The sequence below is a fragment of the Mangifera indica genome, chromosome 7, assembly GCF_011075055.1.
Source record: "Mangifera indica cultivar Alphonso chromosome 7, CATAS_Mindica_2.1, whole genome shotgun sequence".
Lineage (NCBI taxonomy): Eukaryota > Viridiplantae > Streptophyta > Magnoliopsida > Sapindales > Anacardiaceae > Mangifera > Mangifera indica.
The window spans coordinates 13,337,771-13,399,714 of NC_058143.1; the positions used below are offsets into that span (position 1 = coordinate 13,337,771).

A 61,944-nucleotide genomic window follows, 5' to 3' on the forward strand; every position below is an offset into this window, starting at 1 on the left:
AGAATTTGCAAAAATAACAACCTTTAAATGGAAATAAGTCTTTCAACTTTTATGGTGAGATGCTTTCTTTTATAGGCAAAATCCAATTTCAACAGATATATCAATTGAATATATAAATCTTTCATTAAAATATCAAATAAAAAAAATGTAATCATATAATAATAAATATTATTTTGGGTTAAACATCTCTATTTTAAATTAAACATTATTATACTATTTTTATTTAAACTTATAACTAATTAAATAAACAAATAAATAAAATACCAATGTAAAATAAATTGAAAAATTAGGTTTAATTTTTGAGATTGAATCTTAGTAATGATCCAAGCATTATTGAAATTGAGGTTATTCCTATATAAAATATATTTATAGAGAGATTTTATACTACACAAACACATTTAATATTAATGGTAAAAATATTTAAGGATAAAACAAAAATAATTATGATATGATTTGACGATTTTAAATATCCATATATATATATATATTTATGTATAAAAAATAAATATACGTAATATTGTTTTTAAACTAATACCCTCTTGTTTGTTGCCCTATTTTATCATTTAAATTATTTATTAAGAGTGTTTAGGTGTGGCAAACAAAAGTGTAGGACGTCTAGGGTCATATTGTTTTCTTCTAAGGCTAAAAGGCCATTTCCCACTTAAGGTTTGATGCAAACTTAACGTTTCACTTACTATCTATCGAAAACTAAAATAGTCATTTATCTATTAAATTTTATTATTACTATCAGAAATAAATTGTTATTTATCAAAATATTTAAAAAATAAAAGTTTATCACATTCCCTAATAAATTTAAAAATCTAACAAATTTCTTTTTATCCAAAGTTTGAAAAATCAGTATTTCACCCTAAAGTTTTTTTAGCCAACACTGCGGCAGTCAATGATGGAGATAGAGACAGAGACAGTGACATTCTCCCTCCCTCTTGGCTTCTCTCTCAATCTTGCTCAATTCCGGGCATCACCAACCAACCAAAACCACTGATGAAGATGTGATTCCAAATGACGACAAAATGTTAATTTTTCTAGACGGTAACAAAAGCCCTTAGGGTTTTCCCAAACAACAACAAAACCCCCTACGGTTTTTCCAAGCAGAGTCATTTTCATCTGAAATAAAAATGTTTCATCTTCATTTGAAAGATGAAAAAATATTTTCGTTGATTGGTAATGACTGAGAATGAAGCGGAATTGAGAGAAGCCTGAAGAGAGGAAGAACACTATCATCCCCATCTTCGACTATTGACAGTGATGACTAGAAAAATCTAAAGTAAAATGTTGATTTTTCAAACTTTAGGTGAAAAGAAATTTATTATATTTTTAAATTTAAGAGCAAAATATAATAAATTTTTAGCTTTTTAAATATTTTGATAAATAATAATTATACTTCTTATAATAATAATAAAATTTAATAATCAAGTAAATATTTGAGTTTTTTATAATTAGTGGGTAAAAGATTAGATTTGCATCAAAGTTTAGGTAGAAAATAAACATTTGGCCTTCTTTTAATCGTAATTATTAGAAGACAAAATTAAGGAAGATGACGTGGTCCACTTACTTTTTTGCACTTGATTAGTAGATTCGTTCACGATGTGCACTACAATCTGTCAATCTGCTGCTTCTCAGACTTACATTACTGTAGTGGTCCCCCACCCCACCACAACCACATCCAAAACAATTTTATTTTATTTTTTATTTTTAAATTTTTATCGGACTTTTTTAATTACTTTAAGATTAGTTTTCTCTATCTGAGATTTTGCAGGGTTATTTTATATAAATGGTTTTCAAACTTATTAAATTACAAGAATTTATAAAAAAAAATAATTTTTGAAAATTGTTCAACATCTGAAAGTTAATAATAATCTTTTGGATGGCCAACAAAATTAACCCAAAGTTTAATATCATTAGGGTTGGATTCGAGACAAATCGAGTTCGAACTTCACTTAGCTTATATATAACAAAGCTCAAACTCGGGTCATAAAAGCTACACTTAAACTCGGTTTGAATTCGATTCGGTTTATTTTTTGTTATTAAAACGATGTTATTTTAATACATATTGATCAAAACGATATCGTTTTGTATCAAAATTTTTAATTAGAAAATTTGAAGAGTAGCTCGAGCTCGTATATGACTGATTTATTTCGGACTTGTTCAAACCAAACTCGAGTTTGAGCTCAAATATATTTGGTTCGAATCTAACTCTAAATATCATCCAATATATTTTAAAATAGTATAAGATCTTTAAAATCTCTTTAGAATGTTTCACTTTAATTATTTTTCAAAAAATAATATAGATAAAAAAAATTTAAATTATGCACATAAATCACTTATTATTGATTTAGGTTTAAATATATTGTCGAAGATTTTGAATTAAAAGTAAAAAATACATAATCACATATGATACATATAAATATGTATTTATTTATATATTTAAAATAAATACGTATAATATTACATATAAAAATTATTATGGGAATAATCTACTTCCGATTACATGATGACTTTTTATTTAGATATTTATCTTACATACATTGATTGTCGAAGCTAAGGGGTCAAGAAAATTTGTTTATAGAGTAATTTATAAATATTCATAAGTTAACATGTCGTCAAAAAATATTTTAATTCATAATTTTTTATACAAAAAATCTCATTTTTATTAACTATATATATTTTTTATTAATAAACCCTATTTTTGTTCCTTTTGATAACTAGAAATCCATTTGAATGAGATTATTATTTTTTAAACCAAATAAATTATATTGAATAAAATAAATTAAATATTTAATAATTAATTTCATAATTATTAGATAAAATAGATTATAAATTAAATTTTAATATGTAAAAAAAAAAAAAAAGGCGTGAACCCGGGTGTGCTTCTCCATCTAAACTATGCGAGTAAATTAAAAATATGCCTCCTAAAAGAGAACACAACCCTCACCAGAAAGAGACGAAATAATAGTGGGCAGTGAGGCCCACTCGCTGTGTCATCAATCAAAATATACACCCCCGCGCGTGGGCTTCAATTTCACGCGATATGAACAAACACAGTTTAGCGAGAATCAAAACTGAATCTCAGAAAAGAGTAAAAGAAGGAAAGCGACCCTGGAGGACCCACTGGACTTGTGTGACGAATATTCACTAGATTTAAATTCCTGGTTTTGAATCCGCTTCATTCACTTCGACTTTTCCTATCATCTCACGCAACAATGAGCAGGTCATCCAAAGTGATAAGTCGTTTGCTTTTCGAATGATAAGTTATTGTACTTATCTCTCGCCCTTGGGTCAGTAGAAAAAGATTGAAGTCTGTACAAACGCATCGAAGATAGCGAGACTCATATCATAAGTAAGTTGAAGTCTCTCTCTTTCTCTCTCTTCTTTATCTTCTATGCAGCCTTTGAAACCCTAGAAGAACTCGAAACTGGTGATATAAATAGGGCTTATTTCGCGAAGTTTTTAGAAGTCTGAAGGCTCTTAAATTCAGCGCTCTGGTCGAGATTTGAAGGAATTTTATTTTTTGAATTGAATTGAATTTGTTTGTTTCTGTGCTGGTGTGTTACCTTTTGAAATCAGAGATGAGCTCGTTGAGCCGAGAATTGGTGTTTCTTATACTTCAGTTTCTCGAAGAAGAGAAATTCAAGGAGTCTGTTCACAAGTAAGTTCTGCTTCATTTATCTGTTTCTTCGTGTCTTCATTTTTACTTGCCTATGTTGTTTTGGAGAAGGAAAAAATTTTTTTTTTTGAACTGGTGGTGGGGTTTATATTAGACTTAGGTGGGTTGGGGCAGTTTTTGCTGGAACTACGTGATATTGTTGGTTTTAAGTCTAGATATTTGATATTGGTTGGAGGGTAAGTTGGTTTGGTTAAGATAGTTGGAGTTTTGGCTTCGTTAGAGTGGTTAAAGTGATGAAATGTGTCTCTGATTGATGATTTTGTTTTGTTAATAAAAAGTGGATTATGTTGGTGTTTTTGTTATGGAAAGTTATAAGCCAAAGGCAAAAGTTTAGTCTTACTAATTACATTGAAGTTAGTTCAAATTTTGGTCTTTTTATGATTTTCTATGTCTAACATGTCCCCATAACGCCGATTAAGAGAATCCTCTGATAAAGCGCAATTCTTGTGTTTATATATGATTTATGCCAGACATTAGAGGGACCTCCTTAATCAAAACAAAATTTTGGCCAAATTTGTTTAGTGTTGGGTTTGGTTGAGTGGAGAGTGTTCATTTCTAAGCAAAAGATTAAAAATTAGTTATCTTGTTTTAGTTGATTATTAATTGATTGGAATGCCATATATAATAAAGAATGTTACCTTCAATGTTTGTGTAGGCTTGAGAAAGAATCGGGGTTTTATTTCAACATGAAGTACTTCGAAGAGAAAGTTCAAGCTGGAGAATGGGATGAAGTTGAGAAATACTTGTCAGGATTTACCAAAGTTGATGATAATCGCTATTCAATGAAGATATTCTTTGAAATTAGGAAGCAAAAGTATCTTGAAGCACTTGATAGGTATATGTAATTTGCATTTATCAGTGAACTTTTTTTTTTTAGTTTTGTCTTTATTTTTTAGGGTTTAATTTTTGTTTCCTTAAATTCATATTACAGGCAAGACAAAGCAAAGGCGGTTGAAATATTAGTGACTGATTTGAAAGTGTTCTCAACATTTAATGAGGAACTGTACAAAGAAATTACACAGCTTTTAACTCTCAGCAATTTCAGGTAATTTTTTTAATTTCCTCATAAATAAAAATTGATAATTTGAAATTTTTTCTGATCATTTTGCTTGAGTAAATGCAATATTCATTATTCAAAGTTTTGAGAAAATAGAAATCTTCACTAAATTAGAATTCAAGTCAAAAAGCTTGGCTGAGTGTAAGAGTGCTTACTTTCATTGAAGACCAACCTCCCTTTTAACACAAAATTTTTTATTTCTTTATTTATACTACTGTTTCTTGTATATTTATGTTATGGTTTCATGTGCTTTAAGTGTTGCTGGTTTTACTGGTGTCACTTGAGTATCAATTTACATTTCATATTTAGTGTATCAATGTATGTGTCATATTTAGCGTATCAATGTACATTTCATATTTTATCCTTCTCCAAATTAAATTCAGGGAAAATGAGCAGCTGTCAAAGTATGGTGACACCAAAACAGCTCGTAGCATAATGTTGATAGAGCTCAAAAAACTGATTGAAGCAAACCCACTTTTCCGTGATAAGCTTACTTTTCCTTCACTGAAGTCATCAAGATTGCGAACTCTGATTAATCAGAGGTAAAGTGATACAGTGCATGATAAATGCAATATATGTCCTTTTCTATCTTTTATCTGATTTTGCCGTAAATATTCCAATTTTCTTTTGTCAGTCATTCATCATGCTTAACATGAAGTCTGTTTATGAACTATTGCTTTATATTTTTGTATTTGTTTCCTGTAAATTGGAGACGTGTTTCTGTCTTTTTGTCATATGTTTCTATGAAAAACTCGGAACCAAATTCCTGGTGTTTAATATGTGAGTTTTCCCTTGATACAGTTTGAACTGGCAGCACCAACTATGCAAGAACCCAAGGCCAAACCCTGACATCAAGACTCTGTTTACCGACCATACATGTATGCCTCCAGGTGGTCCTCTTGCACCTACACCTGTCAATCTTCCTGTTGCAGCAGTTGCAAAGCCAACTTCATATACGTCACTCGGAGCACACAATGTATGATAGTACTCCACATCCGTGTTATTTAAGTAAATATTAACCATATTTGGAAGATCAAATCTTAACATTGTTGACTAATGCATATTGTCTTGGATATAGCCATTTCCACCCACTGCAGCCCCAGCTAATGCCAGTGCTCTAGCTGGTTGGATGACCAATCCTACTTCTTCCTCTATTCAAGCTTCTGTTGTTACAGCATCATCTATTCCTCTTGCACAAAATCAAGGTTGGAATTTTAATTGAGTTGGAGTTAGGACTTTAAAAGACAGTCAATGTGTATATATATTTTTTAATATATAGAGTGTTTGCCTAAAATTTTGGTTGACTTACATGCTCTGCCACTTCATCTAGTTTCAGTCTTAAAACATTCAAGAACACCTCCAACAAATCCAGTAATGGTTGATTATCAGGGTCCTGAACATGATCAATTGTTGAAACGACTACGGCCTACTCCATCCATTGAGGAGGTAGCTTATAATTATTTTGTTTCATAGAGGCAATTTTATTAAATTTCTTGTTTCTTTGGTCAATGTTTTCTTCTCTGCTTCAATTTTTAGGTTACATATTCAACATCTCGACAACAGACTTGGTCAGTGGATGACCTGCCAAGGACAGTGGCTGTGACCTTGCATCAAGGATCAACCGTGATTAGCATGGATTTTCATCCTACTCAGCAAACACTGCTTCTTGGTATGGAAGTTATTATTTCTATAAAAATCACTTTCAGACTGATTTTGTGGGTAAGTTATTACACCAAAATATTTTTTCTCATTCATTGGCTTATATTGTCTTTTGAGCAGTGGGTTCTAGTAATGGTGAGATTACACTCTGGGAACTTGCAATGCGGGATAGGCTGGTTTCAAAACCATTCAAGATCTGGGATATGGCATCATTGCCATTTCAGGTTTTTACATAACTCATCTGTGATAGATTTATGTATTCAAAGTGCTACAATATGCAGTTGTTGTGGTAACTCCATTGGAATTCAATATTCAGCATTTGGTTATATTAGACCCCCAGGTAATTTAGGAATATTGCAATTAAATTAGGATTTTAGTAATATAGGAATATTAGGATTTAATGAGGAACTTTTTAAATTATTAAACACCATTAGGAATATTATATTAGAATTAGGAATATTATGTAGAGTACAATTTAGATTCTATTAATTATCGCCAATGAGGGTTAGATGCCCATTGATATAGTGTTGAGAAGATTTAGGGAGAGCTTTTGAGAATTAATTACAACATAGCATTGTATTCCAAAAGGTGGAGCACCATCAATGTCTCTTGGTGGAGTGTGGGAGATTTTGTCCTTTGAATTGTAATCATTATCTCTTCATTCAATAAAAATTCATTACATCCATTAATAAAATTTATAATTCCAATGATACAATCTGGGGTTTGCAACAGGTTAGTTGAGAATTTGTAGCTACTAATTATGTTGGAGTCTTACACTTGACAATTTCTTACAGGCCTCTATTGTCAAAGATGTACCAGTCTCTGTCAGCCGTGTAGCATGGAGTCCAGATGGAAAATTTGCGGGTATGTGCCTTTTGATGTGAATTACCCTTTCTTAGATGCCTACCTTGTATATTAATGGTTTGCTTGCTGCAGGTGCTGCATTTACCAAACATTTAATTCAGTTGTATACGTACGCCGGATCAAATGAACTACGCCAGCATTTACAGGTAAGTTGATAGTTCGATATTGGTTCAGCGGGATGGAAATTTTTAGTGTAACTTGATTTAGATCCTTGTGTAATCACAGATTGATGCACATGTTGGTGGTGTGAATGACTTGGCTTTTGCTCATCCAAACAAACAACTTTGTGTGGTTACATGTGGAGATGATAAGATAATCAAGGTTTGCAATATAAATTATTGTCAAGGAAGTTTTGGTTAGACAAGCTGTATGAATATCTAATGAAAGAAGTCTTAACAGGTGTGGGATCTATCGGGACGTAAACTATTCAACTTTGAAGGTCATGAGGCACCTGTATATTCCCTCTGTCCTCATCATAAGGAGAACATTCAGGTATGCCAAGCAATGGAAAAGGTTATTGGTTTTTTCTTCATGTGCTTTGTGACATTTATCTTACATAACATAAAATCATAAATATATCTGTTTAATTGAAGAAAAAGTCATTCACTTAGGTTGTTACTAGTATCTCATCCTCTAAGGGAGACACATCAATCATAAGCATTTTTGGTTTTGAATATATGATTGTCACTGTCATTGGTCAACTTCTCTCTTTCTCTTGTGTTAGATTTATGTGTATCTGTTATGGCCTTTTTAATGTCAATTAAAATAGTGAAGCTGGTGTCTGTTGAGTACATGGATGTACAGATGTGTATGCCTGGTTACTGCTATTAAGAATGGGGATCATTTACTGAGTCTGTTTCAAATTTTGTTGAAGACATGCTTCATTGGCTTAAGCTTTCAATTTTGAATCTGCAGTTCATATTTTCGACAGCCATTGATGGGAAAATAAAGGCCTGGCTGTATGACAATATGGGCTCCAGAGTTGATTATGATGCTCCTGGTCACTGGTGTACAACTATGCTTTACAGTGCTGATGGAAGTAGGTAAGATAAGTAGAATGAACATTATCATAGTAATTTGGGAGTTGTGGAACCGATTTTTCTTTATTTTCACCAAATCTAATTGTCTGTATTCATAATTTTGGAGTAGTGCCTTGTTAAAATTAATGATGTTCATGCCTTATTTTTATTTTTCAGATTGTTTTCTTGTGGCACTAGTAAAGAAGGAGACTCTTTCCTGGTTGAATGGAATGAAAGTGAAGGAACAATAAAGAGGACATATGTTGGGTTTAGAAAGAAATCTGCTGGTATAGTACAGTTTGATACTACACAAAATCACTTTTTGGCTGTTGGTGAAGATAGCCAGATTAAGTTTTGGGATATGGACAATAACAATGTTCTCACTAGCACGGACGCAGAGGGTGGACTTGCTGTGAGTTAACTTGCTGATATTTTGGCACCTCTTTGAACCAGTTCAAATTTTAATTTTAGCATTTACATCATAACATTAATTTTGTCAGATTCTTCCCCGATTGAGGTTCAGTAAGGATGGAAATCTTCTAGCTGTTACTACTGCAGACAATGGCTTCAAGATACTTACTAATGCTGTAGGTCATAGATCTTTAAGAGCAGTTGAAAACCCACCTTTTGAAGCACTGAGAGGGCCTATTGAATCTGCTGTTAAGGTTATAACAAATTTTTTAGCTTGTTTGGTTGTTTAATAATCACATCTTGGCATCTGTTGTGTTCTGACTACTGTGTCTGTTGGCCAGGTTTCTGCCAATTCTGCTGTTTCAAGTCTTAGTCCTGTCAATTGTAAAGTTGAAAGGAGCTCTCCTGTCAGACCTTCTCCAATCATTGTATGTTAGCCATATACTCCTTTATGATCTGGTTTTCTTACTCCTTTCAGAAAATTATTTGTCTGTTGCGTTCTGATTATGCCAGGAAAATGTAACTTTGTACAAAGCCTACCTATTGAATAATCTTTCCTTGTGCTCTGTTGTGTTTTCTTGCCTCAAGTTTATTTTCTGCCTATTTTAACTTCTGCAACTTGATCGAATCCTTAAAGTTTTTTTTTTTTTTTTAATGTTGGGTTTCTCTTTTAGAATGGAGTTGATCCTGCAAGTAGAAGCATGGAAAAGCCAAGAACTGTGGACGATGTAATTGATAAAGCCAAACCTTGGCAGTTGACTGAAATTGTGGATAGTGGCCAATGCCGGTTAGTTACACTGCCAGAGAGCACAGATTCATCCTGCAAGGTGTGTTACTTTCTTCTGGCGGTTTTTTTTATTTAAAGAAATTTTTTTGTCATTTAATGCTTAAAATGGTTTATAATTGTATCCAGGTTGTTAGGCTTCTATATACAAATTCTGGTGTTGGCATTTTGGCACTTGGCTCAAATGGTGTCCAGAAGCTATGGAAGTGGCCCCGCAATGAACAGAATCCAAGTGGAAAGGTAATGTATAGTCTTTCTTCTGGTGACCTGCTTTAAAGAATATTGTTAGAAAACTTAAATCTAGTGTCTGTCTAATTGAATTTTTTGTGGTGAAAAGATTTCTGAAGTCAGTTTGTGTTTTAAAGGCCACTGCCAGTGTTGTCCCACAGCATTGGCTACCAAGCAGTGGTCTTCCTATGATTAATGATGTCTCAGGTGGCAACCTTGAAGAAGTAGTCCCATGCATAGCACTCTCTAAGAATGACTCATATGTAATGTCAGCTACTGGTGGAAAGGTTTCATTGTTCAACATGATGACATTCAAGGTATGCTTGCACTTGTGTGTTCTGTAAGTATAGTTAGTGTTGGCAGATAAGCTCTTAATGACTTGTTTGCTTTGCAGGTAATGACCACTTTCATGCCACCTCCCCCTGCTCCAACCTTCCTAGCATTCCATCCCCAGGATAATAACATCATAGCCATTGGGATGGAGGATTCAACGATCCACATATACAATGTTCGTGTGGATGAGGTGAAATCGAAATTGAGGGGCCACCAGAAGCGTATAACTGGTCTAGCTTTTTCGACCAGTCTTAATATTTTGGTTTCGTCGGGTGCTGATGCTGAAGTAAGTGGAATTAGATTCTTTCTGTCTTTTTAATTAATAAAGTTAGGAAAGGAATGAAAACAAAAATGCAACTTATCATCTGCACGAAAGATTGCCTAGCACGTTTTCTGTTGATTCACTTCATGTGCCTGTATTATAATGATGCCTTCCATATGATGTTTTATTGTTCATTTCTCCTTTGTATATTATTGATGATCCAACACTCGGTGTATGTCAGGAAGGATGTATTTCAAATGTTTTTATAAACTATGGATTGTATGGATGTTTATTGTGCGGTGAATTCTTTCACCATTTACATCTTGGTTGAAAGTGATGCTTAATCAGCAAATGTTTGTTTCCTGTACAACTGTAAATATTTTGGTTTTTGTAATAAAGACTGATACACAGACTATTTTCTGCAGCTGTGTGTGTGGAGCATTGATACATGGGAGAAGAGGAAATCAATTGCAATCCAAATTCCAGCTGGAAAGGCACCTAATGGTGACACCCGAGTACACTTTCATATTGATCAGATTCGCATGCTTGTAGTTCATGAGACTCAGCTAGCAATATATGATGCCTCCAAGATGGAACGAATCCGGCAGGTATGTAGCTGACTTAAATACCAACTTATATATTGCTATTGACAAAATGATTCAATGTATTTATTCATTGCAGTGGGTACCACAAGACGTGTTATCTGCACCCATATCTTGTGCAACATATTCATGTTATAGCCAATTAGTTTATGCTACCTTTTGCGATGGTAGCATTGGTGTGTTTGATGCTGATACCCTCAGACTAAGATGCCATATTGGCCCCACAGCATATATGTCCCCCGCAGTCTTAAACGGGTAAGTTAGGCATCATCACATAATCTTACCATATATATCAACTACATAAAACTTTTGACAACTACTTAATCCTCTTTTTTTTGGGGGTTTATGAACTGACAAGATTGTAATTTTGCTATGGGTTCATCACCTTACAGAAGCCAAGCTGTGTACCCGCTTGTCATAGCTGCACATCCAGTCGAACCCAACCAATTCGCTGTTGGGTTGATAGACGGATCAGTCAAAGTGTTGGAGCCCTCAGAATCAGAGGGGAAGTGGGGAGTGTCTCCACCTCTTGATAACGGGATACTCAGTAGGACAACATCATCATCAACCACAAGCAACCACACACCAGATCAAATACAAAGATAAGATGAAGATGAAAATGAAAATGAAAATGCCTTGTATTTACATGTGTCTGTACTTGTAGATTATTAGGTTTTAATAGTGTCCCAAATGAATGAAAGGTAAGGGTTAGTGCATTAATTTATTAGATATGCACATTCTTGTATAATTAGTTGATGTAGTCTACTTCCTATCTGTTTCTTATTTCTGAGAATTCACCGTGAATTATTTTTCTGCTGTTTCAATAAATGTAGTTCGTATGAGTCCCGCAGGAAGAAGGAATCACAGGCATATTTTATAGTGTATCGAGTTTGCTCTATCATTGGACTGTGAATAACTGGAATCACAGGCAAACTCATACATATAGTGAATTGTAATAGCCTGAGAGGTTGAATAACATGAACAAAGTGTCAAATATTTGTCTTAACGTAGTCTGATAAACATAGAGATGATACTGAAAGAATGATTTTTTACTCTTAACGCTTGCACTACTTATTTTGATAAATGATTTACAGGCATTGAATTCTATGTCATTAGAGTTAATGTCTAGAGATGAACCTTAAAGGACAAAAGTAAATAAAATTCGGGGATGTGAGATTGAGAAAGGGAAAGACGAGATTGATTGATTGATTGTGGGATTAGATTGTTTATCACACATTTTTTTCTATTTTATTTTGTAGGTGAAATATGATTTGACAGTTGCATAGCGATAGAGCAATATGAAAGGTTGTTTCATTGATTTTAAATATTCGATGACTGTTTGTATGTCGGGCATATTTTTACATACACTTCTAATATGATTTGTTTTATTTTGTTTTATATGACACTTTCGGGATGATTCCCACACATTATATTTATAATATAGTTATTTTGGTAATTTTGAATATTGATTATATTGTATCAAATCATGCATTAATAGAAAGAAAAAGTAAACTTTCTCTTTAGCGGATAGTATTTTTAGAGAGAGGTGTTACAATGAATGGAACATTGTTGGAAGTATTCTTAATACAAGCCGTGAGAAAATACATTAAAAGAATTTAGGTGCAATTTTTACAACTTTTTATTAAATAAGAAACATGTCTTTGCATTTAATATCTCGTAAGAACAATACATTTTTGGCCAAACGACTATTTCTCACCCAAGGTATGTGCTTTTATAAAGTTTCTCCCCATTAACTTTGAAAATACCATTTACTTACCTGTGGTCTGTTAAAAGTAACGATTTCAAGGATAAAATCGTCATTTTATCTGTATTATTAAAAAAAAATTTATATTTATTTTTCCCCCTAAATCCTAAAAACTAACAATTTTCTCCAACCTAAGTTTTAAAAAAACTGCATTTTCCCCCCTAGGGTTTTCAATTTTCTGAGTTAGTTTTCCGACACTATTTCTTTCTCTTCGACGACCTCCAGGCCACTCCTCTTCCTCTCTGGCACGACCTCCTTCCGAAGGTTGTCTTGGAAACTGTCGTCGACGAAGATGACTGGTCTTCGTCAATGACAAAGACTCTTCATCGACGAGGAATCTTCGTCTCGATGAAAACGACTCGACGACTGTGCCTAGTATAATCGCCAAAAGGAGGAATCGTTGGAGAGGAAGAGGAGTCCCCTGGAGGTCGTCGGAGAGAAAGAAACAGTGCCGAAAAACTAACTCTGAAAAATTGAAAATCTTAAGGGGGAAAACGCTGTTTTTTAAAACTTGGGTTGGAAAAAATTGTTCGTTTTAAAAATTTTAGAGGGGAAAATGAGATAAATTTTTCATGGGTTAGAGTTCCGTTAAATTTAACAGCCTATGGGTGGGTAAATGGTATTTTCAAAGTTAATGGGGAGAAACTTGGCAAAAGCGCATACTTTGGGTGGGAAATAGTCGTTTGGCCTACATTTTTTCATTTAATGCAACACAATTAGCTTGATTGACAATGTGGTGGGTATATTTAGTTGCTTATTTTGACGATTTGAATATATTGCTTATGAACCATGAGGACAAAACTTTTTTTCCTTTAAATGCTACACAATTAGCTTGATTGGTAATGTGGTGATTATGTTTAGTTACTTGCTTTACGGATTTGAATATCTTGCCTGTAAGTGGACATATAGTCATAGATTATTACCTCACAAGTCTTTTAACTTAAAAAGCCTACATTTACGTTAAACAAATATACTTGTTTAAGTGACAAGAATTATTATTTACACGTTTATGTTGAAGTATTAAGTTGTTGATCGCTAAGTGTACGTGAAGGATTTGCAATGCTATCGGAGGTTCAATTTGCATAACCAAAAGAAAGAAGCTAACAAGTACGAGAAAATTTCATCTCCTTTTGCATTCTCTTGAGCTTAAACTTTCAACTCAAAGAAAAGGCTGCAATATTTCTACTAATTTTTTCAAATACAAATCACCTCATATAATAATAGTATAAGGTCCACAGAGATTTTCACGGACCAATTGGGCCTCGACTGAGCCCACAATTGTTAACAAAACCTGACCCAAGAAACACAAAACTGATGAATCATTTTTGGGTTATGATATGTTATGAAAAGAAAGCTAAAACCCTAAGCTCGGCCATTTTTCAGTCTTGTAGTTGCACACGACACTCTTCGTAAGAAGAGCAGCGGCCACTCTCTGTTGCTGTCCTTTCAGGTTGGTTTCAATCTCCTGCCCTCCGGCTCCCTTTCTCTCTGTGCATCTAACGATCTTTATATTGTATATTGTATATTAAAGTGATTTGTGTTGATTCATTAAGTTATTGTCTAATTGTTTTGGATATATTTTTTTCAATATAATCAGTGGAGAATCGAAAAAAATACTACTTTTGAGATTTCGATTTTTTTAATTGATTTATCGGGCAAAGTTTGAATTTTGATGCAGAAATCAATTAATGTTGGATAAATATCAAGTGGGTCTGTACGTTTGCGGTTAGAATTGACCTATTTAACTTTTCATGTGTATTTGATTTTTCATGTGGGAAGGATCTTAATTTGATATTCTGGATTGGTTTTTTTGATTTAGAGTTTTGATATGTTGTTGTTTGGGAATTGCATTATGCAAAAACAACATATAATATGTAATGCTTGGAAGCTACATGAGATGTTATAATTTTTTTAGCTAAATGTGTTACCTCGTTTGATCCATGACATTGTTCTAACAGGGTTTCTTGGCTCAGGATTTGATTGAGATAATTCATGTTATTTTTTGAGTGGGCTGCAAATTTTGATCTGTCATGTCGAATTACGCCAAACCTGAGGCTGCATTAAATCAGGCTGAAGGTAGCGATAATTTCTAATTTCCTTTGTGTATTCTACAAGTTCTTATTACTCTCTTTATGTCTCCACCATTGATGTGGATTTTAGTGTATAGTTTGTTAGCCTTTGGCTTGTTGTTGTATTATGAACTCTGCCTTTTAACTGAATATTGTAATATTTGGATATAGCCTTGATCAATGTTGGGCAGAAGCAAGATGCATTGCAGGTTCTTCATGATCTGATTACTTCGAAGAGGCACCGAGCATGGCAAAAGATACTTGAAAAGATTATGTTCAAATATGTAGAGCTTTGTGTTGATATGAGGAGAGGTAAGTTTGCCAAGGACGGTCTGATTCAATACCGTATAGTTTGTCAACAAGTGAATGTCACTTCCTTGGAGGAGGTTATCAAGCACTTTATGCATCTCTCTACTGAGAAGGCTGAGCAGGCTCGCAGTCAGGCACTAGCCTTAGAAGAGGCGCTTGATGTGGATGACCTTGAAGCAGATAAAAGGCCAGAAGACCTAATGCTTAGTTATGTCAGTGGAGAGAAGGGAAAGGATAGGTCTGATCGTGAACTTGTTACTCCTTGGTTCAAATTCTTATGGGAGACTTACAGAACAGTGCTTGAAATATTAAGGAACAACTCAAAGCTTGAGGCACTCTATGCGGTATTTTTTTGCTTAAATAGAATTTCTTGGATGCACTGGTTGGTTCTTCTTATTGGAATCTAACGATATGCTTTTGGGTAATTATGGTTTTATAATTTGCTTCCAATACCTTGTCTAGATGACTGCACATCGAGCCTTCCAGTTCTGCAAGCAATATAAGCGGACAACTGAATTTCGTAGACTTTGTGAAATCATCAGGAACCATTTGCTGAACCTTAACAAATACAGAGACCAAAGGGACCGACCTGATCTTTCAGCTCCAGAGAGTTTGCAGCTCTATCTTGACACCAGATTTGAGCAGCTAAAGATTGCTACTGACCTCCAGCTCTGGCAGGTTTGAATTATTGTCTGAAATAATTATATTATATTTATATCCTTGAGGAGCATACATGCTAACACCATCTCGGCAATTGTGTTTTGTGATAGACATTTTTTTGCCTTTCTTTCATTTTTATCTTCTTCACTGTTTCTTGCAGGAAGCTTTTTATTCCATTGAAGATATTTATGGATTGATGTGCATGGTTAAGAAAACACCCAAGCCGTCTTTGCTGGTTGTTTATTATGCCAAGTTAACAGAGATTTTCTGGATTTCTTCAAGCCATCTTTATAATGCTTATGCCTGGTTTAAGCTTTTTACACTTCAAAAAACCTACAATAAGAACCTGAGCCTAAAGGATTTGCAATTGATAGCGTCCTCTGTCATTTTGGCTGCACTTTTAGTGCTCCCTTATGATCACACCCATGGTGCATCTCATTTGGAACTTGAGAATGCAAAGGAGCAGAACTCGAGGATGGCCAATCTGATAGGATTTGAGCTTGACCCAAAACCTGATAATAGAGAAGTGGTAATTTGATATTTTCAGTTGGACTGTCTGCATTCTTTATTGTTTTAAGTTTTGTTTCTTCTAATGATTTGGACTGTCTGCATTCTTTATTGTTTTAAGTTTTGTTTCTTCTAATGATTTGCACTGCTTCCAGCTTTCAAGGGCAGCCCTTCTCTCAGACTTGGTAAGTTCAGTTTGTCAGATTTTTTTATGGCCTTTGAATTCTAGGGTTGTTTCCCTACTTAACTAGTGATATTCTGATTTTGATAGTTGAGACAAACTTATTATATGAGGTCATCTTAATTTTACATATTATGTTGGTTTGGTTTTAGTTTATTTAATATGTGATTTTCTGGATAGCTGTTTTTATAATTTTTTTAAAATTATGGATGAAGCCTCTGACCTTCGTGTTTTAGAAGAACAATAGTACAAACACAAATATAGGCCCTGAATCTGTACAAGAAAATGGACTTATGTGCATATATTTGTGTGCGTATAAATTCTACAATGATTATATTGGTTGCCATATCTGTTCTCTTATTTAGTTTTCCTTTTCTTTAGGTTGCCAAGGGTGTGTTGAGTTGTGCAACTCAGGAAGTAAAAGATCTTTATAACCTTTTGGAGCATGAGTTTTTCCCCCTCAATCTTGCCTCAAAGGCACAGCCACTTTTGGCAAAAATTTCAAAGTTAGGTGGTAAGCTTGCTTCAGCTTCTTCTGTACCGGAGGTGCATCTGTCCCGGTTTGTTCCAGCCCTTGAAAAGCTTGTTATCCTGAGGTTGCTTCAGCAGGTAAACTCATGTTTATTTTTCTTCTTTATGTCTAACCTTCCCTTAGATCATTGACACTTTGTGCTTCTCAATCTTCCCCTATGGTTTTCCAGGTATCTCAAGTTTATCAGATGATGAGAATTGAAAGTTTGTCCCAGATGATTCCCTTCTGCGACTGCAAAGTTGTGGAGAAGATTTCTGTTGAAGCTGTAAAACATAATTTCATGGCTATGAAAGTTGACCATATGAGGGGTGTTGTTTTGTTTGGCAATTTGGTTAGTTCTGTGCTCTGTGTTCATGCTTTTATGGGTGTTCTGTAAAATGATAATGCAGTATTATTTGACAGTCTTCTTGCTGTAGAATTATGTCAATATACTTGGTGTAACAGTTAGCGAAAAATGAACTGATTTTCTTGATTTGGGAATTGATTAGTTTCAGATTTCTTCTTGTTAACTTGTTTTAGGGGTGTGTCTTGCTCATGCCATCAAACTTTATACTTGCATTTTGAATGTTTATCATTGAATGACTAATTTGTATTCAAGAAACTATTAACGGTGAGTTGAGACAGAGACTTGTGAAGCTGAATAGAGTTTGCAGTAAACTATTTAAGTTCAACTGCATTTGTCCCCTTTGATTGTCCTAGATGTGTGAACTTTTTGCTTGTCTACTATTATTACTGCAGTTTATGCTATGATTTAAATTTGTTCATTGGTATGGCTTTTTCAGGGTCTTGAATCTGATGGTCTGAGGGATCACTTGGCTGTTCTTGCTGAGTCTTTGAATAAAGTGAGGGCCATGATGTATCCTCCTGCAAATAAAGCTTCAAAACTAGGTGAATTGTTGCCTGGTTTAGGGGAGACTGTTGATAAGGAGCATAAGAGACTTCTTGCTAGGAAATCAATCATTGAGAAAAGGAAGGAAGAACATGAACGTCAGCTTATTGAAATGGTATTACCATTAAAATTGCTTCACAAAATTCATGACTTATTGTTTCATCTTTAGTTAAGTCTGGGTTTAGATTAATCTTGATGATTTCCTTTTTTTTTTTCCCTCTAAAATCTTCAAGGAACGTGAGGAGGAGTCAAGGAGGCTAAAGCAACAGAAAATAACAGAAGAAGCTGAGCAGAAGAGGCTTGCTACTGAGTATGAGCAAAGGAAAAATCAAAGAATTTTAAGGGAAATAGAGGAGCGTGAACTTGAAGAAGCCCAGGCACTACTTGAGGAAGCTGAGAAGCGCAGTAAAAAGAAGGGTGGCAAAAAGCCAATTTTGGAGGGAGTAAGTTGAATTTTGACACTTTTATTTGAGGGGTGGGCAGCGTCAGGAAATTTTAACAATTCTCTGTCTTTCAATCAAATGCAGGAGAAAGTAACAAAAAAAACTTTGATGGAGCTGGCTTTGACTGAGCAACTTAGGGAGAGGCAGGAAATGGAGAAAAAGTTACAAAAACTAGCCAAAACTATGGATTATCTTGAAAGGGCAAAAAGAGAAGAGGCTGCACCCTTGATTGAAGCTGCCTTTCAGCGACGGTTGGTGGAAGGGAAGGTGGTTTATGAACGTGAAAAACAGGTATATATTAGTTTTTGTTCCAGTGTAGAACTCTAACATGTGATACACACACACACACACACACACACATATATATGAATCTTGAGAAGTCTAATTAATGCTTGTGCATTTTCATATCTGCCTTTTCTTTTGTGGTATTTTATGTTTTTTTCACTTGGCCTTACAGTTTGAGTTGTGTTTTTTCAAACCTTGCTTTCCACTGATGAAGTGTTGCTATTTTTTCTCCTTTCCAGCTAGAGACTGAACTCAGCAGGCAACGTCATGATGGAGACCTCAGAGAAAAGAATAGACTTTCTAGGATGTTGAACAATAAGGTTGGTATAAAGTGTAGTTTTTGACTTTCTTCTCACTGTATAGAGAAATAACTTGATCATTAGACCCTTATCTATTTCATCCATCTCCTACATTTATGAGATTGGGAGTGAGGCATGCTGCTGAAACAAATTTTGGTTTCTGCTCTTTCTCAGGAAAAATTCCAGGAAAGAGTATTGAACCGTCGGAAAGCAGAGTTTGACAGGCAGAGAGTGGAGAGGGAGGAGAGAATCAATCAAATTATTCAGGCACGCAAACAGGAGAGGAAGGCAATGAGGAAGAAAATATACTATGTTAGGTGTGAAGACGAAAGACTGAAAAAGAAACGTGAGGAGGAAGAAGCTCGTAAGCGGGAAGGTAAATATTTGTACAAATAATTTTATATTCGTATAGATTTTATAATTTTAATTCTGTAAGCATATGATTCCTTCTCTGGCATGCAGAGGCTGAGAAACAAAGAAAAGAAGAAGCTGAACGCAGGGCAAAATTAGACGAGATTGCTGAAAAACAGAGGCAAAGGGAGCGAGAATCGGAAGAGAAGGAAAGGCTCAGAAGAGAAGCCCTCTTGGGGAGACCAACTGATGTAGCTGCCAAGCCTTTTGAGCCTCCTGCCCATGCATCGGAGCTTGGAACTGCTGCTCCAGCTGCAGCTGCTGCTGCTGCACCATCTACCGGGAAATATGTTCCCAGATTCATGCGTGAGAGAGCTGAGGGTTCAGGACAATCGCCACCTACTCAACCTGATAGGTGGGCTGGCAGCGGCAGGCGAACTGAAGGCTTTGGTCAGGCCTCATCAGATTCTGATCGATGGGGCAGGAGACCTGATGGCCCTGCCTCAGGATCAGTATCTGATCGGTGGGGTAGCAGTGGTAGGCCAGATGATGGTGCAGCCCCACCTGGTGATAGGTGGCGTAGTGGTAGTAGCTCTAGACCCACTTGGTCATCTTCTCGGTACCCAGAACGCTGATCAAAACGCTTTTCATGGATTAATCATGATGTGCCAAAATGCTGATGATTAATTTTTGTGATAGTTCAAAGATTGGTACATCTAAGGAATAACCATGGCTATAAAATTTGAGGACATGAGACTTGCTAGACTCAATTGTTTCATTTTTCTTGGATGACAGGCCTGAGAAAATATTTATTCTAGGGCTGGAATGGGAACTCTCAAGACCTGTGTAAAGTTTTCTGCATTCTCAGACATATTACTGTTTGCTTGGTCGTGTTTTGTATATTAAGTGGATGACAAATCCAGGGCTTATTTTTCGCAGGACTCCAAAAATTGATAATGCTAAATGTCAATCTGACTGTTCTGCAGTTGTATAAAAAGTAAATAGCAGCTGTCGACCAAGTTTTTTGTTATTTTTTTTATAAATAATTAGCTAGAGAGTTTTATAAACTGTGACAAAAGTTTAAGGTAAGGATTTCTTTCTTATAAATTTCAATGCTCTCCGCCAGTAAATGGCACTTATCGCCAAATGGCCGATGCACATAAAATTTCTTGTAGATCTTGGTAATATATATATATATATATATATATATATATATATATATATATATATATATATATATATATTTGTAAGTCTTTTTTGCTTTTTATTTCTTCATCAAAAGGCATACTGAAGAGTAATATTATATTTTAAAATATATATATTTATTATTAAATATTATTTAATTTTTAATTTAATTTAAAGTTGGGTTATTAAATGGAGAAAATAATATTTCCTTGTAAAGGCGAATTTTTTAATCTCAACTTTGCATCTCAAGTTATGTCACAAATGTTAAACAATTTTTATCTCTATATTCATAAAATAAAATAAAATGAGTAATATTATTATATACCTAAAATACAGATGCAATGTTGGTACCTGATTGGTTAAATTGTCGTATAAAATTTTGGCCAAAAGACTTATTCTTCCTTTAGTCTTTTAAAATTTCAAACGTTCTAATTGACCCCTTTAAGTTTTAAAAATATGTTATAACCCCCCGTCCAATACTAATGAGTATTTAATAACTTTTTAGACTTAAAAATTTATTAGTTTAATATATTTAAAATATCAAAATAATCTTAAAAATTTCTCATTAATCCTTCTTAAATTTTATTATTTTTTAATTGATTTCTTATAATTATATTTTTATTCAATTTTAATCCCTCTATATTGTATCTTTGGCTCTGTTACCACCTATCCTCCAATCCTGTTAGCATCATTTGTTAGTTTAATTACAAATTACAAATTACAAATTTCCTTTTTTTTTTTTAAGTTTTAATTTAATGATAAAAATATCTTTGTAAATTGATATTTCTTTTACACACTTTTGATATACAATTTGGGTAAACAGATGATATGTCATTATGTCATTAAGTGTTATTTTATCTTTAATTTAAAATCATCTAATCACATTATGACACATCATTTATATATTCAAATTATATACCAATAGTGTATACGTATAGTATTATTGTTAATTTAAAACTCTAACTGTCTCTCCACTTTGTAGGTTCACAAACAAAATACTTTCTTCTATCCAAATGCAAATTCCACCAAGATTGAAAGTTTTAAAGATGTAGATTCACCGATCGCTCACGCTGACTTCGAGACTTCACTTTATTGAGCTTATAATAACCACCATCCAAGCTCTTATTCTCCTTGAACATGAGGCGAAAATAACAAGCTTGAAAAGCCGACTTGGAGTCGGAAGAAGAAGTAATTGTCTTGTCTTTGAGAACGGCTTCAACCGTATCTTCACATAGTCAGTAGTGGATTTAAGTAGGGTCAAGGAGGGTCACTTGACCGTCATTGACTTCCAAAAAAAGTCCACAAATTTAGAAAATTTTAAAATTGACCCTCAAAATTTTTTTAAAAATCTATAATTTGTGTGCTTTAATAAATTTATTAGTGGATGAATGATAGCTCAATTATTTATAAGAGTGGATATAAATCAAACAGACCATAAACACTTTTTGGTTTGAATTCAGTTTAAATAAAAAATAGTTTGACTTCAATTTGACTCGAGTTTGCCAAACCCAAATTTAAGGTGGCTTGAGATTAGCTCAAAAAGAAATGATTTGATTCGGTTTAGCTTAAATTTATGATTTGAATCAGTGGCTCAAATCACAGATTATATTCATAGTTTGAGTTTGTGGCTCATTTATGAAACAATATTATTTTACCCATTATTTGAGTAAAACAATGTCATTTTATCAATGAACCACAAACTTGAATTACGAATTCAAATCACAAATTTAAGTTATCAATTCAAACCATGAATTCATATCGAACTTAACCCACAAATCCAAATTACATATTTGAATTATGAATTCGAGTTAAACTTGAGTTTGACTCGATTTAAAAAAAAGTCAAATATTTCTATTTGAATTTGGTTTAAATTTAAACTAAATGAATTTGAGGCAAATTAAATCAAATTTTGAGACCGAGCTAACTCGATTTGGATTCAACCCTAATTGCTTATATAGAAAATGATGTATTTGATAATATTGATAATGAAATTATTTTATAATCTTTCAAAAAATGAAATCACATAGATGGCAATTATAAAAATATCTATTAATGAATATTTTATTAATACAAATATTTTTTTATTTTAATATAAAATTTACTTTATTATTCTCACTTTGACACCACCCCCCTCCCTCCCCCAATTTTGTTTTTGGATCCGCCACTGTGCATAGCAATCCGTTTGGATTTTACAAAATTAATCAGGGAACTAGAAGCATCAATGGGCCATGTCAGGCAGCTCCAATGTAGCCCCCTGGGCCTAGGGGTAGGGTCGAGCCCAAGACTCGTATAGTTGCAGGCTTCGGATCGTGCTAGACCTTAAACGGGTCAGCTTGTTTATATATTAACTAAAAAAATTAAAAAAATAATTATTTAAATTTACTAATATAAATTTTCTTTTAAATTAATATAACCAAGAATCATACATTACAAGTTAATCTGTTAAATCATATTTTATTTATGTTTTCAAATAATATAAAATTATTTTCTGTCACTAATTGTCTAATATAATTAAAAGAAATTATTTATTTTATCGATGATATATAAAGGTTGTAAAAAGAAGAAAAGAAAAATATCAAAATAAATAAATATAAACAAAATATGATTTGGAGATTGATTTGTAACTTACAATCTTCGATTGTATTAATTTGAAATGAAATTTATATTAACAAATTTAAATAATTATTTTTAAATTTTTTTAAACTAAAGACAAAAAAATCAATACAAATATTGAATAAATAGATTTTAGAAAGAAATTGAGATTGAAATTGAAATTAAAATATTAAAATTGAAAAAAGAAAAATTATTAAATATAAAAAGCACCGAGAGAAGAGTGTTAAAAATGAACAAGAGATTAAGAAAGTAGGTTAAGTCATTGTATGTATGTGATATAGAAAGTGGAAGATGATGGGCACATATATATATATATAAAAATCAAACCTGGCCAATAGCCAGCCTAGCAGACCGCAGGCCACAGCCCTCATACAAATTTTTTTTTTTCCAATTTAGTGAGACTCGAATAGTGACAGTGTCATCCTTGCACACCAGAACATATATAACAGTTTAACCATATTTGCAGACAAAGAGACTAGTATCAGCTATTGAGGCAGTGAAGCCTTAGTCAATTAATGCGTTCTTCACACCCTAACCACAGCTCATCAGTCCCCACATCAATACCTACTCACACCACTAATGTCCATCCCAGACTCACCAGGGCCAAAACTGAATGAGTTGGATGGAGGGGTGGGAACAGTGTGTGGGGGAGCAGGAGAGCTGGTGTCATGGTGATAGGCGGGCCGGGCTGGACCAGCTCTTGGGCCTGATGCCCAGATCCATGGCACGGCTCGGAAGGTCCGAGGGCCCTGCACAATTTGCTATAGTGAGGGGCGGCGCATTTGACATGTCATGATGGAACTTTGTCAACGTGGTAATAATTCTTTTTAGCCATAAAACTTTTCCTTGTCTATTCTTTCCTAGACAGAAGAACTTTTTAAGTGATCAGGTGGTTGTCTGAGAAGGAGTTCACTCACTGCTAAATTCGCCTAGTCATTTCAGAGTTTCTGTTCCTACTTTCTACTACGCCCTTATCTTCACTTGGTTTCTCTATTACTCTCTCGTTTTTGTGTTGTAATCCAGTAAGTGAAGCGTTTTTGTGCTATTGTTAGTTGATGAAACCTGGAATTTAGTTGCTTTTGTACATGGTTTTTTTTTTTTTTTGGGGGGGTTTAGATTGAAAAACAATTTTGAAAGACTTGTTATATAGATATATGCTTTTTTCCTCTCTGTGATACTTGTGTTTAATATAATGAGCGAATGGTTTTGTGGTTATTTCCCTCTCTGTGATATTTGTGCTTTTGTACATCAATTTATGTGGGTTTTGCTGAATTACACTTTGTTTGGAAACGTACACAATCTCATTCGCTGTCGTACTTGTGCATTTATTGTGTATAATTCAATAAGCTTATGGTTTTTTCTTGGAATTATTAGTTAATAAGAGTTGGAATATAGGTTGTTACTTGTAAATATAAATATATATATATTTTTTTTTACATATAAATGGATCCTTTTTGTTCATATATACATTATATTGAAACTGTGAATGCTTATCTTGAATGCATAGTTTTTGTTCTAAGATGTCAGTAATTTGTGACGAAATTTTGTTTTCATTCTAGTGGTGGGTGTGCAAAGGAGCTCAAGCATGTGGTATTCAAATGAGTCTCTTGATGGCAAAGATGGTTAGAAGATTGATGAAATGGAAGAAGAGTTTGACAATTATCTTGGTGTAAAGGCTGAGTTACAACCCCTAGGTGTGGATCCTAAAAGGGGTTGGAGTTTTTTCAGTGTGCATGAGGTATTGATTTTTAACTTTATTCTGATATGAAGAAATTAATTTCTTCAATATTATTGACATTTTAATGTGTTTTCTTAGAGTTGGATAGGACAAGTAGTAATATCGCATGTGGCTATTGTTGAAAACTGAACCTCTTAGTACTAATGATGGAATCAAGTTATATTTTGGTAGTTTGATATGATGATGATCATTTGTCTTTTCAGCGATAATTTGCAATGAAGGTTGAAAAGGAGCTTTTACATTTCCCTTGTCTTTTCAACAACTCATGACCCTTCATTTCTTTGCTTGAAAATTTATGAAATAATAGAAATCATATTTTGAATCTTGATTTCTACATTATATCATAAATATAGAAATTGAATGTTTACGATGAATTTATTTCAATCATTCTGTCTTTGTTTAATTTATGACCTTTATTATTATGAAATGAAGATTGTATATTCAAGTTGTGTGATTTATTACAAAGGAGTGCCTACTTATATAATACAAACAAGTCTATAAGAAAAGGAAAATCTATACAATCACTATGATTAAGGTCAATCACTATAATTAAGGGTCAATCATTATAATTGAGGGTCAATCACTATGATTGATGGTCAACCATAATCACTGTGATTAAGGTGTCAAACACTATAATTGATGGTCAATGACTAACAATCATGCAATAAACGTTAATATTTGTGATTGAAAAACTAGAACAATCCTCAGTTCTTCTTATTTTCCTGGGACTTATTCTCCATTCTCTCTTCAATTGAAATGTGGTTTAGAAAAAAATATAGGTTGCCCGTTTTTCACTTTAGATGAAGATTTTTACCATTGCTGTAGTAATTTTGTGCAGGCAATTACTTGTGGAAGGGTTAAAGGAGCTCATGTGCAAATAATATTTAGTTAATGGCCAAACTGTAACCATCATTTTCAGTTGAAACAGGGGGAACATTATACGGTTTGGAAATGTTTTTAAGTAAACCACTGGGTAGATAGAAAATAGTAGAGATACAATGTCGTTAAGATATTAAAATTGTAACTGGGAGAGTGTAAGAGTCTGTTATAAAATGTAAGGCATGCCAGAGTGTGACTATATAATATTTGCTGGTTGTACAGATTTTGAAAAAAAAGGGGGAAAATACAATCAATTGGCTTCTCTGTTTCTCTTCCTATGTATTCTTCTATTTCGTTTCCTTCTTCTCCTTGATTCTGGACTTTCTTCCTCTGGTTTGCTCTCTATCTTCAATATTTTCTCTGGTTTTGCCTTCTATCTTCATCTTCTTCTTCTTCTCCTTCAATTAGTTCAGTCAGCATCAGAATGTTTGACCAAAGACTTGTATGAGCAAAAGACTTGCCAAAACCTTCCCGATGGCATATATTGCTGTGTAATGAATTACTTGGGGCTTATGCTGTTCAACAACTTGCTAAAAAGTAGGCATCCATGTTTAAGAAAGCCAATTTTGCTTGTTAAAGAAATACGTGAACAAAACTTTCCCTGTAATGTTTTGGTTTAATGAATGGAGATTTGATTCTGCACGTCAGTTTATGTTGAGGGTGACATCAAAACCAGAGTTTACAATGACAGCTTTACTGGTGAAGTTAGGAATGTCCCAGAGATATGTATTGTTTTCTTAATGTTATTTTGATAATTGCCTACTCTTTGATTTTACCTAGAAAAATGGGTATGTATATAGATTTAGGTAAAACAAAACTCGACTGTAAACATTGGCGTTGCATAGACTTATCCTCATGCATTCTTCATTGTTATTTGCTTTAATCGCAATAGGTTTCCTCTACATCCAAATCATTTAGTCTTCTGTATCCATTAGAATGAAGAAAGACAATTTTGCTTCTGTTTTTGTTTTGGAGCAGAGAGAGTTTAACATTTTGCTGAAAGAATGATACAAGGATCTGAAATATATGACCTTATTATTTGTATTGATGTACTATTGTGAAGGAAGGAACAGACTTAAATCTATTGCTAAACAAGATTACTACATGTCCTGTAGAAATCCAAATATAGGAATGAAGTACACCGAAGGAAACTCCTTTAATCCCTTTTAATATCAGTGTTTAACATGGTTTAACACTGTCTTTTTCTTTCATATTCTGAGAGGATAGGGTGGGTGTGATTAAGTTATGTGATTTGTAGATTGCTGGAAATGTCATGAGACTGATGAAGTGTTATTATTTTTTATCCTTTCCAGCTAGAGAGTGAACTCAGCGGGCAACGTCATGATGGAGACCTCAGAGAAGAAGAAGCTGAACGCAAGGCAAAATTAGACGAGATTGCTGAAGAACATAGGCAAAGGCAGTGGGAAGGTAAATATTTGTACAAATAATTTATATGTTCTTATGGATTTTATCATTTATATTCTGTAAGCTTATGGTTCCTTCTCTGGCATTCAGAGACTGAGGAACGAAGAAAAGAAGAAGCTGAATGCGAGGCAAAATTAGACAAGATTGCTGAAGAACATAGGCAAAGGCAGTGGGAAGGTAACTATTTGTACAAATAATTTATATTTTCTTATGGATTTTATCATTTTTATTCTGTAAGCTTATGGTTCCTTTTCTGACATGCAGAGGCTGAGAAACGAAGAAAAGAAGAAGCTGAATGCGAGGCAAAATTAGACAAGATTGCAGAAGAACATAGGCAAAGGCAGTGGGAAGGTAAATATTTGTACAAATAATTTTTATATTCTTATAGATTTTATAATTTTTATTCTGTAAGCTTATGGTTCCTTCTCTTGCATGCAGAGACTGAGAAACGAAGAAAAGCAGAAGCTGAATGCGAGGCACAATTAGACAAGATTGCTGAAGAACATAGTCAAAGACGGTGGGAAGGTAAATATTTGTACAAATAATTTTTATATTCTTATGGATTTTATTGTTTTTATTCTCTAAGCTTATGGTTCCTTCTCTGGCATGCAGATACTGAGAAACAAAGAGAAGAAGAAGCTGAACGCGAGGCAAAATTAGACGAGATTGCTGAAGAACATAGGCAAAGGCAGTGGGAAGGTAACTATTTGTACAAATAATTTATATTTTCTTATGGATTTTATCATATTTATTCTGTAAGCTTATGCTTTTCTGGCATGCAGAGACTGAGAAACGAAGAAAAGAAGAAGCTGAACGTGAGGCAAAATTAGACAAGATTGCTGAAGAACATAGGCTAAGGCAGTGGGAAGGTAAATATTTGTACAAATAATTTTTATATTCTTATAGATTTTATAATTTTTATTCTGTAAGCTTATGGTTCCGTCTCTTGCATGCAGAGACTGAGAAACAAAGAAAAGAAGAAGCTGAACGCGAGGCAAAATTAGACGAGATTGCTGAAGAACATAGGCAAAGGCAGTGGGAAGGTAAATATTTGTACAAATAATTTATATTTTCTTATGGATTTATTCTGAAAGTTTATGGTTCCTTCTCTGGCATGCAGAGGCTGAGAAACGAAGGAGAGAAGAAGCTGAATGCGAGGCAAAATTAGATGAGATTGCTGAAGAACATAGGCAAAGGCAGTGGGAAGGTGAATATTTGTACAAATAATTTTTATATTCTTATGGATTTTATAATTTTTATTCTGTAAGCTCATGGTTCCTTCTCTTGCATGCAGAGACTGAGAAACGAAGAAAAGAAGAAGCTGAACGTGAGGCAAAATTAGACAAGATTGCTGAAGAACATAGGCAAAGACAGTGGGAAGGTAAATATTATATATTTTATAATTTTTATTCTATAAGCTTATGGTTCCTTCTCTTGCATGCAGAGACTGAGAAACGAAGAAAAGAAGAAGCTGAACGCGAGGCAAAATTAGACAAGATTGCTGAAGAACGTAGGCAAAGACAGTGGGAAGGTAAATATTTGTACAAATAATTTTTATATTCTTATGGATTTTATTGTTTTTATTCTGTAAGCTTATGGTTCCTTCTCTGGCATGCAGAGACTGAGAAACGAAGAAAAGAAGAAGCTGAACGCGAGGCAGAGTTAGACGAGATTGCTGAAGAACATAGGCAAAGGCAGTGGGAAGGTAAATATTTGTACAAATAATTTTTATATTCTTATAGATTTTATAATTTTTATTCTGTAAGCTTATGGTTCCTTCTCTTGCAAGCAGAGACTGAGAAACAAAGAAAAGAAGAAGCTGAACGCGAGGCACAATTAGACAAGATAGCTGAAGAACATAGGCAAAGACAGTGGGAAGGTAAGTATTTGTACAATTAATTTTTATATTCTTATGGATTTTATCGTTTTTATTCTGTAAGCTTATGGTTCCTTCTCTGGCATGCAGAGACTGAGAAACGAAGAAAAGAAGAAGCTGAACGCGAGGCAAAATTAGACGAAATTGCTGAAGAATATAGGCAAAGGCAGTGGGAAGGTAAATATTTGTACAAATAATTTTTATATGCTTATGGATTTTATCATTTTTATTCTGTAAGCTTGTGGTTCCTTCTCTGGTATGCAGAGGCTGAGAAACGACGAAAAGAAGAAGCTGAACGCAAGGCAAAATTAGACGAGATTGCTGAAGAACATAGGCAAAGGCAGTGGGAAGGTAAATATTTGTACACATAATTTTTATATTCTTATGGATTTTATCATTTTTATTATGTAAGCTTATGGTTCCTTCTCTGGCATGAAGAGGCTGAGAAACGAAGAAAAGAAGAAGCTGAATGCAAGGCAAAATTAAACAAGATTGCTGAAGAACATAGGCAAAGGCAGTGGGTTGGTAAATATTTGTACAAAAAATTTTTATATTCCTATAGATTTTTTCATTTTTATTCTGTAAGTTTATGGTTCCTTCTCTGGCATGCAGAGGCTGAGAGACGAAGAAAAGAAGAAGCTGAACGTGAGGCAAGATTAAACGAGATTGCTCAAAAACAAAGGCAAAGGCAGCAGGAAGGTAAATATTTGTACAAATAATTTTTATATTCTTATATATTTTATAATGTATTCTGTAAGCTTATGGTTCCTTCTCTGGCGTGCAGAGGCTGAGAGACGAAGAAAAGAAGAAGCTGAACGCAAGGCAAGATTAGATGAGATTGCTGAAAAACTGAGGCAACTGCAGGAGGAAGGTAAATATTTGTACAAATAATGTTTATATTCTTTTGGATTTTATAATTTTTATTCTATAAGCTTATGGTTCCTTCTCTGGCATTTAGAGGCTGAGGGACAAAGAAAAGAAGTTGAACGCAACGCAAGATTAGACGAAATAGCTGAAAAACAGAGGCAAAGGCAGCAGGAAGGTAAATATTTGTTTAAATAATGTTTATATTCTTATGGATTTTATCATTTTTATTATGTAAGCTTATGGTTCCTTCTCTGGCATGCAGAGGTTGAGAGATGGAGAAAAGAAAAAGCCGGACGCAAGGCAAGATTAGACGAGATAGCTGAAAAACAGAGGCAGAGGCAGCAGGAAGGTAAATATTCATAGAAATAATTTTTATATTCTTACAGATTTTAGAATTTTTATTCTGTAAGCTTATGTTTTGTTCTCTGGCATACAGAGGCTGAGAGACGAAGAAAAGAAGAAGCTGAACGCAAGGCAAGATTTGAAGAGATTGCTGAAAAACAGAGGCAAAGGCAGCAGGAAGGTAAATATTTGTAGAAATAATGTTTATATTCTTATAGATTTTATAATTTTTATTCTGTAAGCATATGTTTCGTTCTCTGGCATGCAGAGGCTGAGAGACGAAGAAAAGAAGAAGCTGAACACAAGGCAAGATTTGAAGAGGTTGCTGAGAAACAGAGGCAAAGGCAGCAGGAAGGTAAATATTTGTACAAATAATGTTTGTATTCTTATAGATTTTATCATTTTTATTCTGTCTGGGATGTAGAAGCTGAGAGTCAAAGAAAAAAAGAAGCTGAACGCAAGGCAAGAATAGACGAGATCGCTGAAAAACAGAGGCTAAGGCAGAAGGAAGGTAAATATTTTTACAAATAATTTTTATATTCTTATAGATTTAATAATTTTTATTCTGTGTGCTTATGGTTCCTTCTCTGGTCTGCAGAGGCTGAGAGACAAAGAAAAGAGGAAGCTGAACGCAAGGCAAGATTAGAAAAGATCGCTGAAAAACAGAAACAAAGGCAGCAGGAAGGTAAATATTTGTACAAATAATTTGTATATTCTTATAGATTTATTAATTTATATTCTGTAAGCTTATGGTTCCATCTCTGGCATTCAGAGGCTGAGAGACGAATAAAAAAAGAAGCTGAACACAAGGCAAGATTAGACGAGATCGCTGAAAAACAGAGGCAAAGGCAGCAGGAAGGTAAATATTATTTTTATATTCTTATGGATTTTATATTTTTTTATTCTGTAAGCTTATGGTTCCTTCTCTGGCATGCAGAGGCTGATAGTCGAAGAAAAGAAGAAGCTGAATGCAAGGCAAGAATAGACAAGATCGCGGAAAAACAGAGGCAAAGGCAGCAGGAAGGTAAATATTTTTACAAATAATTTTTATATTCCTATACATTTAATAATTTTTATTCTGTGTGCTTATGGTTCCTTCTCTGGCATGCAGAGGCTGAGAGACGAAGAAATGAAGAAGCTGAACGCAAGGCAAAAATAGATGAGATTGCTGAAAAACAGAGACAAAGGCAGCAGGAAGGTAAATATTTGTACAAATAATGTTTATATTCTTGTACATTTTGTGATTTTTATTCTGTAAGCAAGCTTATGGTTCCTTCTCTGGCATTCAGTGGCTGAGAAACGAAGAAAAGAGGAAGCTGAACGCAAGGCAAGATTAGACGAGATAGCTGAAAAACAGAGGCAAAGGCAGCAGGAAGGTAAATATTTGTACAAATAATTTGTATATTCTTATAGATTTATTAATTTATATTCTGTGAGCTTATGGTTCCTTCTCTGGCATTCAGCGGCTGAGAGACGAAGAAAAGAGGAAGCTGAACGCAAGGCAAGATTAGATGAGATCACTGAAAAACAGAGGCAATGGCAGCAGGAAGGTAAATATTTGTACACATAATATTTGTATTCTTATAGATTTTATAATTTTTATTCTGTAAGCTTATGGTTCATTCTCTGGGATGCAGAGGCTGAGAGTCAAAGAAAAGAAGAAGCTGAACGCAAGGCAAGAATAGACGAGATCGCTGAAAAACAGAGGCTAAGGCAGCAGGAAGGTAAATATTTTTACAAATAATTTTTATATTCTTATAGATATAATAATTTTTATTCTGTGTGCTTATGGTTCCTTCTCTGGCCTGCAGAGGCTGAGAGACAAAGAAAAGAGGAAGCTGAATGCAAGGCAAGATTAGACGAGATCATTGAAAAACAGAGTCAAAGGGAGCAGGAAGGTAAATATTTGTACATATAACGTTTATATTATTATAGATTTTATAATTTTTATTCTGTAAGCTTATGGTTTGTTCCTGGCATGCAGAGCCTGAGAGACAAAGAAAAGAAGAAGCTGAATGCAAGGCAAGATTGGATGAGATTGCTGAAAAACAGAGGCAATGGGGTGGGGGGGAATTTGGAAGAGGAGGAAAGGCTGAGAACAGAAGCTCTCTTTTGGAGACCAACTGATTTAGCTGCCAAGCCTTTTGAGCTTCCTGCCTGTGCATCAGAGCCTGGAACTGCTGCTGCTGCACCATCTACTGGAAAATATGTTCCCAGATTCATTTGCAGGATCTTTTGAGTGACTGCAGTTGCAGTATCTTTTGTTCTCTATGCTTTGATTTTCTTACGGATTCTCTTCAACCTTGTTAGATCTTGTATGTATATTCTCCTCATCAGTACTGTTAGTGTAAAAGGTATAATCAAGGAAATAGAATTGTTATACAGATATGCGCTATTTTTAGTCTCTGTGATACCTGTGCTTTTTTGTATATAATATAATTAGCAACTGGTTTTGTGGTATTTTTCGTCTCCGTGATACTTGTCCTTTTGAACACCAATTCATCTGGGTATTGCTGAATAACATTTCATCTGGGAATTCAGGCAGACTTTTGCATGGGGTTTTCTGGGTTCATATCAGTTGAGTTACATTTTCTGTGGATATGAATGTGCAGGCTTCACGTTTGATATTTAAGTGAGTATGAATCTATATATTTACAAATAAATGGATCTTTTTTATCTAATACTTTAGTAATATTGAGACTGTGAATGCGTAGTTTTTCTTCTAAGATGTCATTAATTTGCGATGAAACTGTGTTTCCATTTTAGTGGTGGGTGTGCAAAAGAGCTCAAGCTTGTGGTATTCAAGTGAGTCTCTTGATGGCAAAGATGGTCATAAGATTGAAGAGATGGAAGAATAGTTTGACTATTACACTGCTTTGTGGTTGGTGGTTTGTTAGCATTTATCCATCATGAGAGTGACTAAAGATTCAGATGGTGGCAGGTTGCACTTACAAACAGGCTATTTAATTATGAGAAAGTCTGCTAAAGTTTGTTTGTATTTAATTTGATACATCCCTTGTGGGAAATTAGTCGCATAAAGTTGCAGACACAGTACAGAATGTAAAGTATCATCCAAATCCTGCCCGTTGATTACACTGCTATGAATAATATTACATGCATAAATAAATTTTATTAATTCATCTATATAACTTAATTTTAAAGTGCAAAAAAAAAAAAATCACATATTACCCCTCCAATTTATATAAATATATTAATAAAATTTATTTGTTCGTACAATTTTATTCATATAGCATTATACGATATGGCTTATAAGAGGGCCCCTAATAAAAGAAGAATCAGCTTTGATTTTACAAGTTAATAATTCGATTTCACAAGTTAATAATAAGCATTGTCTTTCTACTGCTTTTTTAACAAACTTCCCACAAACAAGATCTTGTGTGGTAAATAATGAGTTAAAAAAATCTTTCAACTCTCAAATGAACATAGAAATTGGTGTGGCAAGAGGATATTGCCACTATGAATTCTTTGGTTTTACTTACAAATTCTACCTGTTAGCAATCAGACTGTCACAAATACATCTATTGAATAGGCACTTTTTTGGGTCTCAATCAGTACAATACTAAGCACAAACCAAATCCCACAAACCAGAAGAAAAAGAGCACCTACTCTCAATATTTCTAGCTCGTTTCTTATAAATATCTATAAAAATCATCACCCTGAAGAAAAAAACACTCACACTTCCAGGGAAAACTTACCATTATATACTTTGCTGTTAAATGAATAATAACTATGTCATTACTGTTGCTCTGCTCGGCCTCTTTCCTTCCATGGCATCTTTCTTTCTCCGACAGTTAGTGCAGAGAAAGGGTCCTTCCCATGGTTTTGATGAAGGTGAGAAAAAAGGGCCCGAGTTCACTGACAAGCCATCACTGGGTTGCTGATCCACTTGGCAGACTGCACATCTGCATAGCCCTGAGCTGTTCAATGGAAAATCCTTACCTAACCTACAACACCAACAAATGGAAAGAATTTTGTAAATGTGGCTTCCAAAAATAATGGTTCCTTTTCTGTAAACAGCTGCATCACTTGCATCAATACAGTTGTTACTGAATTGAACAAGCAGACAAAGAGAATGAAGGCCATTAATTTGGGAAAACTTAAGGTCATCTTTTCTATTGCCATGAGAATATTCTCATCAGGCAATTCCTCATCAAGCAATTCCTCTAATCGACTTGTAATGTTTTGCAATGACAAGTGACACATATATGTCTCTTTCTGTCTTTCGTTAGTGGCCTGTGTTCATTATCTTTTACTAAAACTAAGTCTTCTACATAAACTTAGCTATGCATTTATGTCTCTAGGCACACATGCACGAATAGATCAACGAATAGAAATTTAAAGCAAAAGAATAAATTGATGTTACATCATATGTTGGGAAAAACAAACCTTTCAGCAAGCATGGCTGAACCCTCTTCAAATAACTCCTCCACAACTCCAACAGCAGAGAGCTTATTTGATGCTTTGTTCATAGAACCCTGAGCTTTCTTCCCAAAGATAAATGAACTGAGCATATTCTGTTTCTTTCTTGGTGTTGGAGCTGGAACAGGATGGTCAGATGGTACAATATCAACAACCAGGCAGGTCGTATCATCTTTCAGCCCCCTTGACCTCAGAGCCTCCTGAGAACAGAACTAGAAGTTAATAACAAGCCAAAAAGAATAGTAGTATCCCAGATGTACAAGAAGGGATCAATGTTCAGATAACCTTAACAACCAGCTTAGCAGCGAGCTCTGCAGGTAAACCCCGGCAAGCCTTGGCTGCCATATCAGAAGCTAATGCATCCCATATACCATCAGAAGCAATTATGAGTCTCCCTCCAGCATGCGAAAGCTAAGTAAAAAAGAAGATATAATTGAGAAACAGATTTTTTTTTACAAGAAACATTGAGCTACAGAATATTAACCACAACAAACTATCATCTAAATGAACTAAAAGTACTCACCTTCACTTGCTTAACATGTGGTATCGGAACAATGAACTCTCCAACATCTGTGTCACCAATTGACCTCGAAAGACATAATCCCCCAGGCCAGCAACGGAGGGGGCCAACCTATAAACCACGTTGAGATTGGACCAAATCAAAAAGGGAATGTCAATAAAAGAATATCGACCTGAGAATTTTTGGCTAAGAATAGTGCTGGTAAAATGAAAATTTTATACCTCATTGCCCCCAAAAACATTGAGCCTTCCGACTTCACCCCCACTTGCAGTGACACGCTCTCTCTCTTCTCCATTCTCTTCCAGCCTGTGATCAACAGTTAAGAGTGAAACAACACCACCTTGGGTGTCCAAAATGCATCGAGAATCACCGACAGATGCAACAGTCACAGTCCACCCATCAATCACAACAAATGTCACTGTTGTCCCAGAAGTTTCACCTGCAAATAATATTAGACCATAGAGATAAGCATGACAGGAAAATACGAAGAAAATAAAGGAACACTAACATTTACCTTTCTGTTGAAATTCTATGTCAGTTTTCACAAAACCTGCAACAAGTGCCCTAGGCAGGGCTTGAAGCCACTCATCCCTACTAGTGCCTTGAGGGATCGCACTCAATACATTATTCAACAAGTTCTCCTTTGCAAATATGGCAGCTGATATACCATTATGCCCGTCAAATATCTGCCAATAAACAGGTAATAAGACCTAGATGCACTTTGAATAACAAGGATATATATGTATGTACATATATATGTTGTCTACTTGGTTGGAAAGGAAGCCGAAATAGAAAAGTAATTACAATTTCAAGTTAAAAAATAAGAATATTTGGGCGCTTACAGAATAAAAACCCTCTTTTCTTCACTCACCAAAAGCTAAAAACAACCCTTTTACTTAATCAGAGAGACTCTATCAATTTCCTGGTTATGTATAGGCCAAAGGACTTATTTCCACCCTTTAACTTTGAAAATCTCATTTACCTACCCATGAACAGTTGACTTTGTTAGTTTTAAAGGTAAAATCATCATTTCAAATATAATATTAAAAATAAACTTAAAATTTTATTTCCTTTTCTCCCTTAAACCTTAAAAACTAACCATTTCCCCTTAGACCAAGTTTTAAAAAATGATATTCCTCCCTTAGAGTTTAGTTTTCAAACTCCAACGTCATTATCGGTAGACTCTCCCTTCAGATGCTTTCTCTCCCTCTGACAATCTCTCTCCTCTCATCTGGACGTCTGACCGGCATAGAATGAAGTCAGGGAGAAGAAAAGCTTCGTCTGAGAAGACGATTGTCTTCCCAGACAAAGACAAGATCTTCATCTCCCCGGCTTCATTCAACGCTAGTTCGTCTTCCCAGACAAAGACGAGATTTTCGTCTTCCTAACTTCATTCAACGTCGGTTGGACGTTTAGGTGAGAGGAGAGAGATCATCGGAGAGAGAGGAAGCGTTGGGAGGGAGAGGCCGCTATCAATGGCTTTGGAGTTTGAAAACTAAACCCTAAGGAAGGAAATGTTATTTTTTAAAACTTGGCCTAAAAGGAAAATGGTTATTTTTTAGGGTTTAGGAGAGGAAAAGGAGATAAAATTTTAAGGGGTTAGAATTTCATTAACTTTAACCGCTCATGGATGGATAAATGAGATTTTTAAAGTTAAAGGGTGGGAACAAGTCCTATGGATGTATATGATAGTATTATCTGTTATACTTCTCTTTTCCCCCTTCGGAATTTTATCAACAACCAACAGACAGTAGAATAATTATACAAGGATTAAATAACAAAGGGATTACCGCAAAGACAGAAAATGATGTGGATGCATTTCCAGGAATCCTCTGGCAATCAGGTTTTATCAGAAAGTAATCCTCTCCCTTTTTTGCTAAAGCAGCCTGTCCATACTTCACAAAAGGATTCTCAACCTTTTTATTCCTCAGTTCATGACCAATCAAAGTTGCGAGGGGAACAAGAGGAGGCCTCATCTGTGATAGTTCGCTCTGGCTCATGCTTTTTTACTTTTCAACATTTTCCGAGAACCTTCTGAAGAGAATCTCAAGCAACCACATGAAGAATAATTAGAGCTTTGACAATGTCAATGCAATGTATCAGACAAACTTCTACAGACTAGCAAGTATTCTTATAGAATACATTTCACACAAGTAAACACATTCAAATCTCCCCAGCTGATCTAATATGAGCTATAAATCAATTCAATACAATGCAGCATAAAAAGTCAAATAACAAATGATTACCCAACACTTAGAAAAACAAAAAAGACCCAGAACACCAATGACCAAAACCAATCAACCAAAGCTTCTTCGTGAATTTTTCACCACTTGGAACACATAAGAATCAACATAGATCTTGGCCCATTAAGCTAAACTAGCCACATATCAAATTTATCATGACAACCCACAGTTAGTAGTCTAATTACAGAAAGTTAACCCAGCTGCGATATCAATTTTTTTCTCTCAGAAAACAACTGAATAAGAGTGTTACAACTGAAAGTTAAAACACAACAAAACAAACCCATATAAGTTCCCTCACAATATTTAATCTTTTCAAACAAAAATAAAAAATTGCAGAATGAAACTAAAATTGAACTCTAAATAGTGGAAACTATTGAAAAAAATTGCAGAAAAACAAAATGGGAAATTGAGAAGTAACCCCAAACTCACATTAGCAGATCGAGAAGATAGCACAGCACATTGAGCACCCAATCGCCAACACTCAATTCATTTCCTGCAAAACTCCAACTTCATCACAAAAATAAAGATGATGTTTTCTTCCCACCCAAAGTATCATCTTCTCCAATTCTCACCCCATAATTTTAAAACCTCATTCATCCACGTATAAACAATTAAATATATTAGTTTTAACAGTAAAATTATCATTTTATATATAATATTAAAAATAAACTTAAATTTTATTTATTTTTCTCCTCTTAAACCTTAAAAACTAATAATTTTTTCTAAGTTTAGTTTAAGGGTGTGCATAATTTGGTTCAAACCGTAAAACCAGATCGAATCGTTTAAAAATTACGATTTAATTTGGGTTGAACAATTTTAAAAAAACGGTTTACGGTTTGAATAGTTTTCAAACCAAATCAAACTATAAACTGTATATATATATATATATATATATTTACACAACAACCGACAAAACAATTAGCAATTCATATATGCATACATACAAAGAACAGCAAATACTCATAAATACATATAACAACCAATACAGTAGTTTATAAATATATACAACCACCACTAATTAATATATATAAAAAAATAATGCGGTAATCTATTTCTTAAAAATAAAACATATCTGGCACCTAATACCTCACTTTCTTTTCCACGAAAATTTCTTTCTCCCCTTCATGCGTTCAGCACCGCAACATACTTTAAATTTTTGTGATTCTTTCTCAGCAAAAAGGAACTATAGCGCCATCACAATCTTTTTAGTCTAAGTTCTCATCTGAAGCACTAGTCAACTCACCGTCGCTCAACTCATTATCGTCGTTGATAATTCATCAATTTACTTTAGAACCCAATGATGCATCTATTATTGTTCATATTGTTATCTATTTTGGCTTAATCATCATATTCTTTATTTTCATTAATAGGTTATACTTTTCAATAAATTTTTAGATGTGTTTACCACACATTAAGGTAATATATTAATATTACATTTTGATATGGAGATTTGGCCAAATTATTATCAACTGATGTTAATTTACAATATTAAAACTTAAAGTTGTATAAATATATTGCATTAATATAAGTATAAAAAAGTAAATAGTTTGTGTTAATTAATCAAATGATTTAATTAATTAAATGATAAAATCTAAGGGTAAATGGGTTCAATTTAATTAATTTAAGGGTAACCTCTTTAATTAATATTAATATACTATTATCTAATGTATAGTATAGAAAAGTAAATAGTTTGTGTTAATTAATCAAATGGTTTAATTAATTAAATGATAAAATCTAAGGGTAAATGGGTTTAATTTAATTAATTTAAGGGTAATCTCTTTAATTAATATTAATATACTATTATCTAATGTATAGTGTAGAAAAGTAAATGGTTTGTGTTAATTAATCAAATGGTTTAATTAATTAAATGATAAAATCTAAGGGTAAATGTGTTCAATTTAATTAATTTAAGGGTAATCTCTTTAATTAATATTAGTATAATATTATCTAATGTATAGTATAGGAAAGTAAATAGTTTGTGTTAATTAATCAAATGGTAAAATTTAAAGGCAAATGGGTTCAATTTATTAATTAATTTAAGGTTAATCTCTTTAATTGATTCTACATTCATCAATAACACTTCTTAGAACCTTTCCAGGTATGAAAGTGTAAGAAATATTTATTTATCTTCCTATTTGCCAATTGTTTAGTTGATTATTTTTGTATAATGGCGACCTGATAAAGGATTGTCAGAATACAGAAAGTATGGATTTGAAATGTAAATATTAACATTGATCTGTTGTGGTAAGGGAGAGATTAGGTGTATGAGAGTGAGTGTGAGTGCTACAAAATAGAGAGAACAAAATTAATCTCTTAGTGAATTTTTCTCCATCTTTTGCGGGTGGTTTTTCCTGTATTAGTTTTTCACTTAAATTTTATGTTCTTGTATGGAGTATTTGTGCATTTTTTATTTCTTCTTCTTTGGGTTTCATGACTAATTTATAGTGAATTTTATGTGTTTATGATGACATGATTTGGTATTAAATGTAATGAATTATTGGGTTTTGTTCAAAGAATTGAATTTTTAATTATATAAATTTTCTTTGTTTTATGATTAAATTATTAGTTTTTGTTTATGAGGTCTTTCATGTTACTGCACTTTTAGTTTTTCTGCTTGTGCAGGTTGTACTTAGTTGGGCATTGGTTGGATGCATGCATGCAGATTATCGAATTAGGGCATTTGGAGCCAGGAAAAGGCTACAATTTCCCTGATGGGTGTGTTACAAATCAGCTTTAAAATGTTTTATGCTATTTCTGTTTATTTGTTTCTTTACTTTCTATGTGGAGATTCTTGTATCCTTTCTAAATGTGTCCATAGTTATGTTATCAAGAAGTGGTGCTACTTGTATATGCAAGTTTTTTTTTTTTGGAAAATTAAAAAGTTTTTTTTCTTGGCCATATGTTGAATGTGCTTTGTTTTAGGTTTGTGTTTATGATGCTATTACTATAAATTAAACATGCTATGTTTATGATAGTATTATTATAATTTTATTAAATTTCACATATGGAAGACATCAATGATGATTTTTCACTAATTATGTTTTTTAATCATGGTTATTATTTATTTATTTTTTCTTGAATTTGAAAAATTGAAAGTGAATACTTTTTATTGGGTTTGAACTGTAAATCGAACCGCATCAAACCGTATATTTTCAGTTTGCTTTGTAATTTTAAATGGTTTGGTTTGGTTTGAAATTTTTTCAAACTGTTTTTTTCAATTTGGGTTGAAAAATATTGTAAACTGCATCAAACCGGACCGCGCACACCTCTAGTTGAGTTTTAAAAAATAACATTTTCCCCTCTAAAGTTGTGTTTTCAAACTCTGACATCATTGTCAGTGATCTCTCTCTCTAGACACTTACTCACGATTTCTCTCCTCTCACTTAGATATCCAATCGACATCGAATAAAGTCGTAAAGGTGAAAAGCTTCATCAAGAAGACGAAACTCTTTGTCTTTCTAGAAGAAAATGAGCATCTTTCTCATCTTCCTAGAAGAAGTTGAGATCTCCATCTTCATTTTCATCTCTCCAACTTCATTCAACTCAAGTTAAACGTCTAAATGAGAGAAGAAAGATTACTAGAAAGAAAGAAAACATCGAGAAAGAGAGACTACAAATAATGACGTCAGAGATGATATCAGAGTTTAAAAACTAAACCCTATGAGGGAAATATTATTTTTTAAAACTTAGTATAGGGGAAATGGTTATTTTTTATGGTTAGATTCTATTAATTTTAATCTTTTATGGGGTAGGTCAATAAATTTTTTAAAATTTAAGGATGAAAACTTTAAATACGAGAATGCTTTGGGTGGGAATAAGCTCTTTGGCCCAAAAATCCAAAAATTATAAGTAAACCCCTGATATGATTGGTAGAGCAATCCAGATGCAGCAGGAAAAGTTAGTGATATCAAGACAAAGTATTTGATGATGACATTTTTGTTCTAAATTTTCGGGGTAAGAGTGGCAAATCCTGAGGATAAAATGACCGATTTGTCCTCAAGTTGGGCATTTTTTGACATGTATCACCCATTTATTTATATGATTTTCAAAAGTTAGGATTAATATTCAATTCATTTTGATTTTTTTTTTGGGTGAAATTAGAAAATATTTGATTATTACATATATAGATAACAAGATACCAATTTTAATGGTATGTGTTAACTGAATTAAGTTGACTATATATATATATATATATATATATATATATATATATATATATATATATATATATAAGTTCCCAACCTTTGATGGTGTATGCTTAGTGGGGCAAACTATTGTTTAGCTTTTTTTTTGTTTTTAAATCAATTATATAAAAAAAAAAATTTATTAATAAATTTAATAGATAAATGAGAAAATAAAATTTTTATGCTTCAAGATAAAAAATTATTATTTTATTAAAATTTAAGTAAAAAATAATCATTCAATTATATAATAATGATAAATTTATAAAAAAAAATTAGTCCACCGGGCATTAGACATTTTTCATAAGCAATAGAAAGAATAATATCTCCCACTTGAAAGCCACCTCACCAGCCACAATTTGCTACCTCTCTCATTTGATATCCTTGTACAAATTACCAATTGTTGACAAAAAATATTGATCCCCATAAATCTTAGGCAAACAAATCCTCCATCGGAGTTACACCTACGATCACGACATCCCTTTAGCTCTCCTCTAATGTCGAGTAGAATGTCAAAAGTGTCTTCATTGTATACTTTATTAGATGATTCGAGATATTCAAGATCTCGCTCTAGTGATTGTGTGCAATGCGAATGTCACGCACCCGAATCGGAATTTTGCACAACTCCGCCATCGTCCAAGCTCTTTCGATGCGCATTAGTCAAAATCATTCAAATAAATGAACAACTTCAAAATACTTCAATCATTAATGGAGGTTAATGTATCGTGGGATCACTCCACATATCCTCTAGACTCATTTGTGTTATCTTTCTTGAGTAATCCCAGTCTCTATGTCAATTGTCTTTGATCTTGTGATCATAATCAAAGTGGTCTTGGTAAAGCTGAAATTGTTTTAATTGTCTTTGGAGCCTCGCTATTCTTTGTTTTCATGCTTCTTGGACTAGTTTGTGTCTTGGTTTGTGTTATGGATGGTGGCTTTTGCAGGCACAAGGTCACGAAGGATTGGGGAGAGTTAAAAGGATCAACGATAATAATAAAATTATATATATATATTTTTTATATATAATTTAAATATAAAATAATGTATCATTATATGATTGAAAAAATTTAAATTAAAGATAAAATAATTTTCAATAATATATATATATATATATATATATATATATATATATATATATAAAGTTAATTGTGGGAAGAATATATAAATATTTTATTTTTTAAATTATAATCAATATTTAAAATTATATAATTCTGGTGGGAACTAGTCCTTTGTTTTCATGCTTCTTGGACTAGTTTGTGTCTTGGTTTGTGTTATGGATGGTGGCTTTTGCAGGCACAAGGTCACGAAGGATTCGGGAGAGTTAAAAGGATCAACGATAATAATAAAATTATATATATATATTTTTTATATATAATTTAAATATAAAATAATGTATCATTATATGATTGAAAAAATTTAAATTAAAGATAAAATAATTTTCATATATATATATATATATATATATATATATATATATATATATATATAAAGTTAATTGTGGGAAGAATATATAAATATTTTATTTTTTAAATTATAATCAATATTTAAAATTATATAATTCTGGTGGGAACTAGTCCTTCTTCCTAATCAAAATTATGAAAGGCCCCCCTCAACTGCGTGGTTTTCCTAATGCCTCCGTTCCTCTTCTTATGTGCTGGAGGGTCTATTTCTACTAACCTGAAAACATTCCCTCCCAAAAACCCTAACCCGAAGATTATACATCCTCTCAAATGTAACAACTTTTTGTGCCTAATTCGGAAATCATTTCTTTTCGTATAAAAGGTACTGTCTTTTCTTCAATTTCAATTTCAATTTTTTTCCTTAATCTTTCTATATATTTGTGTTTTAGTATCATGTAGTTGTAGAACACAGCAATAGCTTTTTTTCCCTTTAGATTTTCGCAGGGGACGAAGTTTTTAGTTACGAAGACTTTGTTTTTCTTTTGTGTTTGGGTTCATTGCTTTTTAGTCAACCATAGGACAGAACCTCTAAGTGATTAAATGTATTCAATCTAAGAATCACTTAAAATTAGTTGTCTTCTAATAATATTTCTTGAACTTTTTCATTCTATAGGCTACTCAGGCTGTGATGTAATGGAGGGGAGTACTGATCATGTGGACAGAATATCTTCATTGCCGGATTCCATATTGCACCATATTTTGTCATTTGTGTCACTGAAGCAAGCTGTTCGAACTAGTGTATTGTCTAAAAGATGGAAAGAAACATGGCACACATGTCCAATTTTAGTACTTAATGATCACACTCACGGTTATTTTGGAAGGGTAAAAGAGGTGTTGAAGTGTATGGAGCAAACTTTACTAAACCGTCACATGGAGATGATAAGTATAAGGAAACTTGTGGTAAGCTTGTCTTGTTTTTGGAATGATCCAGAATTTGCAGCATTGGTAAATCGATGTGTTTGCTTTGCAATTGGAAGTAATGTCAAAGAGCTTAAACTTCGGTTTCCATTTTTCTGGGGAGGATACAATTTGCCTCAAATTGTTTTTTGTGCAAAATCCATTAATGTGCTAGAGTTATCTGGCTGTAAGCTGTCCCATCCAAGAATTAGTGTGCAGTTGTACCTGAGAAAACTGAGTCTGGTGGATGTTTATGCAGATGATCAAATGATTAGGAATCTCTTTTCTAGGTGCCCGTTGATTGAGTATCTGACAATTGAATCATCTAAAGGTTTTAAAAGCCTAGAGTTATTTAATCTTAGCAAACTACATGAAGTGAAGGTAAGTAACAATGATGAACTCGATAAGGTGGAGATCAAAGCATTGAATGTTCATTCAGTAACTATTGCTGAAATGATAACATGTGTGATCGATGTAGTATCTTGTGAGAATCTGAAATGCTTATTATTAGTGGAGCTTTCAATAACAGATGATTGGTTGTGTAATGTAATCCAACACTTTTTGGTCCTCCAGTTCTTAAGCATAACTAATTGCCATGAGTTAAAGAGTATTAGTATTTCAAGTCCTAGTCTTAAGGAATTGATCATCAGTGGATCTGCTTTGGTTGAAGTAAAGCTTGAGACTCCAAATTTAAGTATATTCAAATTTAAGGGTCATCCAATATACTTTACTTCAAATGCTATGGCTTTGTCAAAAACTGATCTCTACATCTATGGTTATGATGGTACTCAGGTTTTAGTTAAGTACATTGAACTTCTTGCAAACTTTAATCAGTGTTCTGAAGTGCTGACTTTACAAAGCTGCACGGGTGAGGTACATCTATATTTACTATCCTCCTGTTTTTTTTTTTAGTAAATATTCTCCTATGAGTAATTTGTTATCATATGTTTTGAAGCTCTAACTTCCTCTTTTTTTTTCGTTTTTCATTTTAAAGATTGCCATTATTCCTAGTGAATGGAGGCAAATCTTACATCCTCCTTTATCCGGGGTCAAACATTTGAACCTTCAAATAGATGGTGATCTGCTGGATTTCACAATTCCAGAACTAATGGATAGCTTGCTCTGGCTTTCACCTCATACAGAGACTATATCGATGAATTTTAATTTAGTTTACAGTCATAAGTATTTGTTTCAGGTACTGGATATATTATATTAACAAATTCAAGACTTGGTATATACTGAGGTTTTATTAGGAGATTTGATTGATTAAACTTTTTTTTTAAAATTATGTTTATACCTTTCATTTTCAAGGAGGTTAAGGTTTCCTCAAATAAAAGATCTTGAGTGTGATAAATCAAAGGATAAAAGATAGTTGATGTAGATGATAACATGCTAGTTTTTGAAATCAACATATTCTTATCATGTATTATGTACTTTTAGATGGAATTAGGTTGAAATTTTTATTTTTGGACTATATGTCATCAGTGGCTCGGCTGAACTACTGAGTAGCGGTCTGATTCCTATCTAGAAGAAAACAGGGCAAAAAAATTGGATCTTTAATTAATGCCCTTTTCTATACAAGAATTGTTGTTTATTGCTATTACATTTTTGTGTTCAGTTCTCATACAAGAAGCAGCTTACTCATGAAGGAGAGACTCCTAGTTGTTGTCAATCCTGCCCCGTCTCATGTTGGCAGAATTGTCTCAAGGGAGTTATGATTGAACATACCGTGACATCTACTGGTCCACCTGCTTATGTAGACAGGTTCTCTTTTGAGAAGGCGGCCTTGGAAAAGCGTACCTTTGTAGAAAGGTTCTATTTTCACAACAAGATCTGGGATAAGCTTAATCATCTTTATTTGAATTTGAGGAATATGTATAGTTACATGTTTGATGGAAATATATAGTTATCTGTTTGATGATATCAGTAGCGCTTAAAAAATTCTGGTTTCATTATCGAATTCTCATATATGTAGGGCAGCCTTAAATAGGTATTAGTTTTCAACTTAAACTTTAGTGAAGGCAAATCGGTTTGACATATTCTGTATGTAGGAGTTGCTTGTAATATAAATGTAGTGGTTTGATCAGGATGATTGGCCTGGCATGTTTGAACATCTTCTGCATCTGTTATCTTTTCTAGCTTTTCATATGGTAATGGCATTTTGAAGATTCACTGGAGTCAGAAAACTTACATGTTATTAGGGTAACATTATTGTATATCAATCATTGGATTCTTTAGGGATTGTTCTTTTGCGAGACTTAGGATTTCTTTGATGGTGGATATGTAAAACAATCTTATTCCAAATCAACTTATGTTGAATAATCACCGGATTGTTTACTGTTTGACCACATGAAAATATTAAAACAAAGATAATTATCTTAATAAAAGGAGATATATTGAATAACATTGCGAAATCTGCCAACCAGAAGCTCGTTTGTTGAATCAGAAATTCAATTAAAACAAGTAGGTAGTACTAGGAAACTCTTTATCATGTAAAACAAGGAAATTGTAAACAGTATCTTTTTCTCATTTGGTAAATGATTTCTTTCTGTTTCTAATACGAGAAACAACAAGTGGAGCAACAAAAAAAAGGGAGAATTTACAAAGTCATCACCCATATAAGCAAATTGAAATCAACAAAGCGGGACACCAAGCGTATCAAGATCACCACCAAGAAACAAAGGCACCTTGAACATTGCCTACATGAAAACCTCTCTTTCTCTGCCCTTCCGCCCTCTCTTCCTATGACTACTTAATGGTACACAAAGGAAAAAACGAAAAGAAAAAAAATCACTTCTCTGCACACTGCACTATGGTATATTCACTTTGCATGTCCCATTTTTCGCTTCCCATCAACAAGAAATGGCTGTCTTCCAGGCTTGAGCAAGGATGGAGCATTCCCAGTGGATAGTCTCCGGGTTGGTGGCGAAGGAATTAATGATGGAACTAAACTTCTGGTTACAAAAAATGAGGATAAGATATAAAATTAAATCATCGAAACTATTGTATAAGAAGAATGCACAATGGCAAGACTGAAGAAATATGCACAAGTTTGGTAGATGAAAAAAGGACAGCATTATTAGCACTATGCTTCTTGTGTCCCGTAGGTAGAAGAGTGCATGCATTTAAAAAGTAAAGCACCAATAATGGTTGCTTAAACATGACATAAGCTATTAGTTATGAGAGAGATTACCTTGTTTCTGTAAGCCTTGTAAAAGATTTGGTGGGAGTTTTCTTTGTTTTAGTGCTGGGTCCTTTGGGAATATTTGAAACAACTTTTGGAATACTGCATTGCCAAAGCGAGTCAGGCTCCGAACAATCACTTGCTGCAGCCTCAGGATCAGACTCATCAGTTGTGGCAATCTCATACCGACTCCTTTGTACGTAGTCTTGAATATCCTTTTTGTTTGCTGTCAATCTATTCACAGGTTGTTCTGGGTATATCTTTGTTTCATCCCGAGGATAACTCTGACAAAAACTTTCTGGCAACTGTCTGTTGTAAAGTTCATGCTGTCGTAGCAAGTTATCATCGCTAACTAACAAATCAAGCCTGTTCACCATGACTTTATCAACCCAGTCACCAGAAGAAAATTCCTTTTCATCATCCTTTCCACTTAGTACAGGAATTCCACTTGATGTCCAGGGCGGAGAACTTGTAAGCAATTGGGGATCTAGGCTTTTCCTTCTCAGCCTTGCATATTGGTTTTGGACCTGCACAGAATGTATGTAAACTTCATCTTTGAAACAAAAAGGAATTTAATATTTTTGATAGAATTCCATTGCATTTTTCTTGTTAGATCTCATACACTTCACGAATGAATGGAACCAGTTAAAGGATTTAGAGGAGCCATGCTAAACAAAAACCATATGAGCACTATTACTTTTCAACTTAAGTTTGTATGGGTTCTTAAATTTCATTCTACTTATGCTGATTTCATGTGGTTACAAATATCTGATAAGGACATCAACTCCTACCCCCAAGCTGTAAATAACATGACGAACTGATTTATCTATATGTCTGCCTACATCCCAGGTTATGCATAGTAAAAGCCAACGGACAGGTGCTTTCTGAAGACTATATTCCTGACAGAATGAGTCCGATCAGATACTAGTCCAGTTTCCAATTTTTTAATTTGTTCTGATTCATGCTTCCCAACATCCAGAGAGGACCAAAACAAAGTAGCATATCTAGTATGCAAGGCCTGCCCAACACAGGAGTGACATTATTAGAAACACATTGCTTGAGACAACTAGCACAGTGCTTATGCCAGCAAAAGTATGGTGCTTGAGCAGCATCACACACACCCAAATAAACACAATATATCTTTGTAAAGAGCACAACTGGTAAGATCTTTGTTTATAAATAGTACACACATCATCGTGTGAAACAATATATACCTGTATGTTGCCAACATCCTCCATCGATTGCCTAAGATTGCTGGAGATGTCTCCTAAACTGTTCCAGCTAGACCTAGAAGGAGAAGACCCATTAGACTTCACACTGGATCTTTCCGGGGTGCTAGTTCGAGTATATTGAAGATGCTCTGCCTCTTCCTTCCTTGCCAAGGCTGCCTTAAGGCTGGCGATCTGAAAACAGGCAATTAAGTAGAAAAAATCACAATTTTGCTGACACAATTGTCAAAAATTAAGAGATAAAATAAGTGGGATAATGCTTATAAGCTTATAGTGGACTATGAGATTGAGTCAGAACCTGTTCCTTAAGCTCTTTCACTTCTGTACTCTCTTTGTTAACTCGAGCAGCACCAAGTTCAACAGTGGCAACCCTTTCAGCAAATTTAAGTGTACTAATTGTTTCTGCAAGGGCTTCAATCTCAGGACTAATGTGAACAAACATGAGTGTCTTAGCTTGCCCTCCTAATTAAAGACAAGAACCAGTTAACAGGTTAGGAGATTCAAATTAGAAGGAGAATGTCTTTCAAGGAAAGAGCAAACTAAGTTTCTTACCAAGTGAATCCTGTAGCAGCTGAGTAAGTTTACTGTTTCTGTAGGGAACGTGAGAATTCTTTTGGGCGAGAGAGGCAATCACATCCCCCAGGGCAGAAAGAGATTTGTTGATATGTTGAGTCTCCTTTAATCTATCTCCTGTGACCTCCGACTTGTCAACTCTTTCACTCCCTGCAAGATCAACAAGATGCATGGATCCACGAAGAATAGTTCCAGATGTCAGGTCTCTTCCTTGAACGTGAACTGTCACACAGCTGCGAGTAGATGCAATATATTAGTTAATACTTGTTTATAAAACATGTTTATAGAAACGATTATAGCTAAACATCAGAATGAATACCAAAAAAACTATTAGTTCAATATTAAGTAGACCTATGAGATCGACTACTTCGATCGTTCATAGCTGTAGCTCCTACTGAACGGTTCTTTTGCCCAAGGTCCATCAACTTTAGAACATCAGAAGTTGTTGATACAGGTACAAGGTTTGCATCTGGCACATTGATTCTGTTTTGAGAATTGTTACGAATTTCTAATGTGTTTCACAGTTAAGAATGCAAATTTGAAAATCAGATGTACAAAATAACACATAGCAATATATGGAAGCATATTAGTGTCACAAAGGATATCTTTTGTTTTGACCATCTGTCACAAGTAGATCCCTAACTTGCTCATTGTAGATTTCAAGCATTTGCATGGAAATATCACAGCTCATGGTATCTTTTCTCTGATTTGCAAGGAGAAATAGATCATTTAATGCCCTGTAATTTACACCTAGACATTCCTCAGTAAGCTCTTTTGGTCCAGTCTGCATTGGTAAATAACAAGAAACAAAATTAGTCATCTGACTAATCAGGAGGATACAAAAAAAGAAAGGGCTAATGATGATTGTTATTGCACTTTTGAACATAACGATTATATAGAATCTTACCATAGTGTAAGTTTTTCCAGATCCTGTTTGGCCATAAGCGAAAATGCAAACATTGTAACCATCAAGAACAGACCGAATCAGAGTTTGAGTGTCTGAAAAAACCTCCACTGTAACAAAAGAAAAGAGGTCTTAAGATTTAAGAGAAAATCCTAACAAGGAAATATTATGAGAAAGAGCAAATGGAAACTTAACCTTGGGTTGCAGCAGGACCAAATACTTTGTTAAAACTAAATGTTTTTTGTCCCAATTTTCCGTACTTTAACTGGGTGGTAATTGATATATTCCCCTCCTCAATGTGAGCCACTGTACTTCTACAGTTGGGTTGTCCATTTAAGAGTGGCCGAACTCGACAATACACCCTAATATTTCCTAATCAAACATAAAATAAGACAGTTAAATCCTAAGTTATAAAGCTTGATACATTAATAGTAACTTGGTCTTGAACTAAATTTTGAACTACTAGAGATGTTACCTTTTAGGTCTTGCACTTGATTGTATAACTTGCGGTTTTCTTCAAGTACTTTCTGGTATCGTGAAACAGCAAAGGCTAGACCATGCAATTGCTTACCTATGAAGGGAAGTTAAAATTTAATATATTCTTCCTCTTTTAAGAAACTTGAAAAAGTGTTCATGAATTCATTCAAAAGCATACCTAAAGCACTAAAATCTTCCTGGTACTTCATTTGCAATTCCTGCATTCCTGACTTTGCACTGTGTAGAGTTTCTTTTAATTCCTACAAGAACCAACATAAATTGTAATCAAATCTTTAGAGATGGTGCAAAGATTCTTAATGTAAGACATATACAATCTAAATTACCTGGATATTCCTTTGTTGTTGCTCAACCAACATGTGTTGTTTCAAAAGTTGGGTTTCTGATTCCACATCATGATTACCCTTCTCTTTTAATTGTTTTGCACCATCTTCATCCTTCTTTTCATTGATGGGAAACTTACCATCCATCTTAAAAATCATCTCAAAATAGGAATATGTCACCCATATGCAATTAAAATTTGGCTTCATTACAAACACATTCAACTTGCAAGTTATGTATAATTCAAATATCCGAAAATTTGTCACTGGAATTTTACTAAATCTACAATGCAAGCACTATCTTGTTAGGACCTAGGGGAGGTGACACGTGTTGTAATTCCAGAGGATGTAAAGAGATATTTCACTTAGTGTATATAAAAGGGAAGAGAGTCAGTGAAGAGGGAGAATAGTAATTATATTGTTTTTGGGTTTCTGGTATCTTTTGGCTAAAAGGGAGGTCTTTGGCTCCTCGAATTGTCGAATTTATCCTTTGAGAATATATAAAATACAGTGGTACTACATTTTGGGAGTTGTTCTGTTTTATCCCCTAGAAATCAATTCTGTTTGTGTGGGTTGGCCGTGTGCTCTAGCTGTGTGAGTTAGTTGGGGTGGTTTGAGCCGGTTCATAACATACCTCTATCTCAGTGGAAGTAGTTCTAGAAAGAGAGATGTTGGGATAAGATGCTTCCATATCTTTTGAACTTGTTCTCATCTGTCATATTACCAAAAGTAATTCTATCATTAACAGAAGCTCAATAACAAAATTCCCTATTTCCATAGTCAAAGAAGTTCTCAGAATAACAACATCAGAAAAGTGTTGAGGAACCTTAAAGCCAGAAATTACTAGAATGCAAGTTTTAATTGCATTGGCAAGAAAGACAACCACTGACCAGGACATTTTGGGGCACCATGCGCCGTTCAAACTCCTCTACGACTTTATTAAGCATAGATTCCACAACCTGTTATAAACACAAATGTCATTTTTGTCTCTCAAATAAATGACAAAAAGGCCAATTTCGATCCTTAAGAGATCTGTAGAAATTTTGCAAGAAAAAAAAAAGTTAATATAACAACCTGGAAACCCTTACCATTGGAATTTCTTCTTGTTTCTTATTTGAAAGAACTGAGCGAACTAGAATATTTAAGTTGTGAGACGATCTCTGCAAATTAGATTGCAAAAAGGTTTTGTAAGATGTTTTCTCCTTTCTATATAACATGAGATATATAAACTTTCAAATACAACAGAGCTCACTAACTGCTTCATTGAGGTCAAGACCAAGATCACCATTTGAAGCCTGCTCACCGTTTAGTGACTTCTCACCAGTTGATGAGGTCGTTAAAAAGGAATTTTTGAATGGTTCCGTATTTTTCCGCATAAATGGTTTCCTAGTAAAACTTGAAGGTTTGAAATTTCCTGAATATTTCCATGACCCTCGTGCACCACTTTGCTTCCATTCATCGTATGATTTAAGGGCTAGAACACAGTTAACTATCCTTGCAGATTTCCCACCCTAAAAATTCCAAAATTATGAATTTAAATTAAAAAAAGTGTGCTAAAAATTGAAAATCCTTCTTTTATAACCCAAAAATCCCTAGAACCCACCTGGTGAACTCAATTCAAAAGTGGGGTCCCACCAAGCCCCATAATTTTTGCTTATGAAAATTCATTGCATTTTGTCAAGTAGGTGGAATGGAGGATGGTTTTCTCCAAACCTTATGGGAGCAAAACCACATAGGCCTTATCACTAAACCTATTCCTCAGAATGAACAAGACAAATTTCATTATATTTCTCAATTCTTAGTCCATGCTAAATTCACAGAAAAATCAGAAACAAATTGAAGAAAGTTTGAATGACACTCCCCCTTTCCTGGGTACAAAAGACTGAATACTAACCTCTTCAAAATCAGAGACTTCAAATGCTGGAACCCCGAATTCTTCCACAGCTACAAGGAAGTTTCTGACATTTTCAAAGTACTGGAATGCAGATAGAGCTGCCCCATCAGGAATGATGTCAGAATCACAAGGACCCTCTACCACCTTATTACAAGCAAGATATCGCCATCGACAACACAAATAGATGAATTAACAATGGAAAAAAGAATTTCTGAAACTCATTGAAAATTGGAAACCATGCTTAACTTGAACAATACCTTAGATATAGCTCCAGGCTGAATATTGTTAAGGGCAGTGCAAAGGATTATTCCACTTCTCAATCCAAGCCTGAATTCTTCTTCTGAAGGCTGCGCTGGCAAATCTTTACACCCAACAACTCCAACCGTCTTTCGCAGCCACCCAGCTGCTTCATATCTTCTTAAGGCTGCAAACCAGTCTATCAACCTTTTGAATTTTTTTAGATAAATCACCAAAAAAGAATTATTTCCAAAATCTTCCCAACACTTGTAAACCAAATTATGGATTAATTCTAAACTCTGAACAACTTTCATTTACATTATTAATGTGAATACCAATGACCATTACATCACCAAATTCTATGCAATCAAATCAAATAAATTAAACAGATTCCATGATAAACTCTGAATGGTCAAAGAAGGATGAGTATCCAGGATTAATGCAAGTATCTCTATATCAATAAGAAGAACATTCTCAATGAATTGGATCAACAAGAACATCAAAAAGAAAAATAACAATAACAAGCTATGAAGGGAGCTCAAAATGAATCAAATTTAAGCAAAAACATCAAAAAGAAGTAAGAAATGATGATCATACAAGCCTCTTCATCTTTCCTTGAAGCCAAATCAATGGGCCTCGATCTTGTATTGTGTTGGTGAAGAACATCCTCCACAACAGAAGCAACAGAGAATGACAAAACCCGTTCTGTTGCCATTTCTTTAACTAAAAAACAACAACAACAAAATCTACCCCTTCAAATGACCCCCAGTCCCACTAAGATAAAAAATCAATCTCTACAATTGAACGCAAATTTAAAACTTCCCCATTTAAGATATACCAAATGCAATTGTTTCTTTTTCAAAAAAACAAAGAAACTCTACCACTTTAAAACAACGCCTCAAAAATAAAGTTTTAAGCTTTAGTATAGAACACAGATCAAAATGCTAAAACAGAAAATGGGATTGTTTCTTATACAAAAAAAAGAAAAACCATTAAAAAAATACCATTTATTAGCAACCCCACAATGATAAAGATTAAAACTTTTCAATTGAACACAGGATTCAAAGCTTTCCCATGCAAAGTATACTAAAAGAAACTGGGATTGTTTTGTTTTGTTAGTTGTGCTTCTGTTATTTCTTTGTTTGTGAAGATGAAGATTAAAGAGAGAGCAATGTATAAAGAAAGAGAATGAGAAAAAAGGGTGTTGTTTGAATGAGAATTTTCTCAACTTCCTCTCGTTTTCTCTCTCGGTTTCTTGGATAGTCTGAGACTGTCAGCCTAATATTGAAGAGAAAAGCTACACACCGAACCTGGTTCCGAAGCTCGCGCGTTTGGGGGCTTGCCGCTTTGTTATGTAAATAAAAGGCCAATGGAGTACTTCCCACCCAAGTTTTTGCACAGTCGCAAAACACAATTATGACGATATAAAAATATAAATATTTATAAGTTTATTATAGTTAAAAGTTTTAATTATGATTAAAAATAAAATAATTATTTTATCAATTATATTAAAAATATATAAATTTAATATTTTTTTAAAAAATTTTAAAAACTAATAATTTTATTTGTATTTAAAATATTTTAATTTTAGAAAGTTACATTTTTTTTTTAACTTTAAAATTTTTTTTTTATCCTTTCGATCATTATCTTTGACACCATCGGCCTTTTCTTTCCACCATAAACTATCGTCGTTTCCATTTTCATCTCTTCACTTCTCTGACTAAATCCACTCATGACTCATCAATTGGCAAGGGTTAAAATATTTATCACTTAGTAATTAATTTTATAGTGATTAAATAAAAATATCTTTGTGTATTGAATCAAATGCTATCAATTTTTATTAACATGAAATTACATTTTTGTCCCTTTAGTCAAAATTTTCCCGTTAATGGAGTTCTAATTTGAGTGGGAAAATGTTATTAATACTAAATACGGGTGGACAAAATTTTTGCGTCCAACCTTGGGTAAGAAAATGTTACATGACAGTTTATTTGGAAATAAAATATCATAAAATTCCAAAATATATAATAAAATCTGATAGATTCTAGTATATTTGGAATAAAATAAAAATAACTTAAAATTTTGTATTTTATAAAAATCTCCACTACCCATGACCACCCATCTACCAACTCCCACTCACGTATATCGAAGTATTCTGATTATAATATGATTGAGTATTATTTTATCTTTAATTCAAAATCATTTATAACATAATAATATATATAAAATGTATACTCATTTATGTATTTAAAATAGTTATATATAATTTATTAAATATAAAATATCTTTTTTTTTATCAACTATAAATAAGAATTAAATTTCAACTTTTAAGTTTTAAATGAGTTCAGTTTTAATAAATCAACTGACGTATTATTAATAAGTCTATTTTTCTTCCTTTCTCATCTCACTGATTTTTTTTATGTTTTTTCTATTAAAAATATAATTTTTTTTTTAATTTAGTATTTACTAAGTTTAACATTTAAAAAAAAGACATTAAAGTTACAATATAAGCTTAATCGAGCTAAGCATGAGTTTGGTAAATTAGCTCAAGTTCAAGCTTGACAAATCAGTTCGAGTTTAGCTATGTAAAACTTATCAAATTAACATATGCTCAAACTTGATTCTCATGAATCATGTCAAGTTTAAATAAGCCTAAATTTAAGCTCAGTTAAATTTGAATCCACTCCTAAATGAGATCCTGAAGACTAGATTTTAAGTATTTTTAGTCTTGGTTAGCAAAAGTTGTTCCAAGATACCCAACCGTTTTAACAAGGCCAGAGGACTATTTCCCAAAAACACACCCACGATATTTTAAAAGCTCAAATACTCATCTAAATGAGTACGCATTACATTGCTCTAAAACATTCATCCAATTTTGGGTTCAAATTAATTTTTCTTTTCTTTTTTTTGGAATTTCTTCAAAATACCATTTATTTCACTTATAAATCTATGAGATTTTATAGATAACTTTGAAAGAGAGCTTTTATCGTATATACACTTGGTAGATCATTCTTTGTTGCTTTAGGTAATATATCATACATGCATACCATCATTTACCTTAATAATTGGTTGGAAATAATATTTATAGCTCGATTGTCATAGTTTATGATGATTAAATTAAAATTATATGAATAATTAATTAAGTGATAATTTATTCTTACATATGCGGTATATTATTATGTGATGAATAATCATATTATAATCGTGATTATTGTCAAATGATCTAAAAAGTTGATTATTCAAATTAAAATGTCTAATATGTTTAATATTTTAATTTGTGAATTATAAAGGTATAAATTTTATTAAATTCAATGATAAAAAACCAATTCGTCGATCTTAGGGATTAATAAAATTAATAGAGTACTAGAACTTTTAAAAGAAGACTTAAATTCGAACATTTGTCATACTTATAAAACCTTGATTTATTTTATATAATAATTGTGAGTTCGATCATTATATTTCAGGCTTACCCATCTAATTAATACAGACGGATACCAAGTAGCTTTCAATTAAGTACATACAAGAAATCAATCAAAATTTTGGAGGAAATTAAGTTGAAGTATCTATATATGAAAAAGGTGTATAAATATAATGTTGTTTTCATCTTTGATGTATGTTGTTAATTGCACACCTTAATTTGTTCATAATTACCCAATTAACCAAATCAATCTCTCCTTAATTTAGAAGCAATTTACTTATGATAATTTAATCTGTTGTCAAAATATTGTCTATTTATACGTATTTCCTTAGTTCAAACCTAAAGTTTTATTCTTATAAATGAATTATAAGCACCAATTGCCATTGATGTTAAAAAGTTTCATCACTATTCTTGCATTTAAAGTCACTTTCTAAGCAAGTTTGATTTAGTGTTTGACATTGCTTGCTCTACACGATTATAAATGAGTAATGTTATGTGTACATATGTTTAGTATACAGATAATGTGTCATCATATGATTATATATTATTTTATTTTTAATTTAAAATAATCTATTTTTAAAATTAAAAATAAAATAATATTCAATCATATAATGACACATCATCTATGTAATTGAATTGTGTCGAAAGATGACTCGTGAGACTGAGTCGGAAGGGAGACCGACAACAACAAAAAAAGAAAACTCACGACTGGATTTCAATTATCGAAGAAGTTGGGTTGAAAATGAAACCTAAAAAGGAAAATGTAGTTTTTCAAAGTTTAATTTAGGGAGAAATTTGTTATTTTTCTAAACTAAGAGATAAATAAAATAAATTTTTATTATTTTCAATATTATGGTTAAATGGTTATTTTACTCCTGAAACTAATTGATTCTATTAATTTTAATAACTCATGGGTGAAAGTTTGGATTTTCATACTTTGCAAATACTAGTTTGGGGTTTTAACAAACCTTGGGTGGGAATAAGTCCTTTGGCCATAAAACTAATGGAGAGGGTTATTTTTTATAATGTGTGAGACAATTATTGGGAAATAAGTAGAAGGTTAATTGAAAAGATAAGTTAGAAATGAAAAATGGCCCTTTATTTGCTTCTATGTAGGCAAATTTATAACAAAATTGGAACACTTGACCATTGCTTTATCTTCATTCAAGCACATCATCTATGCACATCACCTCATGATTTGGGACAGTGCCACTCAATTATAAGGGATGATGCCCTAGCTCATTAAATTTTTCAAAGATATAAATTATTAAAGAAAAAGATTTTTTTTAATTCATGGGAACCACATTTGTTTACGATAGATCAATTAACTTTAATCTAATTTACAAGGGCATAATGACAAAAAAGCTTATGTTCATTTTAATCGTGATTTTCTTTTCTCACAAAGCCGGGAGGGGATTACCATTTAAGATTATTTTTTATTCACGGGTAATTTTTTTCTTTCGAGCCTCGACAAACCCTTACATGTACATACATAAGGTGGCTTAAGTTGATTGAAATTTCACAAACTGACCTAAAAACGAGCTAAATGATAAAATGTTATAATTATTTGGAACATTCAACATGCAAGTTTTAGTTAAAATAATTTGATTCAAAAAAGCGTTTAAAGAAATTGCATATATAAATAACTATATAAATAAAGTCACAGTACTTATGAATTAAATAAGGGCATTATTGTCAATTCACTCTTACTCTTCCATGATGAACTTTGATTAGATTCAAAGCAACAAGTTATTATTTAATAATAATACAATCATTTCAATCTAACACTAAAATATTTCCATCACATGATTATCAAAATTAAATAAATTAATTTATAAATTATGTTATTCAAGATGCAAGTTAAGGGAAAAAGAAGCAATACTTCTATATTAGAAAGAATAAGGGCATTATTGTCAATTCACTCACCTTTCCCTCCTAATTCAATAAAAATTTAAACCCATGGCTCGGATCCGAACCTAAGAGCTTTGGAGAAGAAATGTGGCATTTAATTTTTAATTGTTTTATTCTGATAATATTTTGTACCAAAGTAGGCCCATTGGTGGGCCCAAAACACCATGCCGGTAGAACAATAGCTAAATTGAAAAGGCTGTCGGCCCAATCTCAACCCATAAAATAGGTGGGCTCCCTTGACCAGACAAAAGACCCGCAAAAGCTACACCATCGGATCGAATGTTCACATCAGATTTCTTTTACTTATATAAACAAAATTGATAAAAGCAATTTCTTTTAATTTACTAAAAGAAAATATTGATGGTGATAGAATGTCTTTCGTTTAGGGCAATTGGGCAATTCTTTTCTTGGTTAACAATAAATTCATGTGCCGATATTCATTGAATTGTAATTCAAGATATTTGACTAATAATTCAACTTCTAAAATATCCGTTGATTGAATTCTAATTCTCAAGCCCAAAATGGTAATAATTATAGTTACTAATATCCTATAATATGATACAGATGAAAAACGATATATATTATGAGGGTATCAAATTAATACGATATAATGAATATATCATACAATACGTATTATCGATACAGATTGATACATTTAAAAAAAAAAATGATGATATAGTAGAGATGTTTATAAGAAATTTTAAATTTTAAATGATATTTATAATATTTTATAAAATGATTATATATCAATTAGAGTTTTTTTATTATTTAATTTTTTAAAAATTGTATCATACAGTACGATATGATACTTTATATATGATATAAGAAATTATATTTTTAATATATAATACGATATGTGATTTAATTATCATGATAATAATTCATTATTCTATTTCTAAAATATCCATTTATTCAAATATTTGGCCTAGGAAACCAAAGTAAGATCCATTATGTGTCGAGTCTATATTCAACATGTTTATATATATTTCAAATCGAACTTGATTTCTTAGATACTTGCACTTTGTTGAAGAGATTTCTTTTCACTAACAAGAGTGTATAATTCCAAACCATGCACAAGTCAATAGTAGATAGTGGTTAGGATATCATAAGAGCCTATATTACATTGATGTATGAATAAAACGAGAAAGAAAATAAATAAATCACACACTTCTTTACATGGTTCAATGCGATTTTAAGATTTACGGCTTCAGGTATTAAAAAACTTAACGGTTATTAGCATTGTTTAGAAGATATATCGTAAAAAGGATGTATACATGATGAAGTATGTATGTTCTTTGTTTATGTTTTAATAAATTCTTTAGGGTTCCTTTGGGTTCTCTCTCTCTCTCTCTCTTTTTCTCTTTATGTTCAAATAAGATTTACAATAACGAAATTACCTTAGAGATTTCTTATCCAAATAAGATTTACAATAACGAAATTATCTTAATTAGGAAAGAGAAGATAATTTTCTCTTGTTGTCATAGAGGATGATAGAAAAAATTTTTTGGTAGATTTTGGATCGATTTACTATTAAATAAAGGTCTTCTCGTTGTTGCATGTTGAAAGGTCTATATGTGTTCTTTGTCATATAACAGACATTAGGATAAGGGATGTTCTTTGATTGCTAATTCTGCGGTTGGTCATAATTGTTTGAACATGTTTCTATAAAGAGATGTTTCTTGAGAAGAAATCTTGTGGATAGGAGAATACAATATAACACACCTCATTAAGACAATCTAGATTTAATGTTTTTTTCTAATTAAATCATGTAATAAAATTCATTTTGGACACCTTAATTGATTGAGTACAATTTGATACTTCTTATTGTAAATCTATAAATTTAAACTCACAATCAATTTAGTATGTATCTCTTATAAGTAATTACACGTGTTGATTGACTGTGTTTTAGTCGTTGAATCATACAATTTTAAATGTATTCTAGCTAGATTCGATAAAATTGTACCTTGACTAATGTGATCTAGTAAGATTGTATATTCTAATGTGATTCTAGTTTTCGGATCTAGTCAAATTATAGGCTATAATATGATAATTTAAAAAAGGTTAAAAGATTTATTCCCACCCAAGGTTTAGTGTATCCCTAACTCCCACCTGCTAAGTTTCGAAAATTTAAATACCCATCAATCTATTAAATTTTATTGTTATTATTAAGGATATAAATGTTATTTTAAAATAAAATAATTTACCCTTTTTTTCATCTTAGTTTTGAAAACTAACAATTTCTCCTCTAACTTAGTTTTAAAACATTACTTTTTCACCCCCACCACTTAGAGTTTCCATATTTTAAGCTTAATAACCATATCCTCAAAGTTCAAAAGTATTACATTTATATCTCCAAAATTGCATTATTTTTTTCCAATGATCATTCTTTCTAACAATTCACTCTAATGCGCAGCATCTCCTCCCCTTCCCCAGTGGTTTCCTAATGCGAAAACCATCCAAAATCCTATTAAAATGGCCAAATTTGTCATACGGATTTGTGTAACAAAATTGTATAAATCTGTGCAACGGAGCTGTGCATCAATTGGAATTTGCACTTTAGGAATTCAAAAGGTGGAGACTATAATTTCCCTTTCTCCAAACTTTAGGTGGGTAATAGATTTTACTCATAAAAGAAAATTTTTATTATTTCACCTTTTAAGACCTTGTACCCGATAAAAGAATGATTTACAAACGAACAAATTGATCATTCAGAAGATGTAGAGGATAATTTGCAAAAGAAAAAGTGAAGATAAAATGTGTAACATCAAAAAGTGAATTGTGACAGAAAGAGTACACCATTAGTTGAAAATGGTACATGAGAGGGCATGTCTTGAGGAGGCAATATAACAGGCCACATGTTTAATCCATGCTTTTGGCCTGGATTAAGGGGAAAGCCTTACCATATTAAGAATGGTGCTGTCTAATTAAAGCTGCTCCTCCTCCCCTTTTCTCTGTCAATGTCTAAATCTTGAGGGACATTAAACTTTTTCATGGACATTTCAACCAGCATACAAACCCTACACCCATTCTTGCTTTACATATCAATTAGTGCTTAATTAATTGTTCATTTTGAGGACATTAAAACATTTGAATTCGGTGTCTCTGTGTATTCAAAACATGTCACTATAAAGTGTATAATGTATGTAAGGTAGAGTTAAATTCAAAGCAATCTTGTTCAAGCTCGAATACAAATATGAGGTAAATGAATACGAACCCGAATGACTCAGTAAGGAAAACGAATCTAAATAGAAATCGTGCTCAATTTGTATCATTAAAAAAATTAAAAAGAATGATGTCGTTTAAGAGAGTCGAGCCAAACATCTTATGCAAACTCAAACAAAGTCAGACTCATCCACACAAACTCAAGCCAAGTGTAAACCGATCACGAACTCTTAAATCGTGAAGAAAACCAAACATGAACTCCTCTTTCTCCATGTTCGGCAAGCCCAAGCCGAAAATGAGCCAAGCCCACCTAAAAACGAGTTTACTTTGTTGGGTTTGGTTTGATTCGAATCTAATCCTAATGTACGGATATGTTAAAGGTTAATTAATGATTAGCCAGGAGCTAATTAGTTGGCTTGATGAAAAACTGTAAGCTTTCAAAGCTTTGTTTTTAAGTTAAAAGTCAAGTTGGTTGATGATTAAGACTTGTTCACAAAAGGGTTTCCATCCCAGTTGTCAAATTCTCACCCTAATCAAAGTAGATTAATACTCAATCAAACATTCCCTTAAAATTATCTTCAGCCAAAAAAAAAAAAAAGGACAACACCCACAATTGAAGTCAATGCAATGGGTCCAAAGGAAACCTTTTAAAGATATCTTAGTCTTCATAAAATGAATCCTAACCTGGAAAGAAATCATGCATGACACATCCCATTCCTATTTCTTTTGGCCTTGGGCCAGCTTGGATCAATACATC

At 33.1% G+C, this 61,944-nt stretch overlaps 6 protein-coding genes across 33 annotated transcripts; 4 read left to right on the plus strand and 2 right to left on the minus strand.

The window, feature by feature from the left end:
- The first annotated feature begins 3,364 nt into the window (after nt 1-3,364).
- Nucleotides 3,365-11,758, plus strand: LOC123221127 (topless-related protein 3-like). 2 transcript variants are annotated; one of them, XM_044643838.1, is made up of 24 exons: nt 3,365-3,667; nt 4,341-4,520; nt 4,617-4,730; nt 5,126-5,284; nt 5,544-5,718; nt 5,821-5,947; nt 6,073-6,188; nt 6,279-6,411; nt 6,522-6,625; nt 7,196-7,265; nt 7,338-7,411; nt 7,491-7,586; nt 7,665-7,757; nt 8,181-8,308; nt 8,462-8,696; nt 8,785-8,949; nt 9,037-9,123; nt 9,370-9,522; nt 9,609-9,719; nt 9,845-10,024; nt 10,102-10,326; nt 10,728-10,910; nt 10,984-11,159; nt 11,297-11,758. In XM_044643838.1, exons 1-24 carry the CDS (start codon nt 3,588-3,590, stop codon nt 11,508-11,510), a joined length of 3,378 nt encoding a protein of 1,125 aa, XP_044499773.1. In that variant the 5' UTR covers nt 3,365-3,587; the 3' UTR covers nt 11,511-11,758. The 2 variants fall into 2 exon arrangements, with proteins under 2 accessions (XP_044499773.1, XP_044499774.1); XM_044643839.1 differs by having other exon boundaries at nt 6,079-6,188.
- A 2,230-nt stretch (nt 11,759-13,988) lies between these two features.
- LOC123221586 (eukaryotic translation initiation factor 3 subunit A-like) lies at nt 13,989-20,213 on the plus strand. Its single transcript, XM_044644411.1, has 14 exons — nt 13,989-14,119; nt 14,628-14,745; nt 14,910-15,391; nt 15,510-15,725; nt 15,868-16,236; nt 16,370-16,399; nt 16,777-17,004; nt 17,097-17,258; nt 17,710-17,931; nt 18,050-18,259; nt 18,344-18,550; nt 18,784-18,864; nt 19,018-19,219; nt 19,306-20,213. The coding sequence occupies exons 2-14, from the start codon at nt 14,700-14,702 to the stop codon at nt 19,827-19,829; spliced, it is 2,979 nt and encodes a 992-aa protein (XP_044500346.1). The 5' UTR covers nt 13,989-14,119; nt 14,628-14,699; the 3' UTR covers nt 19,830-20,213.
- Nucleotides 20,214-23,752: 3,539 nt separating this feature from the next.
- On the plus strand, nt 23,753-32,579 carry LOC123221587 (trichohyalin-like). 26 transcript variants are annotated; one of them, XM_044644412.1, is made up of 33 exons: nt 23,801-24,014; nt 24,552-24,730; nt 26,923-27,037; nt 27,125-27,211; nt 27,299-27,385; nt 27,473-27,559; nt 27,647-27,733; nt 27,817-27,903; nt 27,991-28,077; nt 28,155-28,241; nt 28,329-28,415; nt 28,479-28,565; nt 28,653-28,739; nt 28,827-28,913; nt 29,001-29,087; nt 29,175-29,261; nt 29,349-29,435; nt 29,523-29,609; nt 29,695-29,781; nt 29,869-29,952; nt 30,040-30,126; nt 30,214-30,300; nt 30,388-30,474; nt 30,544-30,630; nt 30,718-30,804; nt 30,892-30,978; nt 31,057-31,143; nt 31,231-31,317; nt 31,409-31,495; nt 31,583-31,669; nt 31,757-31,843; nt 31,931-32,017; nt 32,104-32,579. In XM_044644412.1, exons 2-33 carry the CDS (start codon nt 24,632-24,634, stop codon nt 32,244-32,246), a joined length of 2,877 nt encoding a protein of 958 aa, XP_044500347.1. In that variant the 5' UTR covers nt 23,801-24,014; nt 24,552-24,631; the 3' UTR covers nt 32,247-32,579. The 26 variants fall into 26 exon arrangements, with proteins under 26 accessions (XP_044500375.1, XP_044500374.1, XP_044500365.1 ...); XM_044644419.1 differs by lacking the exon at nt 27,817-27,903 and having other exon boundaries at nt 23,795-24,014; XM_044644418.1 differs by lacking the exon at nt 27,473-27,559 and having other exon boundaries at nt 23,795-24,014.
- A 939-nt stretch (nt 32,580-33,518) lies between these two features.
- Nucleotides 33,519-37,890, minus strand: LOC123220023 (probable protein phosphatase 2C 5). Its single transcript, XM_044642016.1, has 8 exons — nt 37,752-37,890; nt 36,870-37,113; nt 35,594-35,765; nt 35,301-35,518; nt 35,083-35,190; nt 34,845-34,970; nt 34,527-34,759; nt 33,519-34,084 (listed from the first exon to the last, which is right to left on the minus strand). Exons 2-8 carry the CDS (start codon nt 37,077-37,079, stop codon nt 33,868-33,870), a joined length of 1,284 nt encoding a protein of 427 aa, XP_044497951.1. The 5' UTR covers nt 37,080-37,113; nt 37,752-37,890; the 3' UTR covers nt 33,519-33,867.
- A 5,196-nt stretch (nt 37,891-43,086) lies between these two features.
- LOC123221147 (F-box/FBD/LRR-repeat protein At1g13570-like) lies at nt 43,087-45,973 on the plus strand. 2 transcript variants are annotated; one of them, XM_044643871.1, is made up of 5 exons: nt 43,087-43,285; nt 43,577-43,863; nt 44,653-44,733; nt 44,855-45,055; nt 45,479-45,973. In XM_044643871.1, the coding sequence occupies exons 2-5, from the start codon at nt 43,597-43,599 to the stop codon at nt 45,764-45,766; spliced, it is 837 nt and encodes a 278-aa protein (XP_044499806.1). In that variant the 5' UTR covers nt 43,087-43,285; nt 43,577-43,596; the 3' UTR covers nt 45,767-45,973. The 2 variants fall into 2 exon arrangements, with proteins under 2 accessions (XP_044499806.1, XP_044499805.1); XM_044643870.1 differs by having other exon boundaries at nt 43,577-44,733.
- A 380-nt stretch (nt 45,974-46,353) lies between these two features.
- LOC123221146 (kinesin-like protein KIN-14G) lies at nt 46,354-53,961 on the minus strand. The gene is made up of 19 exons (XM_044643869.1): nt 53,294-53,961; nt 52,717-52,883; nt 52,460-52,603; nt 51,822-52,076; nt 51,654-51,725; nt 51,456-51,524; nt 51,200-51,277; nt 50,572-50,715; nt 50,406-50,487; nt 50,226-50,321; nt 49,946-50,122; nt 49,754-49,860; nt 49,452-49,630; nt 49,198-49,359; nt 48,826-49,079; nt 48,572-48,735; nt 48,259-48,447; nt 47,054-47,571; nt 46,354-46,814 (listed from the first exon to the last, which is right to left on the minus strand). Exons 1-19 carry the CDS (start codon nt 53,409-53,411, stop codon nt 46,682-46,684), a joined length of 3,108 nt encoding a protein of 1,035 aa, XP_044499804.1. The 5' UTR covers nt 53,412-53,961; the 3' UTR covers nt 46,354-46,681.
- Nucleotides 53,962-61,944: the final 7,983 nt, after the last annotated feature.

Coding starts and splice junctions, on each gene's coding strand:
- LOC123221127 (XM_044643838.1), top strand. CDS start 3,588: ATGAGCTCGTTGAGCCGAGAATTGGTGTTTCTTATACTTCAGTTTCTC. Junction 8,697..8,784: donor ACGCAGAGGGTGGACTTGCT/GTGAGTTAACTT, acceptor TAATTTTGTCAG/ATTCTTCCCCGATTGAGGTT. Junction 8,950..9,036: donor CTATTGAATCTGCTGTTAAG/GTTATAACAAAT, acceptor TCTGTTGGCCAG/GTTTCTGCCAATTCTGCTGT.
- LOC123221586 (XM_044644411.1), top strand. CDS start 14,700: ATGTCGAATTACGCCAAACCTGAGGCTGCATTAAATCAGGCTGAAG. Junction 15,392..15,509: donor AGCTTGAGGCACTCTATGCG/GTATTTTTTTGC, acceptor TACCTTGTCTAG/ATGACTGCACATCGAGCCTT. Junction 16,400..16,776: donor CAGCCCTTCTCTCAGACTTG/GTAAGTTCAGTT, acceptor CCTTTTCTTTAG/GTTGCCAAGGGTGTGTTGAG.
- LOC123221587 (XM_044644412.1), top strand. CDS start 24,632: ATGGAAGAAGAGTTTGACAATTATCTTGGTGTAAAGGCTGAGTTACAA. Junction 24,731..26,922: donor GTTTTTTCAGTGTGCATGAG/GTATTGATTTTT, acceptor TATCCTTTCCAG/CTAGAGAGTGAACTCAGCGG. Junction 27,038..27,124: donor TAGGCAAAGGCAGTGGGAAG/GTAAATATTTGT, acceptor TCTGGCATTCAG/AGACTGAGGAACGAAGAAAA.
- LOC123220023 (XM_044642016.1), bottom strand. CDS start 37,079: ATGAGCCAGAGCGAACTATCACAGATGAGGCCTCCTCTTGTTCCCCTC. Junction 35,766..36,869: donor CATCATTTTCTGTCTTTGCG/GTAATCCCTTTG, acceptor GTTTATTGGCAG/ATATTTGACGGGCATAATGG. Junction 34,971..35,082: donor CACATGTTAAGCAAGTGAAG/GTGAGTACTTTT, acceptor TTTTTTACTTAG/CTTTCGCATGCTGGAGGGAG.
- LOC123221147 (XM_044643870.1), top strand. CDS start 43,597: ATGGAGGGGAGTACTGATCATGTGGACAGAATATCTTCATTGCCGGAT. Junction 44,734..44,854: donor TACAAAGCTGCACGGGTGAG/GTACATCTATAT, acceptor TTCATTTTAAAG/ATTGCCATTATTCCTAGTGA. Junction 45,056..45,478: donor GTCATAAGTATTTGTTTCAG/GTACTGGATATA, acceptor TTTTGTGTTCAG/TTCTCATACAAGAAGCAGCT.
- LOC123221146 (XM_044643869.1), bottom strand. CDS start 53,411: ATGGCAACAGAACGGGTTTTGTCATTCTCTGTTGCTTCTGTTGTGGAG. Junction 51,726..51,821: donor GTCTTGACCTCAATGAAGCA/GTTAGTGAGCTC, acceptor TCTAATTTGCAG/AGATCGTCTCACAACTTAAA. Junction 51,525..51,653: donor AACAAGAAGAAATTCCAATG/GTAAGGGTTTCC, acceptor TGTTTATAACAG/GTTGTGGAATCTATGCTTAA.